The sequence below is a fragment of the Erythrolamprus reginae genome, chromosome 7 (assembly GCF_031021105.1).
Source record: "Erythrolamprus reginae isolate rEryReg1 chromosome 7, rEryReg1.hap1, whole genome shotgun sequence".
In the NCBI taxonomy this organism is placed as follows: Eukaryota; Metazoa; Chordata; class Lepidosauria; order Squamata; family Dipsadidae; genus Erythrolamprus; species Erythrolamprus reginae.
Window position 1 is genome coordinate 33,102,686 of NC_091956.1, and position 56,820 is coordinate 33,159,505.

The window sequence follows — 56,820 nt, forward strand, 5'->3', positions numbered from 1 at the left end:
TGATTTTATGGCTTTGCATTATAAATTTAAAATATACTTGGAAATGTAGAAGATTGATGAAAGTTAATAATAGTAAATGCTAAGTCCTGAAAATTAATTTAGCTTGGAAATATTGAATGAAATTATAGAAAAGTAAATATGGAAATATACAGTATTAATTGATGCATTGGTGTTCAGATAGATTTTCATAGTATTATTAGATTACTATACAGTGATCCCTCGGTTAGCGCGGGGGTTACGTTCCAAGACCTCCCGCGCTAACCGATTTCCGCGTTATATTGGATGCGGAAGTAAAACCACCATCTGCGCATGTGCGCCATTTTTTTCATGGCCGCACATGCGCAGATGGTGGAGTTTGCGTGTGGGCGGCGGGGAAGACCAAGGGAAGATTCCTTCAGCCGCCCAACAGCTGATCTGCTCCGCAGCGCGGAAGCAGCGAGGAGCCGAAGATGGGGTAAAGGCAAAGGGGAAACCCCATCTTCGGCTCCTCGCTGCTGCCGCGCTGCGGAGCGGATCAGGTGTTGGGCGGCTGAAGGAACCTTCCCTTGGTCTTCTCGCTTGCCGCTTGCCAGTCCACACACGCCCCCCTGGATGAGCCGGCCACAGGGGCGAGGGGTGGGGATGAAGGGGCAGGACTTCCCGGGCGGAAGGCATGCTCGGCTCTGCCGCTCCAGCCCGTTTCGGCCGAGCCTCCCCGGCCAAGCAGCCAGGGAAGTCGAGCCAGGCGTGGCGGCGGCAGCGCTGCTTCTCCGGTCGCCCGGTCCTCTCCTGCCTCCTGCGCCGATGTTCCCCGCTGCGACGGAAGGCAGTCGCTTGGCTAGGGAGGCTCGGCCGAAAGCGGCTGGAGCGGCAGAGCCGAGCACGCCTTCCGCCCGGGAAGTCCTGCCCCTTCATCCCCACCCCTCGCCCCTGTGGTCGGCGGGGATGAAAGGGCAGGACTCCCTGGGTGGAAGGCGTGCTTGGCTCTGCCGCTCCAGCCGCTTTCGGCCGAGCCTCCCTAGCCAAGCGACTGCCTTCCGTCGCAGCGGGGAACATCGGCGCAGGAGGCAGGAGAGGACCGGGCGACCGGAGAAGCAGCGCTGCCGCCGCCACGCCTGGCTCGACTTCCCTGGCTGCTTGGCCGGGGAGGCTCGGCCGAAACGGGCTGGAGCGGCAGAGCCGAGCACGCCTTCCACCCAGGGAGTCCTGCCCTTTCATCCCCGCCGACCACAGGGGCGAGGGGTGGGGATGAAGGGGCAGGACTTCCCGGGCGGAAGGCGTGCTCGGCTCTGCCGCTCCAGCCCCTTTCGGCCGAGCCTCCCCGGCCAAGCGGCAGCCTTCCACCGGGAGGCTCAGCATTCAGTCAGTCGTAGCGCTGGCTGTCAACTTTTCTTTTTAGCACTGGGGAGGCAAGTCAGCTCCTGCCCAGTTTTAAAAAGAAAAGTTGACAGCCAGCGATTGTTCCGCTGCCGCCAGCATGGCCTGGCTGGCAGCGGAAGATGTAACGGAGCCCACGGGGGATTCGCCTTCCTCCCACCCGCAGCCGAGACTGATTGTGGGCTCCTTCGCAACCTCGGAGAGCTTCCGGGGCATGAAAGCTCACGAAAACCAGGAAGCTCTCCGAGGTTGCGAAGGAGCCCACGATCAGTCGGCTGCCGGCGGGAGGAAAGCGAATGCCACGGGGCTGGGCTCGGCTCCCCCCTCGGCTCCCCCCCTTACCAGCCCCGCCGCTGAAGGCTCCATTCTGTTCCCTGCCGGCCCGATTGAGCGGCCGGCGGTCTCCATTCAGGGAACAGAATAAAAAAAAATTTATTTTTTAATATTTTATTTTTTTAAATAATATTTTTTGAAAAACCGCGTTGCAGCGTTTCGCGCTAATCGAGAACGCGCAAGTCGAGGGACCACTGTAATACTATGATAAATATTTAAGAAATGAAGATTTTAACGCATGGATTTATTAATAGTTGTGTTTTTGGTTTTGCTGGGTGTTTTCATTTTAATAGTAATAGATTTTGGTTTTGTTTTATTATTAATTCCTTTTAATAAAAAAGGGAATTTTTTTTCTAATTAAGAAAAATTTGTATTAGGGTTTTTTGTTTCTTTTAAGAAGAATGTATAAGGAGGAGGAGTGGGCATGACGGCCTATCTGGATTTATAAGAGGATAATGATATTAATTGAAATATAAAATAACAGAATAACGTAGTGGGAAGGGACCTTATTATGCCCCATCACCGAGCCCCAAATAATTACACAATAAGTTGTTTTGGGTGACATCTGTGAAAAAAAATCAGGTGCTGAGGCATGAAAATTTATTTATTTATTTTGACTTCTGTGCTGCCCAGTCCCAAAGGGACTGCCGCTCAGACACTGTACTTTTCCACCCACACCGAAAAAAAATTAGAGGGGATATTGCTTACGACCTCAAAATGTTTTTCTAGATTGGTTACTCTCCCTCTCTCCACCTCCCTCAAATATGTCTATGAGATCTGATTATTATTATTTTGTCTCAATGTGCATCATTTATCTTGCTGGCTACAGACTTCGAAGGGAAAAAAGTGGATCCTGTCATGTGTTGCTTTGGGTGCAAAAGAAACCTTTGGGTTCCTAATGAATGCTTCAGACAAATTGCTAGTACTAGGTTAACTGAAATAACCTAATTCTTGCCCCCTCCCCCAAACAATGCAAAACCAACCAAAGACACTGAAGCCGGGAAAGGGGTAAATCTTTTTTCCCCACATTCTCAAAATCTTTCGTGAGGGAACACAGATGCAAGAAAATCACAAATACTTGGCCTGTAATGAGTTACTAACCGAAGCTGCAATGTTTGCTATATACACTACTCAAAAAAATAAAGGAAACATTTAAACAACACAATATAACTCCAAATAAATCAAACTTCTGTGAAATCAAATTGTCCACTTAAGAAGCAACACTGTTGTGCACATTCAACTTTGTACAGAACAAAGTATTCAATGAGAATATTTAATTCATTCAGATCTAGGATGTGTTAGTTTCATTGCTTATTTGACTCCTATGACAATCATTAAGTGTTGACCACATTTCTTGACAAATCTGTTTTCTTTTATGTACACTGAGAGCATCTGCACCAAGACAAATTCCTTGTCTGTCCAATCACACTTGGTCAATAAAGAATTACCGGTATATTATTATTATTATTATTATTATTATTATTATTATTATTATTATTATTATTATTATTATTATTATTATTATTATTATTATTATTATTATTATTAATTAGATTTGTATGCAGCCCCTCTCCGTATTTTATTCTATTCTACTCGAGTGTTCCCTTTATTTTTCTTGAACAATACAGTACTGTATACAGTATACTGTACAGTATATAAGCCGCTCCACTTAAAGAGCTAGTAACCGAAAGCACCGCCTAGCAACAAAGCGATTCTTGATTTTTTTTTTAACTAAAAGAGCGGGCAAAAGGCCGTAGTGCGTCCCGCCTTTCTCCAGGCAGGAAGGCGGAGCTAGTTGACTGAAGCCCGCAGCTGAAGGCAGGCCGGCAGAGCCTGAGAAACAGCAAGGAAAAGTGGGGGGTGGCGTTTTGGTTCAGCGGTAGGAACCGGCACCAACATGTCTCACGCTTCTCCGCTCTTCAAACCGTCCAACCCGAGCAATCCCCGAGTCTTTTTCGAAGTGGACGTTGGGGGCGAACGAGGTGCGGGTGGCAGGAGGGGGAGGCGGGGTGGCCAAGCGCGTTCGGAGGTGGGCAGGTGGGGCTGGCAGCTGGGGGGGCCGCACCGCGCCGCAATCAGAGCCTCGCGCAGGAGGAGTGCTGACACCCCAGTTTTCGGTCGAGGCTGTGACCTAGTTCTGTGGGGCGCCTCTGAGCAAATGGCGGTAAACAAGGAAGGCCTTTTCGACGGGACGGGCTCCGAGCGGGTGAGCGGGTGTGGTTGTATGTATGTGTGCCGGCTGCTGTCCAATCTTCCGCGCCGGAGAATAAGATGGAACGCTGCAGCGCCTCCACGTTTTCTTTCGTAATGCATCCCACGCCTCGCTCTCCGTTGCTGGGACACGCGCTTTGCAGAAGGCTCTCGAAGCCCTCATCCTTGGCACTGAACGCTGGAGGCCGCTGCGTTCCTTGTAATACCACAGCGGTCGAAGTTTTGGGGGACGGAGGGGGAGGGTCACCTAAGGTTGCGGAGAGTTTCCCATTGCAAAAAACCCTTTACACAACTGGGGAGAATTCCCACAACATAAGGGCACTCTTCTCACCGCTGAAACCTGCAAGTCGTGTGGTCAGATAAAGCTCTTCACGTTGAGCCCTCGCTGTATATTAACCGGTTTTGATAGCCTTCAGAAAAGGAAGGTGCTGTGATTTTATGCTTTGTGGCCCGAAGGTTAATGCTAGGCAGAACTGTTGTAAAATACATCTTCCATTCAATCAGTAAATCACATCAATCTCACTATAAATCCCACTGAAAGTCAGATAGTGTAGATTTATCTTCTAGTTTAGTGTTACCTCGGAGGTTAATAATCTATATCCCTCGCAATGATTCTGATTTTTGAGCAAATTGATATTGAAATATGACCTATCATAAAACATAAACTTCACTTCCCCACAGTTTTGTTAAGCCCAACTTTAGAAGAAAGTTAGAAATAACATGAACGATTTTAATTATTTTACTACTTTCTGTAGAAATCCATAATATTGTCAAAGAATTTCCAAATAAGTACAGTGATACCTTGTCTTACAAACTTAATTGGTTCCGGGACGAGGTTCTTAAGGTGAAAAGTTTGTAAGATGAAACAATGTTTCCCATAGGAATCAATGGAAAAGTGATTAATGCGTGCAAGCCCAAAATTCACCCCTTTTGCCAGCCGAAGCGCCCGTTTTTGCGCTGCTGGGATTCTCCTGAGGTTCCCCTCCATAGGAAACTCCACCTCTGGACTTCTGTGTTTTTGCGATGCTGCAGGGGAATCCCAGCATCGCAAAAACAAGCGCTTCACTGGCAACGGAAGTCCGGAGGTGGGGTTTCCATGGAGGGGAGCATCAGAAGAATCCCAGCAGCGCAAAAACGGGTGCTTCACTGGCAACAGAAGTCAGGAGGCGGGGCATCCCAGTGGCAGTGGTGGGTTTGTAAGGTGAAAATAGTTTGTAAGTAGAGGCAAAAAAATCTTAAAGCCCGGGTTTGTATCTCGAAAAGTTTGTATGATGAGGCGTTTGTAAGATGAGGTATCACTGTATTTGAAATTGATATCAAAGTGTGTCGACATTGACAGATACCACAATAAATTTAAACTACAATTAGGACCAGAATTTCTGTTGTTAAATGAGTTGTACCCAATTTTATCAGTTGTTAGCTGTTAACATTGTGCAGTTGTTAAGTGAATTTGGTTTCACCCATTGATTTTGCTTGTCAAACTGGTTGGAAAAGAAGAAAATGGTAATCACATGATCCTGGAGCATTGTAAACATAGTAAATGCTTCCCAAGGGTCCAAATTTTGATCACATGACTCTGGGAATGCTATTACAATCCTAAATTGCAAGGACTAGTAAGTTACTTTTTTATGTACCTTTTTTACTTCAAAAGTTTGTTAAACAAATAGTTATAAAATGAGTATCTAATATTTGGTACTAGTCAGAGTTTTATCCATAATACTGTAGTAATAGAAGTTATCAATAGTAGACATCAAATGGTGGTTATTACTGAAATCTGGTGGCAACTACATATATTTTAGATTATTTGTATTTGTAGGTAAAACTGAGATATAGTCTCACATACTGAAAAGCTTGGTCTGGAGTAATAATTAAATATTTGATTGGCAAATGGAACAGAGTTTAAGAACCTTTTATACATTTAAAGTTGTATTAATACTGGCAGAATTCAGTGAGTGAATTTAGTCCCAGATTTATTGAAAGAATGGTGGGATACACATTGCTAAAATAAGTACAACTACATGGCTATGGGACCGTCTCTTGCCGCATGCCTCCCAGAGAACAAAAAGAGCTCTCAGAGTTGGCCTTCTCCAGGTCCTGTCGACTAAGCAGTGCAGGTTGGTGGGACCACGGGGAGGGCCTTCTCGGTGGCTGCCTCGGCTCTATCGAACCAACTACCGCCCGATGTCCATACAGCTCCCACCCTGCTGGCCTTTTGTAAGGCCACAAAGACCTGGCTTTGCTGGCAGGCCTGGAGGCAATAAATTTACATCTTTGATGGCCAACTGTATGAATGGTGTACATGTATATGATTATGACTGTCCTTTTTATAATAACTTTTTTCATGGGGTTTTAGTTTTAGATAATATTTTAGTCTTAGATAATTTTTGACTTCTATCATTTTGTATGTATTTATATTGTTGTAAGCTACCTTGAGTCCTTCAGGATTGGGTGGCATAGAAGTCGAATAAATAAATAAAATAAACTACAGATTTCTCTCATTCCAGTTGGTCGAGTGGTATTAGAAGTGTTTGCAGATATTGTACCTAAAACTGCAGAAAACTTTCGTGCATTGTGTACGGGAGAAAAAGGTATTGGGCCTACAACTGGAAAGCCTCTTCATTATAAAGGATGCCCTTTCCATAGAAGTAAGTACTTATTCTTGTATGAGTGAATGAAAGATTACTACACTTAAAGCATCCAATAATAAATATAATAATAAAAAACTCCAAATACATTTCATGAGAAACAAGTCATTCGTCAATTTGTTTCTTTCTACAACTAACTACAGCCAAAAATTTGACTAGCACCATTGTGACATTGATTCTAGAGTCTTGTCTTGTTATAATTTGTGGTAGCTGAAGCACTGATGGTAGTGTCTTATTTTAGTTTAAATGAAAACTGATGGCATAGAAAACAATAGATGACAGTTCCTTGTTTGTATCCATTAAAACATATACTAAAAAGCAATTAAAGTTGCTCAGTGCAAGACATATAATTGTTCCTGATGTTACAATGCTGCGGAGTATTATATTTGATTTGAGAGTCCCTTAATACTCAAGTATGTTTAGGGAAGAGATGAAAGGAACTAATTTGGAAATTAGACAAAAACAAAAATGGGTATCTTTGCATAAAGAGAAGTAGTACTTACTACAATTGATATAATTCACCCTCAAATCAAAATTTCTGGAGCATGAGTGTTTTGTTTTGAGCTTATTTCAGAGTTGTTCCCTATGATTAGAGCACTAAAAATATTGTTTGAAATGCGGTGTACAGTATTTTTTCCTGTTTTTTTCCTGCTAAAACAGTTTTCATACCCTTTATCAGTTTGCTAAAACTCTGATTTGCAGAGAGAGAGATTAAAAAAAAACAGTAATGGAAAAAAGGCAGTTGATTTTAGATAATTGAGATCTGTTTCAACTTTTTCACTTTGGTTGAATTGTAGTTATCAAGGAATTTATGATCCAGGGTGGAGATTTCTCAAATCAGAATGGAACAGGTGGAGAAAGTATATATGGAGAAAAGTTTGAAGATGAAAATTTTCATTATAAGGTAATAGGTTTTATAATTAAAATTTTCAGTAGTCACAATTTTGCTAATGAATTTTGGACCTAAATAAAAACCAAACACCATATTTAAAGCCTTTCAAAAAAGTAGAAATCAGGAAGAAGCAGAGCTCCTTGTTATCTTCCAAAGTTTTTGTTCTTTTTTCCCAAATCTGTTTAGGTATCCTATCTTTCCTTACATGATCTGCATAAATGCTACATTTCATGTAAGATAATGGGATTTCTGAGAAGGAATCACTTGAGTGCTAACTCTTATACTGCAGTGAGAAAATCCAATGTATAAATGCTTTTATTTTTATCAACATACAGTGTTTACATTGTATTTAGTGCACATATATTCTATAGTGTAAATAGGACAGCTTTTGCTAAAGAACAAGTTTCAACTATTTTTATTAAGTGAGGAGAACATTTCAATTAATTTTATCTAAAATTCTTACATAAATATTAAGATATGGAGATATATCTTTTAAATGACACAATCTCATGATCCTACTTTTAACTTTATTAGTGTATATATATATAAATTTTATATATGGGTGTGCAACATTTTGATTGGGTGAAAGGTTTTCTTAGTTGTGTATTCCAAATATATGATATTGCAAATTAGTAAATTAGATATGATTTTCAATTTACCAATGAATTATTCTCATGAGAACACTATTCCTGTTTTATTTAGCATGATAAACCAGGTTTGCTCAGCATGGCAAATGCAGGATGCAATACAAATGGTTCACAGTTCTTTATCACAACTTTGCCCACCCCTCACCTTGATGGGAAACATGTGGTCTTTGGGCAAGTGATCAAGGGCATAGGTGTTGTAAAACATCTAGAAAATGTTGAAGTAAAAGGAGAAAAACCTGTCAAGGTAAGCTAAAATCGTTGGGGTATATTTTTCATATAACATTTTAAGATAATTAAAATATATTTTCATTCCTTATAAAAATATGAGTTAAATTATTCAATAATGAAATTTATTTGCTTTGTTGGTAATCATCTTTTCTACTTCTGTATAAAATAAATTTAACAAATAAATATTTGCTGGGTCCCTCCAGATGTTTAATTTAAATTCTAGCATACTGGAACAAGTTAGTTAGGGTTGCTGGGATAAGTAGTAAAACGAAAATTAAGATGTTAATAGCTTTTTCCCTATGCAACTTAGAATAAATAATCAGGTTGCAGTTTAACTATACTGCTCAAAAAAATAAAGGGAACGCTCAAATATCACATCCTAGATCTGAATGAATGAAAAATTCTCATTGAATACTTTGTTCTGTACAAAGTTGAATGTGCACAACAGCATGTGAAATTGATAGTCAACCAGTGTTGCTTTCTAAGTGGACAGTTTGATTTCATAGAAGTTTGATTTACTTGGAGTTATATTGTGTTGTTTAAGTGTTCCCTTTATTTTTTTTGAGCAGAGTACTTTGCATTCAAGACAGTTATAATTATTTTTATTTTCCACATAAAGTTGAAAACATGGCTTTGAAAACATGGAAAAAATGACAGGTGTCTTTTCTGAAAAGTGAAACAGGCTGCCATTGAAAAAGTTGCATTTTATATATTTCTTCTACAGTTGTGTGTTATTGCAGAATGTGGAGAGCTAAAAGAAGGGGAAAACTGGGAAATCTCTCCCATGGATGGTTCTGGAGATATTCATGCTGATTTTCCAGAAGATTCTGACATAGATTTAAAGGATGTAAGTGTTTCATTTATTTCGTATGTTAATATCCAATTCACGCACAAGTCTTGACACCCCTCACAATTCCTGTACTGCCCACCTTTTAATATTAAAGAAGCTTTGCTAAAAGTTCAACTTAAATTATATTATTGATCTTTTTAAAGTAGAAAACGTTATACAAATTTGTCCCAGTTTTCTATCTTGACATTCTGCAGCTTCCAAAGCTTTTATAGCTAAATTGAGCATTCTATTTATACTTCTAACATGTTGCTTCATTGCAACTCTTAACACTATATTCAGTTATTTCCAATAGCATGTGGGAAACTGATTCCAATCTGTTTTCAGAATTCTTTATGGAAAAAAAATTAAGTAATATGTTCAGTGCATTGCCTCTTTTTTGTAGGTTGACAAGATTGTGACTATAGCTGAAGATGTAAAAAATATAGGCAATTCTTTCTTCAAGTCACAAAATTGGGCAATGGCAGTCAAGAAATATAGCAAGTCTTTGAGGTAAGATTATTTACTGTTCTTAAAAAGTAACTCTACCAAGGACTTTCAGGTCTGAACTGCAAAGATCTGATGACTACTGATAGACAGCCAAGAGATACAAAAATGTAAACTATTTGGTGCCATCTAGTGATCATCCAGATTTTTGCAGTCCAGATTTGGTAGCCCTAGGTTAATTTGCTATGTACATAATGTTTTTAATTAGAAAGTGAAACTGAATAGACAAAGTAGCCCTTTTCTCATTTTTAATAGATTGGTGGCTAGCATATAGCCTTCATAATCCCTGAAATAATGCCATCAAAAATCAGTAATTTTGGGAAAAACTGAAAAGAGTGTTGGAAGGGTTTAAAAGAGGTAAAGTTAAAGTAAATTCCCCAAATCCAGCTCCCATTTATTTGTAAAATTTTACATGCACTTGCTTTGCACATTGCAATATTTGATCACTAGATTTTTAAAATATATATATTATGTAACTTATGTGCATTATGGGGTGGGGTGGGGAAAGACAACTAGTTTAATCGAGACCAAATTGTTTAAATTTAGGTCCTGTTTAAATCATCTTAAGGATTTGCTTTAGTATTTAGTGAAACTTGACTTAATCAGGTCATGCCCAAACTCTAATTGTGATTGGTTAATATGCATACTACTGTTTCATACACATGTAGCATTGCTTCTTAATCAGAATTGGGAACTTTCCTCTAGTAAAGAGTCTTACCAAACATCCCCAGTTAAAACTAGCTTTATTTAAACTTACTGATTTCAAATTTCATTCCATCCTATATTAACTATGAGAAGGTGGTGGCGCTCCAGCTCCAGCAGTCCTTGGAAGAAGTCGATTATCTAGGCCAGTGTTTTTCAACCAGTGTGCCGCGGCACACTAGTGTGCCGTGAGACATGGTCAGGTGTGCCGCGAAGCTCAGAGAGAGAAAGAGAGAGAGAGAAAGAGCAAGAGGGAGAGAAAGAAAACAAGAGCGAGAGAAAGAGAGAGAGAGAAAGAAAGAAAGATCAAGAGGGAGAGAAAGCAAGCAAGCAAGAGAGAGAGAAAGAAAGAATGAGAGAGAAAGAGAACGAGAGAGAAAGAAAGCAAGAGAGAGAGCAAGAAAGAGAGAGAAAGAGGGATGGAAGGAAGGTGGGAGAGAGAAAGACATAGAGGGAGGTAGGGAGGGAGAGAGAAAGAGAGCAAAAAAGAGGAAGAGAAGGAAGAGAAAAAGAAAGTGGGATGGAGAGAGAGAGGAGAAAAAAGAGGAAGGGAGAGAAAGAGGGAATGAGAGAGAAATAGAGCGAAAGGGAGGAAGAGAGAGAGAGAGAATTTTCTTGTCCAAACTTTTTTTAGCTGCCCCCCCCTCAATGTGCCCCATGGTTTTGTAAATCTAAACAATGTGCCGCGGCTCAAAAAAGGTTGAAAATCACTGATCTAGGCCCTCAGCAGTCAGGATTCAGGCCAAGCTACAGCACGGAAACTGCTTTGGTCACGTTGATGGATGATCTCTGGTGGGCCCGGGACAGGGGTTTATCCTCTGTCCTGGTGCTTTTCGACCTCTCAACAACTTTCAATACCATCGACCATGGTATCCTTCACCGGCTGGAGGGGTTGGGAGTGGGAGGCACTGTTCTTCAGTGGTTCTCCTCCTACCTCTCCAGTTGGTCGCAGTCGGTGTTAGTGGAGGGTCAGAGGTCGGCCTCTAGGTTCCTCCCTTGTGGGGTGCCTCAGGGGTCGGTCCTCTCCCCCTGCTATTTAATATCTACATGAAACCGCTGGGTGAGATCATCCAGGGGCATGGGGTGAGCTATCATCAGTAGATTGATGATACCCAGCTGTACATCTCCACCCCATGTCCAGTCAACGAAGCAGTGGAAGTGATGTGCCGGTGCCTGGAGGCTGTTAGGGTCTGAATGGGTGTCAACAGACTCAAACTCAAACCTGATAAGACGAAGTGGCTCTGGGTTTTGCCTCCCAAGGACAATTCCATCACTCTGGGAGGGGGGGAGAATTACTGACCCCCTCAGAGAGGATCCACAACTTGGGCGTTCTTCTCGATTCACAGCTTACATTAGAGGAACCATCTTTCAACTGTGGCGAGGGGGGCATTTGCCCAGGTTCGCCTGGTGTACCAGTTGTGGCCCTACCTGGGCCGGGAGTCACTGCTCAGAGTCACTCATGCCCTCATCACCTCAAGGTTCGACTACTGTAACGCTCTCTACATGGGGCTACCTTTGAAGAGTGTTTGGACACTTCAGATCATGCAAAATGCAGCTGAGAGAGCAATCATGGGCTTCCCTAGATATGTCCATGTCACACCAACACTCCACAGTCTGCATTGGTTGCCGATCAGTTTCCGGTCACAATTCAAAGTGTTGGTTATGACCTATAAAGCCCTTCATGGCATCGGACCAGAATATCTCCGAGACCGCCTTCTGCCGCATGAATCCCAGCGACCGGTTAGGTCCCGCAGAATTGGCCTTCTCCAGGTCCCGAAGAAACAGTGTCATCTGGCGAGACCCAGGAGAAGAGGCTGTGATGGCCCCAGCCCTCTGAAACCAACTCCCCCCAGAGATTAGGATTTCCCCCACCCTCCTTGCCTTTCGCAAACTCCTTAAAACCCACCTCTGCCGTCAGGCATGGGGAAATTGATTCCCCTGGGTCGTTTCTGCTTTACGTATAGTTTGTATGAGACGTATGATTGTTTTTTATATTAAGGGTTTTAAATTGTTTTTAACTATTGGATTTGTATTGTTCTGTTGTTATTAGCAGCTCCGAGTCTCCGAAGAGGGGCGGCATACAAATCTAATAAATAAATAAATATACTATGCTTTAGTTATCAGCTGGGATATACAGAATATGGGCTAAAATAATATTTCATATATTTATTAGCTGATTGACACAGGATGTTGTGCAAGTATGTTTTATAACATACACAGAAAGCCTTCAACTTACGACCAAAATTACTGTTGCTGAGCAGAACATTTGTTAACTGAATTTTACCCATTTTATGACCTTTCTTCCCACAGTTGTTGGGAGAATCATTAAAGTTATTATTAACTTCACAAGTTTGTAAGTAAATCTGGCTTGCATATTGAGTTTGCTTGTCAGGTCTCAAAAGGTAATCATATGACCCCAGAACACTGCAACTATCATAAATGCATTGCCAAATGTCTGAATTTTTATCATGTGACCATAGGAATGCTGCAATGGTTGTAATTTTGAAAAGTGGTCATGTCACTTTTTCAGTGCAGTTGTAAATTCAGTCACTAAGTGAAGTGTTATAAGTTAAGGACAATCTAATTAAATGAGATTTAATTTACAAATTATTGATTTGGTATTGCTAGTTGATATTCTATTCTAACTTAGTTCTACAGGGAGTCCTTTTAGCTACAACATATCCTGACAAAATGGTCACAAGAAGCAGAGACACTACCGATTATTGCTGTTTCATTTAGATAAAATTGACTCATGCAGCAATGCCAGTGTTAATCTCATTGTCATAAGTAGTATTATCAGGTGCAGAAATTTAGAAGTAAGTGTATGTGTTGGTCAAAAAATGCATATACTTTTTTTACTATCATTTCTTACTGTTGTGTTTGTGAATGGTCACAGCCAAGGTAGTTGCTAAATGAGGACTACTATGCTGTAAAATCCCCATCTTATTTTATACAGGTACATTGACGCTTCAATAGCTGTGGCAGAGGAAAAAAGCGCGAAACTGAATTCAGTAGCATTGACATGTTATCTTAATACTGCTGCATGTAAACTGAAATTATTGGAATGGCAGGATGCAATTGAAAACTGTGCTAAGGTAAATATTTTTCCCATAAAGTAGGTTATGTAGCTTTCCATGAAACCACAAATCTCTTAAAATAATTTATGAAATTTAGGCACTGTCCATCTTGATCAAGGCTGTTTTATAGCAAATCAAAGTAAAATTAGTTCAGAGCATCCATATCTGCCCATGCCACCATATGTATTTATTTTATTTATTTTGTTGAACAAGTATAGGATTGTATAAGCATAACATAAGTAGTAAGTAATGATAAAAAAGACAGTAGGACAGGGACGATAGGCACAATGGTGCACTTATACACGTCCCTTACAAACCTCTTAGAAAAGGGGAGAGGTCAACTGTAGACAATCTGAGGTTAAAAATTTAGGGGTTTCGGGAAGAAACCACAGACAGGTAATGTGTTCCAGGCGTTGATTACTATTGCTGAAGTTGTATTTTCTGCAATCTAGTTTGGAGTGGTTTATGTTAAGTTTGAATCTATTACATGCTCATGTGTTGTTGCGGTTGAAGATGAAGTAGTAACAGGAAGTGTTAGAAATAGATTTATTGCCTGAAGTAATACTACAATGCAGGAAAATGGTCTGTAACCATAGGAAAGGCTGGTGTAAGTCGTAATCAGTATATAATCATGGGTTTACTAACTGTGCTGCAACCTGATTGACTGTAACCTATGTAAAAGAAATAATACTCTTGCATGGGTGTGGTTAGTTGTTTGTGGGTGGTTGCAATGATGGATGTAATAGTAGTTGTATGATAGTACTGTGGGTGGTTTGTTATAGTGGTTAAATGTAAAGGTGATAGTTTATTTAGGGAATCATTTTGCTAAGAAGAAAAGTTTAGTATATTTTTTACAAGAAAGCCTCCTGCAGTTGTTCATTGAAGACTTTATTTAAGTATAGTTGTGAACTGTGGCTAGTTGGTGGGGTTATCTTCTGCATTCACAAAACTCCTAAGAGGAAGGACATTTTGGTGTATGATTTTATGAACTACTGTTAGATAAGATCGGAGGCGACATAGTTGTAAATTGTCTAATTGCAGTATTTCAAGTGTGGTGGAGTAAGGTGTTTTGTTGCGAGAGGAGTGAAGGACTCTTGTGAAATATTTCTGGACTCTCAATTGTATTTATGTCTGATATGCAATGCAGGTTCTATACAGGTAAACTGTGTTCTAGAATTGGTCTGACAAACATTTTGTAAGTTTTTGGTTAGCAGTAAGCAGTAAGTTAGCATATAGGAGTCACATCTTTAAATCAGTCCCATCTCTTCTTGGTATTCTATGACTGTTGCTGCCAAAACCCAGGAATATATACAACTTTATAGAGGAGCTCCTGCCAGCTGTGTCATATTCATAGTTCCAATCAGTTTTTCTCTTTGAATCTGAATTGCTGCATACCCTATTCAAGTGTTTGCATACATATTTAAAATTTGAGATTATAATCTTAGCTTTGCCTATAGTGTGTTATTTGTAAAAAAAAACCCCATGTAAATAATCATTAGATGTTTCCTTAACAGTCTATGTGCTATCCCATTCTTGTGTATAATCATGCTGCAGTGTATAGTCTCAGGAATGTAATATATCCAGTGATCAGCATACGGTGTATAGTAATAGGATTTTATGAATGGCTGGTTAAGCATAGAATACATGCAAATATAGTAAACTGTCAATTTATAAAAGCGAGAAGGTAGAAAGATTGTCTCAAGCAGAATATTTATTAAATCCAAATGAAAATTTATACATGTGAATGGGACTTTACACATTTTATACATGGACAAAGTAGCAAATAAGAATTTAAATCTGCACAAATGCTTACTTTATATTATACAGATTTTGTCTGTTGCATCTAAAGTCTACTGAACCAGGATACAGTATGTTCTGAACAGTTAAACCCCAAATTAATTTCTTTTGGAAAAGAGAATCTTGTTAATTCCCAATGCAATAAATTCATATACGTATATGCAATTGACATTTTCAGTTTTATAATTTATGTCTATTTATATAAGTTTACAGAGGTAGAATAACATCAGCAACCGATAAGGTCCCAGAGTTGGCCTTCTCCGGGTTCTGTCGACTAAGCAGTCATCTGGCGGGCCCCAGGGGAAGAGCCTTCTCTGTGGCGGCCCCGGCCCTCTGGAATCAACTCCCCCTGGAGATTAGAACGACCCCTACCCTCCTTGCCTTTTGCAAGTTACTTAAGACCCACCTTTGTCACCAGGCATGGGGTAACTGAGATACCCCTGAGCACATATAGTTTTATGAATGGTATGATTGTATTGAATGGTTCTTAATGATGGGTTTTAAAAATGTTTTGTTTCTTTTTAAATATTGGATTTGTATATTGTTGTGATTGTTGTGAGCCATCCCAAGTCTCCGGAGAGGGTCGGCATACAAATCTAATAAATTATTATTATTAATTATTATCAATTATGTAATTAACACCAATGATGTGAATTGCTGTTTCAGAAACAGAACCCGGAGTCTATCATTTAGTCTATTATATCCAAGTTTGTTTGATAGACATCCAGAAAATCGGAGTTTTAATGTACAGATGGCGGATGTTAGCGATTTAGAGATTTCATTTTCCATTAGTTTGAATTGATTGAATCCAATTAACTATTTCCAGACTACAAAACTTCTAGAAAATTTAGTTTCCTAAATCCGGATTGAATTTGTTTTCATAAAACACCTAAATCAAGTTTTAATAGCTAAAAATAGAATTTATTGGCAAAAAATATTATAACTAATGTTCTCACTTTATAGGCTCTGGCCATAGATCCCACAAATACTAAAGCACTTTATAGAAAGGCCCAAGCTTGGGAAGGAATAAAAGATTACGACAAGGCATTGGTAAGCATAAACATTTTTCTCATTAATATTGCAATAAACATATTTTTAATATTTCTTAGCACTTTATTACTTTATAAGTTACTCAAGGTTACTCTTTCTTACTCCTATTTTCCCCACAATAACTCTGTGAAGTAGGTTGAACTGAAAGAAAGTGACTGGCACAATCACCTTTCATGCCTAAAGTGAGATTAAAACTCCAGTCTTCTGATTTTAGGTCAGCACTTTAATCACCATACCAAAATGGCTCTCTTGTTTACATATTGCTCAATTATTTATTCAATTTTATAGGTGGAGCTTCAGAAGGCTCAAGACATAGCACCTCAGGATAAAGGTAACACTTAACAGATTGTCTTCAGTGATGAATTGGCCTATTGCTATTGATTACTAAAAAAAATTGGGATACTTAAGCCAGCATAACAGTATTAATATAAAATGTCAGGGAAAGATATGGAATGTGCATGCTAGAGTATCCAGAACTATCTTTGCTATTTCCTACTCCTTTACTGTGATATTTTGAACTGTTTATAAAAAGTTGAGTGGATTATAAATTGTAATGAATCTTGTATGGTTTTGAATTAGCATGTTGTGGAACTCATATTTTTTATTTAAGGCACAATTTATAAACATATTTTTCTTAGATGAAGGCTGAAGTAACACAATTTTCTGAATATTGCATTCTTAGTATTTTGCTTATGAAAAAACCATGTTGTATATACACATTAACAGTGACATTAAATGTGTGATCTTAAATTGTTTTACATCCGCAGCCATCCGAATGGAAGTACAGAAAGTCAAGCAGAAAATAAAAAATGAGAAGGAAAAAGAGAGGGCAGCATATGCAAAAATGTTTGCATGAATACAGTTTTTCTCTTTGTTTATACAGAAACAGGCAGGATTAATGTGAGTCATTATGGCAGCATGCTTACATCTATCATGTGTTTCAAGACTGTCAGACTATGTTATATACTTACATTTTGGATTTAAAATTAACACTTTAAAAAACTTGTTAAGCTCAGCATAAAAACACTTGTGCTTGTATTTTAGCTTAAAATATTTAAAAACCCTACAAAATAAAACATCAGAATGATGCTGCAAAGAGCTTGTACATGTTCAGTGACATAACTACCATTTTACATGTTCCAGATTGTTTGTCTCCCTTCAATTCTTCTAGTAACTTTCATTATGATTGCAAAGTGTAATTTGTTACAGAAGTTGAAGAAATAAACAAAATTTCTAACTTAAATAAAGAATACTTTATTACATTTTATTATAACAAAATGAATTCATATCAGAGGTAGTGTTGCTCTATTCATTTTTTGTAAAATAACTGAAATATTCTCCAGATTAGCTTTGAAAGATGTATTTCACTGATCCATGAAGAGAAATACAATAGTTACAGATATTATAAATATCCTGTATTCAGGATTACATCTATTATAGAACATCAGAATAAAATAACATCAGGATGTATTCAAACTTGTCTAACCAGGTATTCTCTGAATAGAAAAAATAAGTTCAAATAAAGCTTGAATTTATTTATTTGTTTATTTATTAAGGCACCAACACATATTCAGGCTGCCATAACACTAACTTCAAAACCAATGTGTCCAGTTCTATTCAGCCTGGTTGCAGTGGATCATTTTAAAACCCTTTGATCACTAATAAGTTTTCATTGATGATAAACGCCACAGGTTAAATAGTGATTTTTTTTTGGCATTAATTTTTGAGGTGTGGGTGGTGATGGTAAGATTTTAATTTATAGAAAATGTCAAGATAGAATCCATTTTCCTGCTAAGCTTTAGTACTGTAGCATGATCTGAGGACATGTGGCCTGTAGATTACTCTAACCTTCATAGAGGATGGGCCCCTTAGACCACATAACATTTACAATAGCAAATCCTGAGCTGTATTGTTTTTTAGAATTGCCCACATATTTTTAAAAATGTATTTAAACTACATTCCATTATAAGCTGGTCCTCCTCCACCTTCTGGTACAACCCAGTTAATATTCTGGCTAGGATCTTTAATATCACATGTTTTACAATGGACACAGTTCTGAGCATTTATCTGTAATCGCAATCCTTCTCCCTTTTCCACAGGAACAAATTCATAAACTCCTGAAAAATAGAAATGTAATTTTAGTTCAAGAAACAACAGAACTCCATCAGAAAACCTTATCAATAAGAAAAAAAATCACATTATTTGTCAGGAAAATTAGAAAGCAGAGTGAAGCTGTCTGTTTAAATCCTTTGCGTCTCCCTAAATTGGTAGTTACCTGCTGGGCAAAATCGCTGCTCAGGTCCATCAAATATAGCTAGGTTATGGTTGACGGGAATACTATCATCTTTCAAAGTTAAATGAGGCGGCTGGTCATGTTCATGATTTGTACCACTCAAAGCTACTGATGAAAGCAAATCAAAACTGACTTTTCCATCAGGTTTTGGATATTCAATAGGTGTACAATCTTTGGCTGGCTTTAGCTGTTTTGCATCTGTTCCTGAAATAACAACAAAGGGAAAAAACTGATAAAAAGAATTGAAAAAATTTACACATTGGTGACAGTATAAAAAAGCATTTAGTGAGCTGAAAGAAATGCCATTTTAAATAGCTTTGTTGTCTTTGAACACTTGGCATACTTGAGGTATTCTACACTCTATAACGAATAATTTTAACAACTTGATAACTACTTTTTATATTGGATAATAAAAAGATATTTTGCATTAGGGGAAAACATTTCTAATTGCATTGGGCTAAAAAAAATAAATCAAGTGCATAAACAATATCCTTTTAATTACCACAAATGGGGTTTAGTTTTCTGTACTAAGATGCTAATTAAGTTGCAAGATTGTTGTCAGCTTTACTAGGTAGACTAGACTGGAAACACGACCAGCTAAGCTAATTCTACTTTATTGTAAAGGTACATTAGCAGAATCTTGAATTTCTGAAAATACTATTCTACCATCTCCTTTATAGCCAGATAAATTGTTCTAAGCCTCTTGCCCCATCCAGCAACTGTTTCTAGGGAGTATCTCTTTGCCCAAATCCCATTACCGTTACAGTATGAACATTTTGGGGTAATAAGTAATGAAAATTATAGATATTCATAAAACAATAAACAATTTAGAAGTATTTTTTCTTTTTATGGAACAACTGCTACACTCATTTGGAACATTTATATGGCACGTAACTGTAGAAACAGGCTGCTTTAGTTATACCCAGAACAGTCATTGTGACAACAGGCTGGCAGCTTTCTTCCTTCTAGCTTTTTTTTCATAGTACATTTTAAAAGCCAAGACAGCTTGATGTTAGTCAGTAATCATGGACAAATGTTTATGTTCTCTACCCTCCCATGCACAATCACATAGGAAAAGAAAACTTGGAAATGATTCTTTATCAGATTTTATACAGATTTGTAAATTATTTTTAGCATTGGCTGCCTTTATACATCATGCTAAACATAATAATTAAAACATCTGCCAAATTAAAATATCCAGGTTCTATTTATGCAAATCCTTTACAGCTTTTCATCCTATAGTATAATGATTATTACAAGCATGAATGTTTTTCTAGAGACAACTACATAAAGTTCATGAAAGGGAGATTTATCAATGATTGCTAGTCATTGCACTAGAAGAAATACACAGACTATTCTAATATTTATGCCATGTTTATGAATCATAAGTGGATTACAGAATCGCAGACTATGGAACATGATGGTCAAAACCAAACACTTATGAGCCCAATTTAGTTTTTAAAACATAAAATTTTTGAAAGAAGTTATCAACTTCTGTCAAAAACAAAGCAAAGGTTTTATTCATTTACCTCCATGCTTTAGAGTCCAAGGTTCAAATCCTCTTAGTATCCAATAGAAAATACCAGTATAAATCATTCCTCCATATACACCCAAGATTCCATGACAGGAGGGGCGAATGTTCCTGACTCCATAAATCTCTTTCCATACCCATGATTTTTTCAGATTTTCTTCATATTCAGGTACATGAAGGCCTAAGAATAAACAACTAATTATTAAAAAGGCTTTGCACATTTTTTCTTATAAAAAACCCCCCTAGTTTTTCTTTTTCATAGAGATCAACTTTTTCATATTAAAACTATTTTTACTCTGGGAAAATGTAAATTTAAACTACAATGGACATTGGAAAAAGATTGGAATAATGCTAATGTAACTTGGGACAGGGTCATAACTACAGTATTACTATGCAATCAACTCCTAAACTACCTCTCTAAAAAAGGCAGACTGAGCTTGAGGTCTGTAATTCTGGAGAACTCCACTGCAAACCTACTCATGGTGTCAAGGAACTTAGGCAGGAAGATTGCTACATAGCATAGAGGCTCATGCAGTACAACAATCCCAAATGAACCGTAGAGCCCAATTTAACAAATAGGATTTCACACCTAATAACCTGGGGCACGGCCCCTGGAATCTTCCCCAATAATTTTGATGACAACTGCCACCATGACCACCGCTATCCTGTCATGTTGGCTGATACCACACATGAATCATAGATGGACACATTTCCCCCTCTGGCCCCAGACAGGTTCAGTGATACATGCTGGATCAGTCCTCTCATCAACAATCAAATAGGAGGTGATGGTGACTTTATTATGGATTAACTTGGCAATGTCGCGTTGATGGATGATCTCTGGCGGGCCCGGGACAGGGGTTTATCCTCTGTCCTGGTGCTCCTCGACCTCTCAGCGGCTTTCGATACCATCGACCATGGTATCCTTCTGCACCGGCTGGAGGGGTTGGGAGTGGGAGGCACTGTTCTCCAGTGGTTCTCCTCCTACCTCTCTGGCCGGTCGCAGTCGGTGTTAGTGGGGGGTCAGAGGTCGGCTCCGAGGTCTCTCCCTTGTGGGGTGCCTCAGGGGTCGGTCCTCTCCCCCCTGCTATTTAATATCTACATGAAACCGCTGGGCGAGATCATCCAAGGACATGGGGTGAGGTATCATCAATATGCTGATGATACCCAGCTTTACATCTCCACCCCATGCCCAGTCAACGAAGCGGTGGAAGTGATGTGCCGGTGCCTGGAGGCTGTTGGGGCCTGGATGGGTGTCAACAGACTCAGGCTCAACCCGGATAAGACGGAGTGGCTGTGGGTTTTGCCTCCCAAGGACAATCCCATCTGTCCATCCATTACCCTGGGGGGGGAATTATTGACCCCCTCAGAGAGGGTCCGCAACTTGGGCGTCCTCCTCGATCCACAGCTCACATTAGAACAACATCTCTCAGCTGTGGCGAGGGGGGCATTTGCCCAGGTTCGCCTGGTGCACCAGTTGCGGCCCTATCTGGACCGGGACTCATTGCTCACAGTCACTCATGCCCTCATCACCTCGAGGTTCGACTACTGTAATGCTCTCTACATGGGGCTACCTTTGAAAAGTGTTCGGAAACTTCAGATGGTGCAAAATGCAGCTGCGAGAGCAGTCATGGGCTTACCTAGGTATGCCCATGTTTCGTCATCACTCCGCAGTCTGCATTGGCTGCCGATCAGTTTCCGGTCACAATTCAAAGTGTTGGTTATGACCTTTAAAGCCCTTCATGGCATTGGACCAGAATATCTCCGAGACCGCCTCCTGCCGCACGAATCCCAGCGACCGATTAGGTCCCACAGAGTGGGCCTTCTCTGGGTCCCGTCAACTAAACAATGTCGGTTGGCGGGCCCCAGGGGAAGTGCCTTCTCTGTGGCGGCACCGGCCCTCTGGAACCAACTCCCCCCGGAGATTAGGACTGCCCCTACTCTTCCTGCCTTCCGTAAACTCCTTAAAACCCACCTCTGCCGTCAGGCATGGGGGAACTGAAACATCTCCCCCTGGGCATGTTTAATTTATGCATGGTATGTCTGTGTGTGCGTCTGTTAGCATATGGGGTTTTTTAAATATTTAAATATTTTTAAATTTGTCTGTTTACTTATGATTTGTTTCTACATGTTGTGAGCCGCCCCGAGTCTTCGGAGAGGGGCGGCATACAAATCTAAGTAATAAATAATAAATAAATAAATTTAGCAGCAGCATCCAAAAGCCCAGAGTCTTGAAAAGAACCATTGTACCTACCTGAACGGTCTTCTCGATGCCCTGGAAGGAGAGTCCAGCATGGTTTAGCTCAAGTCTTATTGGTAGGACTGAGTTTCAAATTAACATAAATACATAATAATTAGGTACCGCCCCCTTGCTGCCCCAAGTATCCAGTTTTAAAAAACGAAAAGATGTAAGAATAATCAACTTTATTAACAACCATAATAAAAACACTAGTATCAACCAAACAAGATCTCCCATGGTTCTTCGGGAGGGTATGGACTCTCCTTCCAGGGCATCGAGAAGACCGTTCAGGTAGGTACAACGGTTCTTCTCCCATGCCTCCTGGAAGGAGAGTCCAGCATGGGATATACCCAAGGTCCAAAGTCTCAGGGAGGGAGATTGTGAACCATGGGTGGTACCTCCCCGCACACCTTCTGGAGTACACGTCTGCCAAAAGCAGCTTCAGCCGAAGCGAAGGTATCCAACTTGTAGTGACGAATAAAGGTTGTGGGTGAACTCCACGCCGCGGCTCTGCAGATATCCTCAAGGGGGGCTTGCGACGCCCAAGCCGCCGAGGAAGCCGCACTCCTTGTCGAATGAGCCTGTATACCACTCGGTGGAGTCCTTGCACTCGCCTTGTATGCCTCAACTATACACAGTCTCACCCATTGGCTAATGGTATTGGAAGATACCTTGAGGCCCAGTTTACTAGAACTAAATGACACAAACAAAGCCTCAGTTTTGCGTAAACTGTCGGTACGCCGGATGTAAAGTTTCAATGCTCTGCGTACGTCTACCTTGTGCCACTTAAGTTCTAAGGGGTGATTACCACGAGCACAGAAATCCGGTAACACCAACTCTAGAGCTCTGTGAAAGTGTGTGTTGATTTTTGGAAGAAAGGTGGGGTCCAAGCGCAAACAAACTCTGTCCGGATAAAAATGACACAAGTCTGATCTTACCGACAGTGCGGACAGTTCGGACACCCGCCTTGCCGAGGTGACTGCCACCAAGAAGGCCGTCTTGAATGAGAGGTAACGCAATGAAACAGTCCTTAACGGTTCAAAGGGTGGCCCCGTGAGGGCCTGAAGAACCAAAGTTAAGTCCCATGTGGGAAAACGGTGAACAAGAGGGGGCTGCGTGTTGGTAGCCCCTCTGAGAAAATCCTTAATCCAAGGGTGACAAGTTAAGGGTCCCCCATCGTCCCTCTTTATAATGGTGGCAAGCGCTGCGACCTGGCGTCTTAGCGTGTTTGGCGCCAGACCTTTCTCCAAACCTTTCTGCAAGAATTCCAAGACAGGGATGACTGAGGAATCCTCTGGTCGAAGGTTCCTGTCATTGCAAAAAGAATGGAAGGCTGCCCATGTTGCCTGATAAATTCGGACTGTGGAAGGGCGTCGAGCCGCTTGAATAGTTGTGATGACATTCTCGGGAAGAAGACAGCTCCTCAACCTGTCCCCTTCAAATGCCATGCGGTTAGGTGGAACCATTGGGGTTCCGGGTGGTACACAAACCCCTGGCTGAGGGATATCTGGTCGTCCGGTATCCTCCACGGTGGGGAGATGGACAGTTCCCTGAGATCCGCAAACCAAGGTCTCCGAGGCCAATGAGGCGCTAGCAAGAGGACCTCCGCCTTCTCCATCAGGATCTTCCTTATCACCGATGGAATAAGCGGAATCGGAGGAAAGGCGTAGAGCAGAGCCTTTGGCCACTGTAGATGTAGTGCATTGGTTCCTTCGGCACCCGGAGATGGAAAACGGGAGTAAAACCTCGGGAGCTGGGTATTCTGGGGGGTGGCGAATAGGTCCACCACCGGTGCTCCGAACCGACGCGAGACTTCTTGAAATAGACCCGGATCGAGCCGCCACTCCGTCGGGTCCAGTTCCTGGCGGCTGAGCCAATCGGCCTGTTTGTTGTCCTCCCCCGCAATGTGTTCTGCATGCAGAGAGGAGAGATGAGTCTCCGCCCAGTCGAAGAGAAGGACCGTCTCTTCCATCAGCCTGAGAGAGCGCGTTCCACCTTGGTGATTTAAATGTGCCCTGGTCGCTACATTGTCCGTGCGCACGAGGACGTGCTGACCTTCCAGCAAGGTGGCAAAGGCCAGCAAGGCCAAGCGGACCGCTCTCAGTTCCAAGAAATTGATATTGATTGGGCATAGTTCCTGGGGGCTCCAGAATCCTTGAGCCACCTGGGCATGGACGTGGGCGCCCCACCCCAACAGACTGGCGTCCGTGGTGAGGATAGTATGACGGCATGGTCCGAAGGGAGTGCCCTGCCGCAGCGCTGGAGATCTCCACCAGCGCAGGGAAAGTTGCAGCTCGCGTCCCACGAAGGTTAGACGGTGTGTATGGCTTAATCTTCGACGCTGGAATGGGAGCAAGGTCCACTGAAGCAGTTGATAATGGTAACGGGCCCAAGGGACAATGTCCACGCAGGAGACCAGGGTCCCCAGCACCTTTGACAGAAAAGACAGTGGGACCTCCCGTTCCTGTTGAAGGCCACCTACCAGAGAGCAGATGTGGTGTTGTCGCTCTGGAGATAGATATACCCTCTGAGAGGCCGTGTCTATCACCGCACCCAGATGAATGAGTCTGGTGGCAGGAATCAAATGGCTCTTTGGCATATTGATGGTAAAGCCGTGATGTCGTAGACAAAGCATCGTGACTTGCAAGTCCTCGTGCGCCCTCTGGCGGGTTGGAGACAGAAGTAAGATGTCGTCCAAATATGCTAGAATTCGGATTGGCCGTGACCGCAGATCGGCCAGCAGTGCATCCAGTATCTTCGTAAAGGTACGTGGGGCCGATGACAGGCCAAAGGGCATTGCCCTGTACTGGTAATGGACGTTGTGTAGACAGAATCGGAGAAATTGTCGATGGGCCGGGTGTATGGGAACATGCAGGTAGGCCTCCTTTAAATCCACTGAAGTAAGAAGGTCCCCTGCTCGAACAGAGGTCAGGATGGAGCGGAGGGAGGCCATCTTGAACCGTCGATAAAGAATATACTGGTTCAGACGTTTGAGGTTCAAGATGAGCCTGCAACCCCCGGAGGCCTTGGGTACAAGGAACACCTTCGAATAGAATCCCGTACCTTTGGAACTGTCCTGAACGGGTTCGATCACTTGGATCTGTAAAAGGTGGAGAATTTCCTGATCCAAGAGAGACCTCCTTTCGGGATCTCTGGTGACGGGGCATGTGGTAAAATGCTGCGGAGGGTTGTGCATAAATTCGATCTTTAGCCCTCGTGAGATAGTGGCCAAGACCCAGGGGTCTGAAGTAGTAGCTCGCCATCTCTCGCTGAATTTTTGTAGCTTGCCCCCCAAAGGAATGCCGTCCAGGCAGTCACTTGGAACGTCTGGCGTTCCGTTGTTGGTATCCCCGGAATGGTCGTCTGGTTTGGGAAAAGCCTCTGCCCCGTTCCTGGGAATATGGTCTGTCATTCCTATAGGATGTGGAGAAGGCCCCCTGTGAGTAAGGTCTGGCCTGCTGTGAAGTGGCGGACCACGAGTCCCACCGAAAGGACTGCCTACGGGAGTACGGACCAGTCCTTCGGTCCTGGCGACGGAAAGATCGTGGGAGGACCTTTCTCTTATCTTTATCCTCCACCAGGACAGGATCAAGGGCCTCCCCAAACAATTTTGTGCCCTCAAAGGGGGCCGAAGACAATGTCCACTTCGACTTGGCATCCACCTGCCAGTTTCTTAGCCAAAGTAGACGCCTTGACGAAATGGTGGAAGCCATAGCCCTGGAGGCAAATTTGGTGGCATGCAGGGTGGCATCGGTGGAAAATTCCGCCATCGCAAGGAGCTTATTCAAGTCCTGTCGCAGTCGAGTCTCGTCAGGACCCAGCCTCGCCTGAACCTCCTGGATCCACATGATGGATGCCCGACTGAAGAACAAGGCGGTGGATGCTGCTCGAAGAGCCCAAGCGGCCATCTGGTGGGTCTTCTTAAGAAGTGTCTCCGCCCTCCTTTCATCCGGTTTTAAATTGTCAGCCGTCTCTGAAGGTACGACAGCGCGGGAGACCAATGTGGCCACTGGTTTGTCCACAGGGGGAAACTGGAGCAGGTTCTCCATGCTGTCATCAAAGGTATAAAACCTGCGTTCCAGGTTGGAAGGCCCTTGCGCCGCCGCCGGATGCTGCCACGGGCGCTTAACATTCTCGAGAAAAATCTCCAATGCAGGAACCTTGTCCGATTCCTTGGCGGGCTCCTTACATAAAGCCGCCGAGGTGCGTGGCCCGTCTGATGGTTCCACTAGCGGTGTTGCTCCTGGCACATCTAAGGCTTGCTTTGCCTTGTATAATAAAACCCTAAACAAGGAGGGTTTAAAAAGGCCGGCCACTGCTGGCTGCTCCAGAACGGCGAATTCGTCATCCGACAGGCCATTTCCGTGGTCACTGTCGTCCTCAAAATTGGAGTGGTCAATGGACATAGAACCCAACCCAGTAGGGGGCGGTGGTGCTGACCAGATATCCCTGGGTTGGGTAGGCTGGGATGGAAAGGTATTGGCCCGTTGAGTTGCTGCAGCTATGCCCTGCGTATATGCATTGGCCACAATGTCCTGTAAGGTAGGTGCAAAGGCCTGCCAAGCATCTGTATGGTCTCGAAGACCCGCTGCCGTTGGAGTGAAAGTAGATGAGGGAACATAGTTTGGTGCCTGTAACCCCACCTGAGGCAGTGCCTGGCTATGAGAAGAAGAAGGCCTCTCGGGCCTTGCTGCAGTTGATGGCAATGGAGGGATCTGCCTGTCAGGGGACCAGTCTCTCTCGGTGGCAGTGCCCTGGAGCCCCATGGAAGCAACAGGTGAAAGAGCAGATGGAGGAAGAGGCTGGAAAGGGCCTATAGTCAGTCCTCCTACGATGGGGGGGGACAAGGCCGCCTCTAAACGCTGCTCTAGGGCCTTGATCTTGCGTTCAGCCTCACGCAGAGAGGAGCTCGATTGAGAAGACTTATTTCTAGGCTTGTTGGTCTTATCCTTCCCCTTGACAGGAGTCTTGACCGCCTGGGCCTGCTCCTCCCCAGTGACAAGCTGATCTGCCATATTTATCTTTATATATATGGGGCAGCGTACTCACAATCCTGCACAGCCACAGTCGTTTGCCAGAAATAGAAGGCTCTCACTCACAAGTGATGGCAAGCAGGCAGGACTGACAGTGAAAAAACAGCCCTCTCATAGGCTGTCAGCCGGCCACGTGACTCCATCGGCTGTCTCTGGGCAGACATTGGGGAACTGATAACCTGGCCGGCTGCCCAGTTCGCGCCTAATTAAACCGGCAAGCAATGCCGGTCGCGCTTCTGGCTTGTTGCCAATTCAGCAAACATGGCGGCGTGAGGAAGGGCCTCATAGGGCGAGCGCACCCTTGGCGAAGCCGGGAAACATCTCTGCCGCCGCCAAACGACCCTCTGCAAGCAGCTCCCCGAAGCCTCCGCTTGCCGCTTGCTATTGCAAGCGCTCGAACAGCTGTTCGGCGGCTTTAATGGCCGCGGCGGCTTTTTTTCCTCTTTTTTCCGACGTCCTTTCTCTCGCCGCCCCCGACAATGGGGAGGGGCGGACCCCCCCCATCTGGGGTGATATGGGCTTTATTAGACCACCAGGTCAAACTAATAATGTAAGTATAGCCCCGTTGCTCCTCGGTGGGCAGTACCCGCTGAGAGAAGAGGCCCCAAAAGGAGAAAGGTGGGGGTGGTGCCCGCGGAGGGCAGAGACCCCATCAGAAAACCAGGAACCTATTAAAAGAGAAAGGGAAAAAAATTACAAGGTTCATACATTTATTAACATTAAATTACATTACATACTCAACCTAAAAGGGAGAGAAAAAACTCATGTCCTTAACCTCGACTGAGTTTTTTAAAACTGGATACTTGGGGCAGCAAGGGGGCGGTACCTAATTATTATGTATTTATGTTAATTTGAAACTCAGTCCTACCAATAAGACTTGAGCTAAACCATGCTGGACTCTCCTTCCAGGAGGCATGGGAGAATATTGGTATGCTCACATATGTTTAAAAGGTAAAAACCTATACGTGGTGTACTTTTTCAAATTATCTGAATTTATCTGCTTTTAAGTGCAACACCTAAATTCTATACATCTACAGTATGACACAAATTAAAGCAATAAGCTAGCTGAACTGCCAAAAGTACATACCAGGGTGCCCAGGAAACCTGGAAAACAGGGAAATCAGGGAATTATCAGGGAAATCGGTGGTTTGGGAAATATCAGGGAATTTGTGAAAAAAATGGAATAAAACGGGGGAAAAACAAACTATTAAAATGTTTAAAAGTCAGGGGGAAATCATGTAAAAAAAAGGATTGCGCTGCCTGGCAGAGTCAAGCAAAAATGAACATAACTGTGGCAACAACTTGCTTCTTCAGCTACCAATATTTCTTCATGGCTTAGCCGTTTGGTATGACGTCATCTATGATCACACCTTAACTAGATGTCAAGTTACAAGGAAATGTTGGAATTTCAAAATGCTTCCCCCCTGGACACCCTGACATACATTTTCATCATACCCCTCTTACCTATTGTTTTTGATTGGAGATTTTCGTTGATTAGTTGATTGAAAATGGCTTCTGAAGCCAGCATTCCACTTTTCATAGCAGTGTGTGTACCTTTAATCTTGGGAACATTCATGAAACCTGGGCTACATCCAATAAGAACCCCACCAGGAAAGGTAAGTTTGGGTATGGACTAAATATGAAAAAAACAAATGCTATTAAAATATGGACTAAATATGAAAAAAACCCATGCTATTAAGATATTGTCTAAATATAAAAAAACCATGTGCTATTTTGTAATACAGTAGTCCCTCGCTATACCGTGCTTCACCTACTGCGGCTTCACTTCATTGCGGGTTTCTGAGGAAGCCGATTGGCAGATTTAAACAGCCCGCCGAACTCGATCGGCAGGTTTTGCAAAAAAATAAATAAATCTAAAATTGTAAATACTGTATTTAAATACTGTATCTAAAATAAATACTGTGTGGGAAGGGTTTATAAACACTTAAAACAATGAAAACTTACCAAACAATTACAATATAAATACTTAAATAAGTACTATCAGTCGATAAATTCCCCATCGCGGATTTCACCTATCGCGGCCAGGTCTGGAACGTAACACCAGCGATAGGTGAGGGACTACTGTAATCTATTATAATAAACATTTTTGGAACTGAAATAATGGCTTTCTTTTTTCTACATGTCAATTTAAGCAATTAACATCTTGATCAATTAGTATATTACCAAGTTGGTTTTCCCCTCCATCCCCCAAGTCCAAGAAAGTAACCTTAGATTGCTATTACCTGATAACCCCCTTCATTAAGAGCTCGGGCACCATAACCAATCCTCTTTCCTCCTTCAAAGGTTGGCCGTACACTGGGGTGATACTTCCACCTCTGAAATTCCTTAAATGGGCTCAAAAAAGGGTTTTGATAATCTAAACCAACCTACAAAGTAAAATCCAAAATAAACTTGTTTCACTCAATAATTACTTGAGCACATCCTTGTATTAATTGACGAATATGGACACCTCACTTTGGGATACAAAGATATATTTTGTAGCAATAGAATAATTTTTTGTGATTCTTGCATTGACTTATTCTTTTGAAATTAATGAGTAGACATATAATGATCCCATGATGCAATTTACTATGAATCTAACCAGATCATCCATCCATCCATCTGATTTCAAGGGTTGAATCTTGTATTTCTGTTCATTTTTCAAAATCTTTGTTACTGTATTTTAAGATTTTTTTTAATTTAAAACTTTTCAATACTGCAAGGTAGGTTATAATCAATATAATTTAACATGCAATATATAATAATAAACATAATAAACATCTACATTGCAATCATGAGTCAAACATTTAAATATATTTAAAGTATAATACTGAATAAAATGAGTTGTCCATTAGAGACCCAAATGCTTTTATGTAGAACATATTGCTTTGGTTTGCAAAGAAACTAGTTTTATTTCGATATTACAATAAATATTTACACTTACTACAAATCCAACAGCTACTAATGGTTCACCCTCATTTAGATGATAAAGAAATGATCCTCCATATGTATGTCTGTCCAAAGGCCAGCCAACAGTATGCTCCACTTTTCCTGGTTTCCATTTACTTTCATCAATAAGCCACAGCTAGAATATCAAAATTGTATTATGAAATTCATAATATTCTGTAAGTATACCACTGAAAAATATACCACTGACAATTTTGCATAATGAAGAAAAAAAATTAACAGCTTGAACTTTACAAATTTTTAAATAAAGGTTTTGTATTTGAAACCACAATAGTTGACAATCACTTTATAATTCTGATTGAATAACTGAGCTATCAAATAAGATTAGAGGAATTTGGTAAATGTGCAAATGAGCAAGTAGGACATGTACAAATAGGAAATCTGGATGTTATTATCATATAGTACAGTATATTGCAATAGCACCCTGAACTAGCAAAGAACAAAAGTGTTTCACCTAAAGAAAAATACTTCCTTTTATACTTATGTACCATACTTACATACCATCTGCAAGATTAATAGAATAAGAATTATAGTTACAGGTGTATAAAATAGCATACCTCTTTAAGTCCAATGCCATAAGTCTGCGGTTCACAATTCTCCCTCAGATTATATTTGTTGTACAATTGTTTTGCCAGATGACCATGACAACCTTCTGCAAACATTGTGATTTTGGCATGCAACTCTAGACCTCTCTCAAAAGTACCCTACAACAATAAAACATATAATATCATTATGTAATGTATGTTTTAATTTTATGTATAGTCATAAATACACATGTATTCTTTGTGCCACAGACAGTTTTATATATTGCTCCAGAAAAATCAGTCATTGCAGGAAGTTGGTGTATGAAAGAATGAAATGGGTTCCAAGATATCCACTCAATAATAATTAAAGTATTTTAAAAATTACTGGGTTTTGACTTGAGGTTTGTATTTTGGGCAAATCAAGGGGATATCCTAAAACAACAAACACATAAAATCAGCAGTGACATTGCTGATCTCTACACTTGATATTTACTGTCATGATTTAAAACTAATATTAAATTAAAAGGCCTAAAGCTGCTCCTCAAACTTGGCATTAATCACTTTTTAAAATATTGAAATAACTTTTTACAATAATACCTAATCACTTTTTACAAAAGTCAAATGGTATCAAACATATGTTACAGTAAATGTGTTAAGAAATTTAACATTTACCTTAGGTGCACCATCTTTTTGGATGCCAACATCATTTGTGGCAATTCCTTTCACGCTTCCATCTTCATTGAAAAGAATCTATAATAACATCAAATAGGTATCATTTCAACATATCATAATTATTGATTTTCTAAGATTCAGAAGAACTCTAAATTCTTCAAATAACACAAAATACTGATTCATTTCAGATAGTGTATGAAATGTACAGCAAGTTCAAGAAATTTCATATCTGTATATAAAGTATGTTATTACCTCAGCTGCAGCATACCCTGGATAGACTTCAACACCAAGTGCTTCTGCTTGTTCACCCAACCAGCTCACAAAATGTCCTAGACGAACTATGTAATTCCCATGATTAACCATGGGAAGGCCTAGTTTAAAAAAATATATCAGAAATGCTTTTATTAGCAAATTAGTTTAAAGTTTATCTTTTGCCATAAAGCTGTCCTGCAGAAGTATTCTAGCTAATCCTCATTTAACAACCGCTCATTCAATAACCATTCAAAGTAACGACTGTACTCAATGAGAAATACTTATAATTGTGGTTGTCATACCCTGCAGTCACATGGGGGCACTTGGCATACAGCTCGCAATTACAACGTTGCACTGTTTGCAACATGGGACGCTGGGGAAGCTGTAGAAGGTTGCAAATGAGGATCATGTGACCATGGGATTCTGCAGCTGCAAGGGGTTTGCCCAGTGTCAACTAGGATTTTCAGAACTGCTGTTCTCAAGCCAGTGCAGTCACAAGACTGCAATTACATCACTTGATGGAGTTCCCAGTTCCAATTACCATTGGTAAGCAAGCAGTACCTGGAGAAAACTCTGCTCTAAGCTGACATTTATGATGAAAAAAACATTTACCTTGTCACCTAAGAAAAATTCTGATATGCTAGAAATGTCAAGTAGATTGTCTTCATTAACGTTTTATAAATATAGTAATACAACACTGTCAATACAGTCACATTACAGATAGTCCTCAACTTACAACAGTTCATTTAGTGACCAATTCAAACTTACAATAGCAGTGAAAAATGTGTTTTATGACAGTTGCAGCAGCCCCCTTATCAAGCCACCAAAATTCAGATGCTTGGCAAATGACTCATATTTCTGACAGTTGCAGTGTCCTAGATTCATGTGATCACCTTTTGCAACTTCTGATGAACAACATCTATGGGAAAGCCAGATTCACCTAACTGTAGTGATTCACTTAATAACTGTGGCAAGAAAGCTCATAAAATAGGGCAAACTCACTTAATAAATGTCTTACTTAGCAACAGAAATTTTGGGGTCAATTATGGTCATAAATCCAGGACCAGATGTACTATTTTCTTGAGCAAAGGAAGAATTCAGGTGAATATTTTGCATCCCAATTCAAAAAGGCAATTTGTGTTAAAATAGTTTGTATTCAACAGTACCTGGAAGAATGGGAACTGGAATTCTATAGTTCTTTGTTAAGATTCCAAATCTGTCTTCTGTTACAGAAGTATGTAGCGGAGCCTTAGGAAAAGAAATGAAATTATCATGGTTTTAATGAAGAAACATTCAATGTCTTTAAAATCATTTAAATATTTTGATCATTACAGACATTATTTAAATGGGAACATTTCATATTCTGTTAAAATAAAAAGTTATGGAATGTAAAAATGCACCTGTCTAAACAAACAGGAAGATATCAAACTAAAGTGTCATTTTTATCCCACCACTGAAGACCTACTACTGAAGGTAGTTAGCTAAAAAAATGTTATTTGAATTGATCTGATAATTGATCTCAAATACTTATTCTCGGTATTCAAAATATGTTAATCTAATAATTAACCTTCAAATTATTAATCTATGGGACCGTCTCCTGCCACATACCTCCTAGAGACCAAAAAGAACAAACACAGTTGGCTTTCTCCAGGTCCCATCAACTAAACAATGTAGTTGGTGGGACCGCGAGGAGGGACTTCTCTGTGGCTGCCCCAGCTCTATGGAACCAACTCTCCCCGCCCCAATGTTTGTACTGCTCCCACTCTACTGGCTTTCTGAAAGGCTGTGAGGACCTGGCTTTGCTGGCAGGCCTGGGGGCCGTGAATGCAACCTCTGTCTGTCTGTATGTTGTTTGATCGAATTGACTTGAGGGTTTTTTAAATGGTTTTTTTATCGTTTTAACATTTATATCTGACTTCTATTACTGTCTTGTATTTGCACTGTTGTAAGCTGCCATGAGTTCCTCGGGATTGGGCAGCATAAAAATCTAATTAATAATAATAATAATAATAATAATAATAATAATAATAATAATAATAATAATAATTTGTTTTGTAAATAATATTAAGTAGAGATGAACTAGAACAGGTAAACTTACTCCTCGCTCTTTCCAATCTGGAAAAAGTTCTTCCAAGGCACGAGGCTCAAGACAAGCTCCAGAGAGGGTATGTGCACCAATCTGAGCAGCCTTCTCCACCAGGCATACACGGATTTCTTTGCCATGCTCGCTAGCTAACTGCTTGAGGCGAATAGCTGCAGAAAGTCCTGCAGGACCTGCTCCAACTATAACAACATCAGCTTCTTCTGCAAATCTTTCCATGCTTGTCCCTTTCATATAGGAAAATAAAATAATCAGATAGGGTGTTAAATTAAAATAAATTGTTCCATTCTGCTTGACCTAAGATATTAATAGCAAATTCATGCAATGAACTAAAAGAAGATAGATGCACACCAGAACTTTTGTTTCCTCTTGCTGGAGAATTATTAAGTGGCTACATCTATCTATTACAATTGTCCTGCTCAATTTAGCAAAATTTACAAAGTACCTCTATTTAAGAACTTAATTCGTTCCGTGACCAGGTTCTTAAGTAGAAAAGTTTGTAAGAAGAAGCAATTTTTCCCATAGGAATCAATGTAAAAACAAATAATGCGTGTAAACCCATTAGGAAAGAAATAAAAGCTCAGAATTTGGGTGGGAGGAAGAGGAAGGAGAGGAGGACAGTTGCTGCCCAGAGCGAAGGGAGCGTTTCTTTTCTCTGGCCGCTGGCAGATGTTTATCCCCTCTCCAAGCGCCCAGAGAAAGGAAAATGTTTTGTTCGCTCTGGACTGCCAAAGCCTTCTTAAGCACCACTGAAAGGCTCTTCTGGCAGCCCAGAAAAGCCCGAGATGGCCAGGATTAAAGGTGGAATGGCAGGAAACTGGCCGGGCCTCTGGGCCGCTCTCAAATTTCCTGGGAAATTTTTCGGGGCTCGGATTCTTAAATAGAAAATAGTTAAGTAGAGGCAAAAAAAATCTTGAACACCCAGTTCTTATCTAGAAAAGTTCTTAAGTAGAGGTGCCACTGTACTATAGGTTCTAAAACCTTTTTTATGTTGAATGTAAAAGTAAATCATTTACAGACCATAAAACATGTTACGGGAGGAATCTAGGACAATAACTTAAAGGCTAATAAGATTCATAATTATAGAGTCCAAAATACAACTTCAAACAAAATAGATTTACATTTCTGCAAACCTACGCTTACTTTCAGAGTCACAGTGACACTCTAATTATTGTAAATGTTTTCTACCTTATCTCAGGAAAATCATATTAAATTTTAATTCCCTCTGTGTCAAAATAAAGATAAGCTATTAATATATGCCAACAAGCAAAGTTTCTCAATGGAGGAACTTGGAATTGATTAACCACCACGATTCACATAACTGCTGTAGTTATTCACTTAACAACCACGGCAACCAGGTCATAAAATTGGGTGTGATTCACTCAATGACCACATTGCTTAATAACAGAAGTTTCAGTCCCAACTGTGATTGTAAGTTGAGGACAACTTTTATAATTAGCCATACATACATCACATATATTTGTTTTTCCACTTCTGAGGTACTCTTTGATTAGGGAAAAAGCATAGATGTATTATTAGTAACTGGATACCTGTGCTTCACTACGAAACTGATTTAGACTTGATAAAAAAGCTTGAAAATTAATGAGTAGTTATACGTTGAACACACCCGCACCCAGTTTAGTAAAGGGATAACATCAGACTTTTCAGGTGGGAGTAGAACGTCTAACTCCTTAGCATGGAGTAGAATGTCTAAACTCTCAGACTGCAGGCCAGATGAGTGTTGTGCTGGCGATGCCCAATGGCAGTTGGAAGAGAGTTCTTTTTAGATGGGGAGAGGGAGTAGAACGTCCAACCTCTTAGCATCAGAGCATGTTAATAATAATATAAGAATTAACAAATGATCTAATGGTCATTTCAAAAAATCCTTTCTTAGTGAGCACCTAGAAGCTAAGAGGAACATATGTGCCAGGTTTCAAGTTTGTAGGTTTTATGGTTCTGGAGATTTCAAGGTGATGCGTGAGTGGTATTTGGCTTTTATACATATAGATTTAAGCATTGCCACTTACCTTCCCACCGTTTGTCTTTCTCCCGGGAGTGAATAGTATAGTGAGTGGTGATACGAGGAACTGTGGAACCAGAAGTCCATCTTGCCGCATATAAAGGTAGAAGACTGTTTTTTCTTGCAGACTTAAAGGCATACAGAAGATGAAGTGCTGGAGTAAAACAACAACACTTATTTTATAAACAATTTTTATTTTAATGATTGTTTAGATTTGATAAGTGCTTGAACACTCCACTATTATATGAGAAAGTATACATGCTGTCTTCTTTCGGTAATCACAGTTGGGACCAACATCTCCCTAAGCAACATAGTCACTAAGTAAAATATCACATGAGAAGTTTAGTCTCACTTCTGATACTTCTGGTTAAACAATGTTATCATACTGAATAAATAATCTGTATCTCATTCTATAATTCACTGATTTCTATTCTATCATTGACCTCTAGATAGCATCTACTGTAGCATATTCTTAAAAATGTATTGTTGCATTGCTTATGTTGCTTATTGCAGTGAACCATTAGATCTGTTCTTGAGGCCCTTAATTTATAACTGGTAAGTGACTCACAATGTCATCAGTAGAGAGCTGTAGGTGCTATGGGTTTGCTAATGGCATCTAGCCTTTTTTTCTTCATTTTTGTTTGTTATGGCCTATTGTTTCATTTCTATTAGTTTGAATCTGTGTTTTGCCAACCTTCCTCAGGCTTCAGTCAATTTTCTTTGCAATTAAATGCTATCTTTTCCAACCTAAAGAGTATGTTTTCCAGATTAATTAAAAATACTATGCAGCACGTGTGTACAAACTTTTCTGAATTTCTTATAGTACCATGTATTCACAGTACCATTCTTTGTTTCATTTAGTATTTTGCCATAACATTTGAATCTCTGTTATTTGTTAATATATTTCTGCATCATAAAGTAGCATTAGTAGAAGTAGTGACTGATACTTTTCATTTTGATAGCAATCTTTTATGTTGCTTTTTTGTCAGAATCCCTATATTAAGTAGTACTTTAAAGACTGAGGCAGCTAGATTAATTGTTGATATCAGCTATAACAGACATTTTCTGTTTATGGACAATTATTTTGATTTATAGATTGCTTAACTCCAAATGAATCTGGGTGGATTACAATTACAGGAATAATAATAATAATAATAATAATAATAATAATAATAATAAAAAATAATTTATTAGATTTGTATGCCACCCCTTTCCTAGGACTCAGGGCGGCTCACAACAAATAAAACATCATATACAAATCCAATGTTAAAAACAGTTTTTAAAAAAACCCTATTAAAAAGTCATACAACCCAAACATACCATACATAAAGTCAAGGCAGCTAAGGATATATCAATTCCTCCATGCCTGGCGACATAGATGAGTTTGCAAAAGTTTGCAAAAGGCAAGGAGGGTGGGGCAGTCCTAATCTCCGGAGGGAGCTGATTCCAGAGGGCCGGGGTCACCACAGAGAAGGCTCTTCCCCTGGGTCCCGCCAGATGGCATTGTTTCGTCGACAGGACCTGGAGAAGGCCAACTCTGTGGGACCTAATCAGTCGCTGGGATTCGTGCAGCAGCAGGCGGACCTGGAGGTATTCTGGTCCGATGCCATGAAGGGCTTTATAGGGCATAACTAACACTTTGAATTGTGACTGGAAATTGATCGGCAGCCAGTGTAGGCTGCGGAGTGATGATGAAACATGGGCATATCTGGGAATGCCCATGATAGCTCTCGCAGCCACGTTCTGCACAATCTGAAGTTTCCGAACACTCTTCAAAGGTAGCCCCATGTAGAGAGCATTGCCGTAGTTGAACCTCGAGGTGATGAGGGCATGAGCCACTGTGACTCCCTGTCCAAACGCCCTCCTCGCCACAGCTGAAAGATGGTTCTCTAATGTGAGCTGTGGACCCTCTCCGAGGGGGTCAATAACCACCCCCCAGGTTGATGGACGGACAGATGGAATTGTCCTTGGGAGGCAAAACCCACAGCCACTCCGTCTTGTCAGGGTTGAGTTTGAACCTGTTGACATCCATCCAGACGCCAACAGCCTCCAGGCACCGGCACATCACTTCCACTGCTTCACTGACTGGACATGAGGTGGAGATGTACAGCTGGGTATCATCAGCGCACTGATACCTCACCCCATGCCCTTGGATGATCTCACCCAGTGGTTTCATGTAGATATTAAATAGCAGGGGGGAGAAGACCGACTCCTGAGGCACCCCTCAAGGGAGAGACCTAGAGGTCGACCTCTGACCCCCTACTAACACCGACTGCGACCGACCGGAGAGGTAGGAGAAGAACCACTGAAGAACAGTGCCTTCCTCCCCCAACCCTTCCAGCTGGCGCAGAAGGATACCATGGTTGATGGTATCGAAAGCTGCTGAAAGGTCAAGAAGCACCAGGACAGAGGACAAGCCCCTGTCCCGGGCCCGCCAGACATCATCCATCAGCGTGACCAAAGCAGTTTCCGTGCTGTAGTTGGGCCTGAATCCTGACTGTTGAGGGCCTAGATAATCGGCTTCTTCCAAGGACCGCTGGAGTTGGAGTGCCACCACCTTCTCAACAACCTTCCCCATAAAGGGGAGGTTGGAGACTTGACGGTAGTTATTAAGCACGACTGGGTCCAGGGAAGGCTTCTTGAGGAGGGGGTGCACAAGTGCCTCCTTGTAGGGAGCCGGGAAGGACCCCCTCCCCAAAGAAGCATTTACAATCTCCTGGACCCAGCTCCGTGTCACCTCTCGGCTGGCCGAAACCAACCAAGAGGGACAGGGATCCAGTAAGCAGGTGGCAGAACTCACAGCTCTAATGGCCTTGTCCACTTCATCAGGAAACATTGATATAAAATCACAATTGGACTTATTATTATTTATAATTATTTATTAGATTTGTATGCCGCTCTTCTACGAAGACTCAGGGCGCTCTTCTCCGAAGACTTGGGGCGACTTAGAATTTCTGCTGCTGAGGCAATTGGTAAATCTGATTTGACAACTTTTTTGCCATAACTGTTAAGTGATTCACTGCAGTGAATCATATAGCCATTAAGCAAATCCAATTTCTACCATTGACTTTGCTTGTCAGAGACTGGCTGGGAAGGTCATAAATAGTGATCACATGACTCTGGGATGCTGCAATCATTGTAAATACATGCCAATTGCCAAGTGTCCAAAAGAAACTCATGGGTTGCAAATAGCCCAGACGGTACATTTTTCTTGCCCTGTAATTAACGTACCTAGAATAGTAATGACTACATTCCACTCCCAACAATCAGAGGATGCAGGTAGTAGCTGATCCTATCCCATATTTTATTATTTGATGGATGGCAAAAAGAGAGAGTGCATAACTACTCTGATGGGCATTTCTATTATCATCGGGGAGAATTTTAGTTTGCCTACCTCTCAACATTTTCTTTACTGTAAAGAAAAGAAAAAAAGTTGAGCTGTGTTGGCTTGGCCAGTGCATGCCAGGATCAATAACTTTGAAGGGGATAAAATAAGTTTGAGGGAATGGCACTAAGAAAGCCTGGACAACAGAATAGCAGATGACACACAAGGAAATCCACAGGAAGACAATAAGTAACTGGGAAGCAGCCTAGCAAGGACTAGCTGTCAGTTCTCTGACAGCTGTAAAATATTCTCTGCAAGTCCTAATTTACAATGCTCTTATTTCTAAAAATGATCTAAACTAAACCAAATAGTACTGTAGTTTGAACAGAAATCAGAAGAATTTGAGAATAGAAAGATATCATCTTGGAGTTCCTCCAAACAGATTCTTTCCTCTCACTAGCATATTCAGGTTTCATGTTTATTACCTTTTATGCAAGTTTCTGTTTTGCAATTCATTCGTGTTATTTACATTATTATGAATGCATAAGATCTACTAATATGTTGTTCCACAAGACTGACCTATGTTCAAACAAGACTACAGTATTTACAGTATTAGACAGTAACCTTTGCCCTAATTTTATTTCTGACCAATAGGGGGAAAGGAAAAAGAAACTTGGGGTTTACTTATTTAATTTGTCAAACACCTATAAGATAATATATATGTATAAACATATTTGAATACATGAAATGAATACGGATAAAAGGGAACATTAAGTCAGGGGCAGTAGGCACCCTGGTGCACTTATGCCCACCCCTTATGCACTTATGCATGTGAGAAATCCTTTCTGATGGCCACCCAAACCCCATTCCCAAATGTCTGTTACTTTTTTTCACCAATTGTTTAATTATCTTATTTATTCCCATGAATTTTGGTCTCCCAAGATCAGAACTCTGTTCATTTTCATTGTTGTTTGATGACATTTGAATCAAACTCCCAATTCGAGAGTCGAGAAACTGCGCTCTGTAACTTGAGAACTTCCCTTTCTCCTCTTTTCTCCCGAACAAACATACTTACAACTGGCACAAGCGATTTGATGTGAATTAAATGATATTCGTTAACAAGAGGGAGAAAGAGAATAAGAGAGGTGTTTTATATTCTTTTTAAGTTATATCGCCCTGAATTTAATTTTTTTTTGCCAAAATCACAGCAAAGGGGAAAGTTTCAACACCCCAAACCATTGCCACTACTCAGAAAACAGATCGAAAAGGTTGTTTCACCTTGACGTGAAAGCCCGCAAGTGGGAAACAGCATGGTGCTGAGTGAGGAGGGTACCTTCAGACAAACCAAAGCAGCAGCAGTTCTCCCTCTGAGATTTCCAAGAGACTCCTTCCTATTTTAAGGACTTATCTCGTGTGCGTCCACAGCTCAAGGGAAAATCACAACTGGGTTTCCATTTCAGCCCCCACTTCTTCAACTAAAGCAACATACACGCCCCCATGTTCCCGTCGAAATCGCGGCGCTCGCAAGAACAGCTCGGAAAATGGAAGTGCCACACAGAGCAAAGCATACAGCCATTAAAACTATCCTTCCCAGCATGCCTCGCAGGACGCGCCTTCCTGGCGCTGATAAGAAAACCCGTGAAGCGTTTTCTGGGAGCGGTAGTTCGTAAATGCCTCAGATTATGATCACCAAAAATGAAAGGACGAGCTACAGCTGGTAACATAAGGTTGCTTTTTGTTTTTATTTACTACAACAGGAGGACTAGCTTTCCACTTTACTCCCGAGAATAGTGAGCGTGCTCAGATCTTAGGAGTTCAGTGCCAGAACTGCTTGGAATTTTTAACGGGCATTCAGACCGAGGCACAACTTAATGATTTTCTTTTTCTTCTTCTATCTTTAAAGGCGCAGTGCAGATGCCAAGGCGGGTGTAAAAATGCTGCAGTGAGCGTTGATTGGTTGGAGCGCGCTGGGGTTTGTTCTACCCCTTCTTTTGTAATTTTGCGCAGAGTTAACTCGTAGGAGTGACGCTTTAATTGCACTAGCAGATGGGCCGCGCTGGGCGAGTTGTTGGCAACGCCCTTACTAGCATGAGGGCGTGATTCTGAAAAAGCCCACGTACGGCTTTTTTTTTCCGATTATAATTTTTTTAAATTTTAATCATTCTTTAAATTGTAGCATTTGCTCTTACTTGACGTAATTTTTTGTTCTGAGCGCTCGGTCCAAATGCATTATGCCAGATTAAAGTCAACCCCGACAGAATACATTAGTTTCCTTCTGTGTAAAAAGCATCTTATTATGTATAATCTGTTTTTATCCTACAAGAGGGTTACATTGAAATGTATTTATTTTATTTTATTTATTTGTCAAAACATGTATAGGATAGTAGTACAGCGGTGCCTCTACTTAAGAACTTAATTCGTTCAGTGACCAGGTTCTTAAGTAGGAACGTTCTTAAGTAGAAGCACTTTTTCACATAGGAATCAGTGTAAAAGCAAATAATGTGTGCAAACCCATTAGGAAAAAAATAAACGTTCGGAATTTGGGTGGGAGGAGGAAGAAGAGGAGGACAGTCGCTGCCAAAGGAAGAAGGTGAGGTGAGGGGAATAAAAAAAATCCAAAACCTTAAGGCTTAAAAAAAAAAAAGGACTCTGAGATAGCGAGGAGGAGCACACATCTCCCATACAGCAGGCACGAGACTGCCTCCCATACACTGGCTGCTGCTGCTGCTACCTGCTGCCTCTTCCTTCCCATGCTGAAGGGCTCCCTGCTCTTCTTGCTGGCTGGCTTTGTAGCCAACTCCTTCGCTGTGGTGACTCCTTGTCTGCCTAGAGCGAAGGAAGCATTTCTTTTCTCTTGGCGCTGGCAGATGTTTATTCCTTGTCCAAGCATGAAGAGAAAGAAAAATGCTTTGTTCGCTCTGGACTGCCAAAGCATTAAGCACCACCGAAAGGCAGCTCGAGATGGCTGGGATTAATGGGCGAATGGCAGGAAACTGACCGGGCCTTCGTGCTGCTCTCAAATTTCCTGGGAAATTTTTCTGGGCTCAGGTTCTTAAGTAGAAAATGGTTCTTAAGTAGAGGCAAAAAACCCTTGAACACCGGGTTCTTATCTAGAAAAGTTCTTAAGTAGAGGTGTTCTTAAGTAGAGGTACAACTGTAGTTTGTATAAACATAAGTTAAAAGGTAGCCATAAAGAAGGACAGTAGGACAGGGACGGTAGACACAGTGGAAATCACAGAGTAAGGTAGTGCATTCCAGGCATTGAATTGATCACTCTATTGCTGAAGTCATATTTTCTGCAATCGAGTTTGGAGCGGTTTATATTTAGTTTGAATCTATTACGTGCTCGTGTATTTCTGCGGTTGAAGGTAAAATAGTCATTGACTACTTCATATACATTTTGGTATATGATTTTATGAACTACATTAGGATACATTTATATAATATATATACATATGTATACATATGTCACATGTTTTTGCTGAATTTGAAAATTAAGGGAGATTAGGATAGGTCTATTTCAGCCTTATTCTGGCATCATCAGCTAGCCCACTGGGATTTGAACTTGCATGCATGCATGCATACATACATATATACATATACACTGCTCAAAAAAATAAAGGGAACACTTAAACAACAAAATATAACTCCAAGTATTCAACGAGAATACAGTGGTACCTATACTTACGAACTTAATTCGTTCTGTGAGCAGGTTCTTAAGTAGAAACGTTTATAAGTAGAAGCAATTTTTCCCATACAAATCAATGTAAAAACAAATAATGCATGCAAAACCATTAGGAAAATCCAAAACTTTAAGGCTTAAAAAAAAAGTCATGGGTGGAGGAAGCGGCGAGCAAGAGGTGATTTTGGAAGCGAGATCGGGCGGCGAAGGAAGCGGCGGGTGGTAGGTGATTTTGGCAGCGAGATGGGGCGAAGGAAGCAGAAGGCAAGGGGGGATTTTGGATGGACGATCGGGTGAAGCAAGCGGCAGGTGAGGGGGGATTTTGGCAGCAAGGTGGGGCGAAGGAAGCGGCAGGCAAGGGGAGATTTTGGATGGGAGATCAGGTGAGGCAAGTAGCCTCCCATCTTAAATCCCCCTCGCCTGCCACTTGCTTCGCCCGATCTCCCATCTGAAATTCCCTTCACCTGCCATTTGTGTCACCCGATCTCCCATCTGAAATCCCCCCTTGGATTTTGGGTGGCTGGGGAGAGCTCCACAGATGCACTGTTTTCTAGCAGAAGGATGTGGGGGTGGAGACCCTGCATGGCAAAGCCTGGCTCCAGTTCCCTTGCGATCATCAGAGCCTGCAAACTTAAAAGCACTTGTTTTGGCCGCTGCTCGCAGCAGCAGCAGCCGAGAGAGAAGCAAGGGTTCGTAAGTGGAAAATGGTTCATGAGTAGAGGGGAAAAAATCTTGAACACCCGGTTCGTATCTCCAAAAGTTCATCAGGAGGGGCATTTGTAAGTAGAGGTACCACTGTATTTCATTCATTCAGATCTAGGATATGTTATTTGAGTGTTCCCTTTAGTTATAGGCAAAAAAATCCTAGCTTAGAGTTACAAGCAAGCCATGGTAAATACGCAGCATTTGATAATTTAATGCAACTACAGTGTGCTCTATGATGATAAAAAATAATGGATTGGCTTATGCTTTTTCAAGCAGTTTATATTAGGTAAGTTTGCATTATTTTAAAACAATATATAATTGTAATTTTTGTTCAAATGGGTATTCACATTTTACAATATAGGAAATAAGATATTGTATATAATCCCTTTTGTAAAGAAAGTAAAACATTTAGTAGATATACTATTAAAAGTATATTGAGCTAACATTAATGTCTACTACTTCTTCAGAAGCTGTCATTAGAGTTTTAGAAAGACACAGGAATTTCCACCCACTCCAGAGCCCAGGCCACCAAGTCTAACCTCCTGCTGCAGTCAGTCCCCAAGTAGGCCCCATCACCTACCTTGCCAGATGACTCAACTGTCCCAGCGCTACCATCGTCCCTAAGTGAATCCTCAACCAGGTCGCAGGGAGTTCCAGAGGACCCAGAACCAGCTTCTCCCTCTTCAGCCTCTGCCCTTGAACTGAGGCAGTCAGGGCAGAGTTGACGTTAACCATCATACCTTGCTCACTATGCATGCACCATCAGGTAGGTGAGAGGTATAAAGTCTTCAGACTTATGACTCTTCCAAAACCCTAGATGGCTGCAAGTTGAGCCTGATTGGCAAGCGGGAAAATGGGGCATCCTGATTAGTTCTAGTTTGACAGCTTGAGTATAAAAGGAGCTGTTACCCAGCACGTTGCTGTTTGTTTCTTTTGTTACTGCCTGTGGTGCTGAATTGAAATAAAGTGTATTTCTGTTTGATGAATCTCACCTCGCCTCCGTTCCTGTCAGCCAGGTGTTCCCCAGATAAAATAGAAACTGGATAGGCCATCCCCATTAATGGAGTTAAAGACAAGGCATTGCAGGATGCTAAGATGCCTGACTGCCTTCGCAGTGTTTATTGCTTTCTATACAATTTTCCAAGCAGCAAAAGGTAGAAGAAAGTAACAGCATTTTTATTGATGAATTCTCCCCTCCAATCCTTAAGAACATCCTGTTGTTACAACCTAGATGAGATCACGTACCAGTCAGGGATAATGTCCTAAATCATTATGGCTATGTGAACTGGGTGAGATCATGTAGGTATGAGACGCCTGTTAGAGGTAGGCAGTTTGCTGGACATAACCTTCACATGGCCTCTACACCACATTAGATGTTAAATTCAGCAGGCGTCTTTCTCAAGTTGTTGCTATTCTTTGAAAATATTCAGACTTCTCGTGTGTCTTCATCCATATGGATCCTTTGGCTTCTTTTCAAAACTTCTACTCTTATCAGCAAAATTAAGTCAAATCCTCAATTCACAGTTAAATTATATGGGGGGAAATCCTAATCTTCCAAAAACAAATTTTATATAAAGTGTCATAGTGGAGCTTACTCATATACAGCTCACTCTTGTCATCTGGTAGAGTTTGATAAGCCCAATCACTAAAAGTAAGCAGTATTAGGATAATTACCAAGTTAACATAATAAGCATCAAGGCAAGAATTCTATACATGGCCCTTTAAGAAAACCTTTACATGTTATGCAATGTATAGAGCCATATTTTTTCATTGTAACATGATTTCTCTTTTTCTAAGGCAGAAGAAATATAATATTCAATATAAGTTATTATGTATGAAATAAATCATTATAGATTTTACAAATGTGAAAATCTTTTGGATTGTTAAATAATGGTTGGAGGCAGTTATTCAATTCTGTTGTTAGCTAGGTCTTTATGAAAGAAAAATTCACAAATATATTTAACAGTAGATTTTACCAGACCTGCCCCAGCTAGATCCCTAGGAAAGAAAGACCCTCAACTCCATTTGATTGAATGGAGGCTCTTTTACTAAGGTCTAATGGTTGTAGTAAAAGTATTCCTACATAAAGTTGCAAGTTTTCCTCCTTCATGGCCCTTGTCCCCTTGACCAGACTATCGGTGTCCAACACCATCCTGGTGTGATGTTTTGCTTTTGCTGTGATGTCAAGTGCATCTTGAAATGGTTTCACATTCTTTCCTAGGTCGCAATGTCCCCAAATTCCTTTGCCCCTTCCTCAGTTTATGGCAGGGTGCCAGCAATCTTAGCGAAGCATAGGAAAGATGTCAGAGCTGACAGATTGATTATTTAATTGTCAAAATTTCTAATGTAAGGAGTATTCAGATACTGTATTGTTTCATAAAAAATAAATTGGTTTATATTGCACCATATAATTGGTACAATATCTGAATTATATAATGTACTAAGTTATTTGGTTTTGTCTATAAAATGGGCCGGTTATTATGATGTATAAAGAATGGCTTCTGCAGACAACCAATTCCGGCTTATTTAATAAACCATGGTTGAAGGAATAATGATTTGTTACAACTGTGAATTCAGCCATATTGTCACAGTTATGTCATCTTTTTTTCAGAGGGGTATATTGGTGTCTGATACTGGATTAGGAAAATGTATGATTGAACTTTAGGCCTATTTTTAGATAGCAACAATGAAATTCTCCTGGATCAATACTATAATAATACACAAGAGGCCTTTATCTCATCTCCACCCAACATTATTGATCTTTAAAAATTATCTTTCCAAATTTAATTCACGTTTTTATGTATTTATATCCACATTTATTAGTGTTCTGATTAATTCAAGGTAGCAAAAATATACAACATCCTATTTCCCCCCCAACAGCCCTGTGAGATGGATTAAAAGCCCAAAACTGGCTTTCATGGTTAAGGCAAAACTAGAACTCAAAATCTCTTGGTTTCTAGCCTGGAGCCTTAATCACTAGGCCTAAGATAATCTATTGAATATGATATAATATTTATATTTATGATACAAATATTCCTTCCTGGGAGGAAAGCTGTTACTTCTGCCAAGACATCTTTATGCCCAGCGATTATATTCTCTATGAACCATTAATCCAATCCCCACTGTTCCTTCTCTCAGTTGCTCTTTTTGTAAAAACAGATAGCTATGTAAAACATAACCTATTCTTGTACTTATAGCATTAAAACACTTACTTGTAACCTTTTGAAGTTTTATATAAATTATAAAGTGTTAGCTCAAGTAAAAATCTACTTACAATACAGCTAATCTCTGAGAATAGAGAAGCCATTTTCATAGAGAAATCTAATTTTGTTTCTCCTCAAAATACTGAACCAGTGAAATACATTTTAATAACTTTTACTGTATTTTAATAATGTTGGTTATTTGTATTAGATCTGAAGCTGAGACTCTAGATGTGCTGCACTTCTGAAACCAGAAATTTAGGTTTTTGAAATTAGATGAAGTCCATCATTTCGATAAGATAACAGATCTTGATGAATGGTCAGAAACAATGTTCTTTTCTGGCACATTGACACATCTGAAAATTTTTACTTATGGAACTACTGCAGGAAATGAACGTAGCATTTCCTAAAGTATGGAAATTATGATTAAAGGAAGAATACAAACTGAATTGTTAATTCTTATAAATATTTTTATAATATTTCTGCTAGCATTGAAGATATTAATTTTTCCTATAAATTAGTACTTTGCAGAGCATTGAAAGAAATACTAAGCAAAGCACCTTAGTTCAAATAAAGCACCTTTTTTTCGGGTGTTAAAGCAGAAATGTCTTTTGCAAAGTTTGTCAAACGATTTCAAAATTGTTTTCATTAGGATTGGCATATATTCATGGCCACTGGAATCTGCTGGCACTCAGAAGTATTTTCTGTACATGCATATGCAAACCACAGGAAGAGAAGTGCTTTGCTACACATATTTACTTGTGAATCATCTTTTTCAAATATTTTACAAAACCTTACCTAGGATATTGGACAGTAAGTGAGATCACATGTCAAATTACACCCATTTGGGTTTTGATTAAATTGGCTAAACCTAATTTTCTTATCTCATACAAAAATCCTTTTGAACAACTACATCGCCTCCAATCTGATCTAAAGATAGCATAAAATCATATACCAAAATGTCCTTCCTGTTAATGACTGCTTCACCTTCAACTGCAGCAATGCACAAACACGTAATAAATTCAAACTAAATGTAAACCACTCCAAACTCGACTGCAGAAAATACGACTTCAGCAATAGAGTGATCAATGCCTGGAATGCACTACTTGACTCTGGTTTCTTCCCAAAAATTTTTAACCTTAGATTGTCGACAGTTGACCTCTCCCGGTTTCTAAGAAGTCTGTAAGTAGCGTGGATAAGCGCACTACTGTGCCTACCGTCCTGTACAACTGTCCTATTGTGCTATTTTATCATTACTTTTTACTTTTGTTTATACAAATTACTATTATTCCAAACATGTTTGACAAATAAATAAAATAAATAAAACAAGAAAGTAGATGCTTTTTGTTATGTCCAGGGGGACATACTCTAAATGTTCATGCCGGGCACTGATTGGACATGGCGCGACCAAAAAATTCAAAGGGCTGTCAAGCTGCCTTTTTAAAAGTGGCTTGCCTGACTGCAAGGGGGAAAATTTGTACTACTCTGCAGCTTGATCTAATAAACTTAGAAACAGCAGCTACAGCATCCTAGCATTAAGACTTTGTTTACATGAGGGATTCTCATGAGGGATGAGCATCTTTGTGGAATGCTATGATTAAAACAGGCAGATGTGAATAGTCTTGTAACTATACAATGAGTCTTTGGAGCATGTGAAGGAATTAATAATGAAATGGAGATTTAAAGGTTTCTGGAGTTTTTTTCTTGTTGTGGGTACTCTAATGGTAATATGCATATCCCCATTAATTTAACATTTTCTATACTTGGCTGGAGATATAATCATATACACAGGTGAAATCTCCATCTAATTTCTTACAACCTCAACTGTTTTAAAGTCAAGATTTTCTTTGCTTTTTCTGCAGTTAGCTCTCATAAGCTCTAGAGGTCCTCACTATATAGCAAATACCTTGTCTAAATAGTTTCATAAAACATCACTTAATTCTCCTGTATTCAGACATGATGATTTCATGACTATAACTGCCAGGCCTACAGTATATTCTGAATTAAGAAAACTATTGAAATCAGAAGAGAATTTCAGTCTCTTACACAATAACAACAATGCAAATAGTTGATTTTATTTTTTTAAAATTGATATACTTTTGACTGGTAGATATATTACAAAAATAATATTTTTTTCCTCAGGGATAATTCTCAATGTACAGTTTCAGTGGCACCAACCTGTCTGATCTTGGCAGTCAAAGAAATTCAGGGCTGGCTAAAATTTGATGGAGAACAACCTGGGAAAACCAAACCTACTGGCTAGACTGCAAGGTTGAAAAAAAAAAGAAGAGAACCCATCCTGGAAGATTACAGTAGTGTATCCTTTCCATAATGCTACCAAAACAAGTATATAGATAGAGGATAGACAGGAGTCCTGTTGTTGCTTTCTATTTATTGACTTAAAGCAATTCTAAGCACTTCTACTTTGAAATACACAAAGATGCTTACAGATATTGTCAAGAAAAACAATGGGGAATTACTTTGAGACTTTAAAGACCAGTATTTATATTTTAAATTTTTAAGAAGGAGTTTCCCTAAGGAGCTCAGGAGAATTAGCAAGCATTGCAGAATCTTTTGATCAGAATCTTGAAGCCCACTTACAATCAAATTCAGCAATTTTATTTTATTTTTCATTTTACTCTACTTATTTTCTTCCAATCACCAAAAAGAATCCAGGAAAAAAAGCTTTGAAAATATTTAGTTTTTAATTGTGCAGACAACAGTTTTCTCTTTGACCACCTATGGAAACAAGCATTGGACTTTCAAGAAGCAGGATAGAAAAGTATTAACACTTTTGAACTTTGGTGCAACACAGCCAAGAAAACAAATCATCGAACAAACTAACCCAGAGTTCTAATTTCTGTTGTTGAGACATTTGTTAAGTGAGTTTTGCTCCATTTTACGACCATTCTTACTACAGTTGTTAAATTAATCACTGCAACTGATAAGTTAGTAGCCTGGTTGTTAAGTAAATATGGCTTTCCAATTGATTTTGCTTGTGAGATGGTCACATGACCTTGGGACTTGCAAAGGTTGATCACACATGACCTTGGGACACAGCAATATTTTTGCCCATTTTTCCCCAAAAATTGGGAGCATTTTGGGGGCGGAGCTTTGGGATTGGGGGCAGGGTTTTGGGATGCCAAAAATGGCTGTATTTGGTGTAAACGATGCACCAGTATTTCCACCCTCTTAAGGGGAAAATGGTGCGCTTTATACCCTGAAAAATACGGTATCACTTTATATGATCTTTTAACCCTCCCAAGATCCTCCAACTGGGAAAAAATAGTGATTTAACTGCTTAGGTTGCAGTGATCTGGGCACCTAATGATTGTCAGAGTGCAATGCCTATTTTCATTTGAGAACAGATCAGTTACTGAATCTGAATCTTCTTATTCTTCTTTCTTACTATAACATTTTATGAAGCAACAACAATCACTGTTCCTTGGTGTTCTGATCTCTGGCTAAGGCCACTGATAATTGGAATAAAGGATTGCTAAATGCATATATTTGTAAAACACCACGTCACCTTTATTTTTCTTTCCTTTGTTCCACACTGAATCATCTCGGCACGCAGTGCTAATCTCTTATCTTAAACATCGGTATGCAAGGCAACATCAAAACCATTAAAACATTCCACAAGTCATTCTAAGATTTATGGCTAGTCAGAGTTAACCCAGAGTCATAAAACCTGCAATTAAAAGCACACAAAGCATAGCTTACATTCGGAGTTGCTTGAAAAAACCTCCATATTTCTTAATGGCAGATTGACGACTCAACTCCTCTCTTCCGCTGACACCCGGACATGACAAATTAATTACTTAATTAATTAACCCATTCATCTCCTTAATATTTCTTCCCTGACACTTGCTCTCTTCACCTCTGCAAGCCTCTGAAATAAGGATTTACCCATCTAGCATCTGCTTCTCCTTCACTTGAATCTGAACCCATAGAAATATCCTGTGGTTGGTTTCCTACTTCTTCTGCCTCTAAATCAGGCCCTACCACTAATTCATAACCACTTTCTGAATCAGAATCTGAAAAATCCCCAAACTGAACAGGAGTATACACACTTGGCATGACTGTTGCAGTGCTAGTTTACAAAATACTAGAGCTCTTGAGAAATAAATTGGGCCCAGAGGTTGAGAAGGCAGTGATTCAGACCAGGGTGAGCTTTGCTGTGCCAGCTAACGAGATAGGAAACTAGAATTCTGCCAGTTTGGTTTTATGAGACTTAGGCAGAACTGTTAAAAGAAAAGATTAGGTACATAATAATCTTCCAATCTGAACTATTTATTCCAGGAATGAAGTTTTCTCTGGACCAGTTCTTAATGAGAAAAATATGAAGTTCTATAATAGTAAACAGAGTGTTTTTATGTCTGCATACAATCATACTGAAAGTACCAAGATTTTGTTTACTAAGAGTGTCATTATGAGGCAAAACCAACCTATGCTACTACTAGCAAACTATCTGAAGTTTAATAAAGTATGCTCTAATTGACAGCTCGATTGGGGTCTAATTGACAGATAATAATAATAATAATTATTATTATTATTAATAATAATAATAATAATAATAATAATAATAATAATAATAATAATGTATTAGATTTGTATGCCGCCCCTCTCTGAACACTCGGAGATTGGTATGCTCTAATTGACAGATAGATTGGGGTCTATCTATGAGTTTCAGTATTTATCTGTGTTTGCCATAGAACCTGATTTATTTGTAACCTAAATCATAAAGTGGTTTAAGCCTTTCAGAAACAGGCATATAGTTATTTTTTCCTTTATTACCCAGATATATTTCTGCCAATTATGTTATTTTTGGACTGGAACAGCAATGGCTGAACATAATTCAGTTATTACCATACACATTAATTTTTGTAATATTCTCAATTATTTAATATTTTTATCATCCAACTCATTCAGTGTAAAGAATTAAGCTGCTTATAAATTTCCTTTATGTTCCAAAATCAATAAATTGTAAATTAAAGTTCCTGCCATTTCTTATTACAATCCACATAATAAATAAATAAATGATATATATTGCCATTTGGGTTAATTTACAAGTAACATAAGTATTTTTTCTGAAACTTAAATGGAATCTAAAAAGCATCAGGCTTCCTAAATTTGTATACTAATTGATCAAATATTATAGAGACAGATAGGTGTATTCGCATATAGAGAACATTAAATATTTTGAATTGAATTATATGGCAAATCAGTAACCAGTGAATGTATTATTAGTGTTGCATACTTAAATCTGCTTTTGGGGACCATTAGAATTTTCAAGTCATCTTCAGTCCCGTGTTGACTGTGTTGCAGTAGTTTAGATATAAGAGAGCATGATCAGTTGTCGCAAATATGTGCCTTCATCATAGCAAGATAGGTATATGTATACTTCATTGGTTCTGGGATGAGGTTTGTAAGGTGAAAAGTTTGTAAGACAAAATAATGTTTCCCATAGGAATCAATGGAAAAGCGATTAATGTGTGCAAGCCCAAAACTCACCCCTTTTGCCAGCTGAAGCACCCGTTTTTGCGCTGCTGGGATTCCTTCGAGGCTCTCCTCCATGGGAAACCCCACCTCCGGACTTCTGTGTTTTTGTGATGCTGCAGGGGAATCCCAGCAGCGCAAAAACGGGTGCTTCGCTGGCAACGGAGGTCCAGAGGTGGGGTTTCCAGTGAGGGGAGCCTCAGCGAAATTGCAGCATCACAAAAACACAGAAGTCCTCGAAATCCCACCTCCGGACTTCCATTGCCAGTGAAGCGCCCATTTTTGCGCTGCTGGGATTCCCCTGCAGCATCGCAAAAACACAGAAGTCCGGAGGTGGTGTTTCCCATGGAGGGGAGCCTCAAGGGAATCCCAACAGCACAACAACAGAGGCAGGGCATCCCAGTGGCGGTGGCTTGGGTTTGTAAGGTGAAAATAGTTTGGAAGAAGAGGCAAATAAATCTTAAACCCCAGGTTTGTATCTCGAAAAGTTTGTATGACGAGGACGAACCTAATTGGTTCCAGGGGGAGGTTCGTAAGCCGAAAGTTTCATAAGATGAAACATTGTTTCCCATAGGAAACAATGTAAAGTCAATTAATCCGTGCAACCCAAAAAAAAAAAGCCGCAAAAAAACGCTGCCGCCCGGCTGTCACCTTTTAAAACAGCCGGGCGGCTTCCCTCTCTCTCTCTCCTTCCTCCCTCCTCCTCCTCTTCCTCCCGTATTCCGCCTCCCTCCCAGCCCGCTAGGCAGGCCGGTGGTCCCAGTCACGGAGCCCTGCCCCGTGGGCTCTGTTACATCTTCCGCTGCCAGCCAGGCCATGCTGGCGGCAGCGCAACAAAGAGAGGCATTCGCCTTCCTCCCGCCCGCAGCCGACTGACCGTGGGCTCCTTCCCGAGCTCGGAGAGCTTCCTGGGCATGAAAGCTCGCGAATCCAACAAGGACGAAAGCCAGGAAGCTCTCCGAGCTCGGGAAGGAGCCCACGGTCAGTCGGCTGCGGGTGGGAGGAAGGCGAATGCCTCTCTTTGTTGCGCTGCCGCCAGCATGGCCTGGCTGGCAGTGGAAGATGTAACGGAGCCCACGGGGCCGGGCTCCGTGGCGGAGACCGCCAGCCCCTCAATCGGGCTGGCAGGGAACAGAACGGAGCCCACATGGCTGTGCTCCGCGGCGGCTGCCTGCTGGGCTGGTAAAAGGGGGAGCGGAGCCCAGCCTCAGTCCCGAGCTCGGAGAGCTTCCTGGGCATGAAAGCTCGCGAATCCAACAAGGACGAAAGCCGAGAAGCTCTCCGAGCTCGGGAAGGAGCCCATGGTCAGTCAGCTGCGGGCGGGAGGAAGGCGAATGCTCCTCTTTGTTGCGCTGCCGCCAGCATGGCCTGGCTGGCAGCAGCGCAACAAAGAGGAGCATTCGCCTTCCTCCCGCCCGCAGCTGACTGACCATGGGCTCCTTCCCGAGCTCGGAGAGCTTCTCGGCTTTCGTCCTTGTTGGATTCGCGAGCTTTCATGCCCAGGAAGCTCTCCGAGCTCGGGAATGACCCCACGGTCAGTTGGCTGTGGGCGGGAGGAAAGCGAATGTCTCTCTTTGTTGCGCTGCCGCCAGCATGGGCTGGCTGGCAGCGGAAGATGTAACGGAGCCCACGGGGCTGTGCTCCGTGGCGGAGACCGACGGCCCCTCAATCGGGCCGGCAGGGAACAGAATGGAGCCCACATGGCTGTGCTCCGCGGCGGCTGCCTGCTGGGCTGGTAAGAGGGGGAGCGGAGCCCAGCCCCGTGGGCTCTGTTACATCTTCCGCTGCCAGCCAGGCCATGCTGGCGGCAGCGCAACAAAGAGGAGCATTTGCCTTCCTCCCGCCCGCAGCTGACTGACCGTGGGCTCCTTCCCGAGCTTGGAGAGCTTCCTGGGCATGAAAGCTCGCGAATCCAACAAGAACGAAAGCCAGGAAGCTCTCCGGGAGGTGGGCTCCTTCCCAAGCTCGGAGAGCTTCCTGGCTTTCGTCCTTGTTGGATTCGCGAGCTTTCCTGCCCAGGAAGCTCTCCGACAGGCGCTTAGCTCCTCCCATCCACCCAGAAGCCGAAAGTTCTGCCCTTTGTTCACCAGCCTCCACGTTTTTCTTTCGGCTTGGGGCTGGACAGGAGGGGCTAAGCAGCCGGAGATGTTGCCAGCCCAGCGGCTTCTTACATTGATTCCTCCGGCCGCTTAGCTCCTCCCATCCATCCAGAAGCTGAAAGTTCTGCCCTTTGTTCACCAGCTCCACGTTTTTCTTTCGGCTTCGGGCTGGACAGGAGGGGCTAAGCAGCCGGAGATGTTGCCAGCCCAGCGGCTTCTTACATTGATTCCTCCGGCCGCTTAGCTCCTCCCATCCATCCAGAAGCCGAAAGTTCTGCCCTTTGTTCACCAGCTCCACATTTTTCTTTCGGCTTCGGGCTGGAGAGGAGAAGCTAAGCAGCCGGAGACGTTGCCAGCCCAGAAGCAGGATCGGGCCGGCGGCAGGCGCAGGGCGAGGCAGCAGGTCTGCATCCTGGGCAGGCGGGTGGGCGGCGGGCGAGGAGGCGTGGCCGAGCGGGCCCGGCTCAGGCTCCGGCTAGACCTCCAGTGAGGACGGGGCGGGCACCAGCTGGGCGCTGCGGCGATGGTGCGTCCGACTCGGGACTGGCGGCGCCCGACGCAGCTGGGAACATCAGCGTGGGAGGCAGGAGAGGACCGGGCGAAGTGAGCAGAACCTCCGCTGTCGCCGCCACGCCCGGCTTGGCTTCCCTCTTCGCCCGCTGCCCGCCCAGGATGCAGACCTATTGCCTCACCCCGTGCCCGCCGCCGGCCCAATCCTGCGCCTCCGCGGGAGGCAGGAGAGGACCGGACAACCGGAGCAGCAGCGCCACCACCGTCGCCATGCCAGCTTGGGTTCCCTGGCCGCCACAGGCACCATGTGCCGCGGGCTGGCGGGCCGGCGAGGCACCACGATCTTCCGGGCTGGCGAGTCTCAGCGGCTCCAGCCCCGGCCCATTTCGGCCGAGCGTCCCGGGCCAGGCGGCCACCTTCCATCGCTGACCCTCGCCGGCCCGGAAGATCACAGCGTGCGTTGCTTGCGGTGGCCAGGGAAGCCAAGCCGGGCATGGTGACGACAGCGGCGGTTCTCCTCACTTCGCCCAATCCTCTCCTGCCTCCTGCGCTGATGTTCCCCGCTGTGTCGGGCGCCGCCAGCCCCAAGTCGGAGGCACCCTCGCCGCCGCGCCCAGCCGCTGCCCGCCCTGTCCTCACTGGAGGTCTAGCCGGATCCTGAGCCGGGCCCGCTCGGCCGCACCTCCTCGCCCGCCGCCCGCCCACACAGGATGCAGACCTGCTGCCTCGCCCCACGCCCACCGCCGGCCCGATCCTGCGCCTCCTGCTTCCCCCCCCAGCCAAAAATGCAAAGGCGGTCTGCCGCCACCCGCGGAGCAATGGGAAGCTGAAGCCGCGGTTTCAGACTCCCTTTGCTCCAGGCTGCTCCGCCCTGCCTGTCATGCGGCGGCAGACCGTCTTTGTGTTTTTCGCTGGGGGGGAGAGCAAGAGGACCTTCCTGACTCCCTCCCCCAGCGCTGGACCTCCTGCCCTCCCTCCCAGACAAAACCCCAAAGTGGCCTCCCGAACCCGAACGTTTTCCGTCTTACGAACGTGCCGCCGCCGCCGAGAAGCCCCGCCGCCGGCTGTCACCTTTTAAAACAGCCGGGGGGCTTCCCAGCAGCCTCTCGAAGCCGAACGCCAAACCCGAACATCCGGGTTCGGCTTTGGGAGGCTGCTAGGAAGCCCCCCCCAGCTGTTTTAAAAGGTGACAGCCGGGCTGCGGGGCTTCCCAGCAGCCCCCCGAACGCCGAACCCGGAAGTTCGGGTTTGGCATTCGTAACACGAAAAAAGTTCGTAAGAAGAGGCAAAAATTTTAAGAACCCCGGGTTCGTATCTCGGGTTGTTCGTAAGACGAGGGGTTCGTATCTTGAGGTACCACTGTATGTGTGTGTGTGTGTGTGTGTGTATATATATATATATAAACATGTGATACATATATATGTATGTATATGTTTTCGTAGATTTTCATGGGTACAGGTATGAAGGTCTTAGCATATTCGGGTTTCTTCCCATGTGTGTATACATATGTGTGTATGTGTATGTGTGTATGTATGTATGTATGTATGTATGTATGTATGTATGTATACCATTTGTGGACAGCTTTTAAGTGCTTAATACACCTTAGCTAATTTATATGACAAATATGGCAACCTTGTTTATTCCTTTCCCTAATAGTATCAAACTGAATATAGACCTCACAGCTTATGGATTGTTTTTTTAGTAGTATTGACAATGAATAATTGATAGACTGGATTTTATCATGGATTTTATCTGTTATTTATCATTTTATCCTACAACTTTTGATTGTGTATTCACTAAGTGCTTTTATTTGTTTTGGTCTATGATTGTAATAATAAATTTGAATTTGATATAAGATAGCATGATCAGTTGTCAGGGTTTTTAGTCAAAAAAGCCTACA

The 56,820-nt window shown here is 41.7% G+C and overlaps 2 protein-coding genes and 1 long non-coding RNA gene across 3 annotated transcripts; 2 read left to right on the forward strand and 1 right to left on the reverse strand.

The window, feature by feature from the left end:
• Positions 1-3,469: 3,469 nt before the first annotated feature.
• Positions 3,470-17,518, forward strand: PPID (peptidylprolyl isomerase D). The gene is made up of 10 exons (XM_070757294.1): positions 3,470-3,671; positions 6,405-6,545; positions 7,343-7,449; positions 8,140-8,328; positions 9,037-9,159; positions 9,545-9,651; positions 13,304-13,442; positions 16,185-16,271; positions 16,560-16,602; positions 17,039-17,518. The coding sequence occupies exons 1-10, from the start codon at positions 3,587-3,589 to the stop codon at positions 17,125-17,127; spliced, it is 1,110 nt and encodes a 369-aa protein (XP_070613395.1). The 5' UTR covers positions 3,470-3,586; the 3' UTR covers positions 17,128-17,518.
• ETFDH (electron transfer flavoprotein dehydrogenase) lies at positions 17,502-40,833 on the reverse strand. The gene is made up of 13 exons (XM_070757293.1): positions 40,504-40,833; positions 35,908-36,054; positions 33,878-34,107; positions 32,946-33,027; positions 31,780-31,898; positions 31,528-31,605; positions 30,889-31,035; positions 30,309-30,449; positions 29,608-29,751; positions 28,829-28,997; positions 20,094-20,276; positions 18,547-18,768; positions 17,502-18,388 (listed from the first exon to the last, which is right to left on the reverse strand). The coding sequence occupies exons 1-13, from the start codon at positions 40,535-40,537 to the stop codon at positions 18,225-18,227; spliced, it is 1,860 nt and encodes a 619-aa protein (XP_070613394.1). The 5' UTR covers positions 40,538-40,833; the 3' UTR covers positions 17,502-18,224.
• Positions 40,834-40,843: 10 nt separating this feature from the next.
• On the forward strand, positions 40,844-51,332 carry LOC139170298 (uncharacterized). Its single transcript, XR_011559589.1, has 4 exons — positions 40,844-40,952; positions 41,129-41,197; positions 44,080-44,378; positions 48,955-51,332. It is a non-coding gene; the product is annotated as an uncharacterized lncRNA (long non-coding RNA).
• Positions 51,333-56,820: the final 5,488 nt, after the last annotated feature.

Excerpts from the sequence above, each read along its gene's own strand:
- PPID (XM_070757294.1), top strand. The coding sequence starts at position 3,587 with ATGTCTCACGCTTCTCCGCTCTTCAAACCGTCCAACCCGAGCAATCCC. Across the intron at positions 6,546-7,342 it reads AGGATGCCCTTTCCATAGAA|TTATCAAGGAATTTATGATC; the intron begins GTAAGTACTTAT and ends GTTGAATTGTAG. Across the intron at positions 16,272-16,559 it reads AAGATTACGACAAGGCATTG|GTGGAGCTTCAGAAGGCTCA; the intron begins GTAAGCATAAAC and ends TCAATTTTATAG.
- ETFDH (XM_070757293.1), bottom strand. The coding sequence starts at position 40,537 with ATGCTGTTTCCCACTTGCGGGCTTTCACGTCAAG. Across the intron at positions 31,899-32,945 it reads TCCAGTTCCCATTCTTCCAG|GCCTTCCCATGGTTAATCAT; the intron begins GTACTGTTGAAT and ends TTTTTAAACTAG. Across the intron at positions 18,389-18,546 it reads GCAGCGATTTTGCCCAGCAG|GAGTTTATGAATTTGTTCCT; the intron begins GTAACTACCAAT and ends TCTATTTTTCAG.